Below are 70,008 nucleotides of genomic sequence, written 5' to 3'. Positions count from 1 at the left end.
TTGCCGTATCACTGCCCTGCTTATCCAGACGCGTATGCCCAAGGTCTAGCACGGTGCTGGGAACACCGGGGCTCTCAGGAAACACCTGATGAAAACCGAGTGAACTGTATGTACCCTCATCAGAAATCCAATTCTGAGCCCCCAGGACAGCAAGCTCACGGGGCAGCTGCCTGGCAAACAGCACATGCTTGCTCGATAAAAACCTAGTTCATGAATGAATGATGAACACGCTAGGCATCTACACCCTTATTTCTATTCACTCTCCAGGTGACCTAGAGAGCTGGTTCCAGATGTAATCTTAGGTTATAGAAATGGAAACGTCAGGTACTTTCTAGTACATTGACCATTCACTCTAAGCTTCCTGTTATGGACTGATTGTCCTCCTCCCCCCCCAAAAAAAAAAAATTCATATGTTGAAACCCTAGTCCCAATGTGATGCCATTTGGAAATGGAGCCTTTGGGAGGTAATCAGGTCATAAGAGCGGAGCCCTCATGAAAGAGATTAGTGTCATGTTAAGAAGAGGCCAGATTGCTAGCTAAGTTCTTTCTCCACCATGTGAGGATACAAGAAATTGGCAGTCTGCAGCCCAGAAGCGGGTCCTCGGCAGAACTGAGCCATGCTGGCACAGTGCCCTCAGAACTCCAGCCTCCAGACCAGAGGAAATAAGTCTCTGTTGCTTATCAGTTGCTCAGTCTACGGTACTTTGTTATAGCAGCCTGAACTGACTGAACAGTCTCAAAGCAACTTTCCAAACCCAAAACCATCCTTCTGAGACAACAGACCTTCAGATTTCTGTAAGAAAAGAAACCCTCAATTCAAAGCCATGACAATCAAGGGATATTCGTCACCCTACATTGCAAACAGGCTTAGCCTAATTCTGAAGGGCTAACGAAATCCTCAAAATAAATGTATCAATATATAAAGCCTCTTCAGAATTGGGTTTTCACCGAAACAGACCCGAGGCAAAGGTCTGAGAGCAAGTCCTTTATTTGGGAGGTGACCCCAGGAAGCACCAGCAGGAACGAGGGGAGGAAGGACAGAGGAATAGAAACGAATTCATCGCATGTCATCAGTTCCATTAGCACTGTGGGCAGCTAGAGCTCCACCCCACCTGGGACTTGGGCCGATGTCTCAGAAGTGACCACCCAAGAGGGAAGGGAGCTGGGAAGGGGCTCTCCAGGCTCCCAGGGCGGTGGGGCAGGGGGTGGGATGGGGGGTGGGGGTGTTAATGGCCCAGGATTTCCCGCCTGCCCACATCCCAAGCAGGACACCCTCAGCACAATCAGGAACATCAGCAGCAGTGCCTGCACCAAAGCCCAAGGGGAAAACCAAGTATGACATGAACATTTGTTGCCAACGAACTAACAGGTATCAAAACCTAATGTCAACTCAGCAAGGAAGTGGGGGGGTCTGGGCAGAGGAGAAGCTAGAACCTTCCATCTGCCTCTCCTCTCTTTCCTGCGGAGGGTGCGTCCACCCTTTGCCCTCTCTCCCTCCCCGCCCCAGACTCTGTTTTCCTCTCAGTCTGAGTCTTTCTCCCTCTCCCCCTCAGTCCTTCCAAGCACCCCTCCTGGCCTTATTCTCCTGTCTCTTAAGAGCCCATAACACAAAAGCGAAGGATCTTGCTTCATATTTGTTTACTTAGGAACAGTGAGTTTTATGTACACTGATCTTAATTAAAATCTCAGTGAGTTTCTATTTGTGGAGGGAGAGGCATTCTGCCCAAGAAGGGGGCCTCGAAAATCTTGGCGCCTTCTCATCGATGCGCCCCAGCACTTGGAAGGAACGCTGGGATTCGGTCTGCCATTCGGGGCCCAGGAAGCTATTCATGTTCTCAGCAGCACCGATTATTGGCAATTTCACTCTGAGGGAAGTGGATTTCCTTCCAGACGCGCTGGACTGGCGCCTCGGGAGTGCGGCCGGCTTATCGGTGTGGGCGGCCCAATGGTGTCAGGCAGGGTGTCTGCAGCGAGGCACTTGGTGGCACCCAAACCACAGTCTACAGTAATTCCTCTCCCCTGCCACTTGGGGCGGGGGGTCCCTTCTAAATGACTGCAAAAAAAAAAAAAAAAAAAAGGCAGCTTCTCAATGCGTTCCAGGCCCTTCTTTCCTTTTCTCATTCTCAACATGGCTTTCCTCAAGACCATTCAAATGCCACCTCCTCTGAAAAGCCTTCCCTGGCTGCCTCAAGCTGGCCAGCAGCCTCTCCTCTGTGCTCCCTGAACTTGGACTCAACTGCTTGTACTGCTTGTACAGTATGCCCCCCATTGTGTTGTTGGCTCACCTGTCTGTGGGCCCATAGATGACTGAGTCCCTAATGCTGATTAACTTGTCTCACTGGGGTTCAGCATAGAGCACAAGCTTGGTAAATGTTGAATGAATGAATAAATGAATGAATGGATGGACGGATGCCAGGACTCACTAGACTAGAGCTTCTAAACAACTTGTAAAAACTCCAGGGCTGACAGCGAGAAATATTAAAAAAAACCCAGAGGTGCCTGACCAGGCGGTGGCGCAGTGAATAGAGCGTCGGATTGGGATGCAGAGGACCCAGGTTCAAGACCCTGAGGTCGCCAGCTTGAGGTCGCTGGCTCAAGCAAGGGGTTACTTGGTCTGCTGAAGGCCTGCGGTCAAGACACATATAAGAAAGCAATCAATGAACAACTAAGGTGTCACAACACGCAACGAAAAACTAATGATTGATGCTTCTCATCTCTCTCCGTTCCTGTCTGTCTGTCCCTGTCTATCCCTCTCTCTGACTCTCTGTGTCTGTAAAAAATTTTTAAAAAAAATATTTTTTTAATTTTAAAAAAACCAGAGGTCAGGAAGCCCTGTGATTTTCACCCAGAAGAGGCCCAGGTGACGGAACCTCTCCCACATGGAACCTGGGTGCTCCACTCCTGATTTTACATGCTGGATTTCTGGAATGAAGCTCTACTTCTTTAAAAAGTTAGGAACCAGTGCCCTGGCTGGTGGTGCAGTGGATAGAGTATCAACCCAGAGCACCAAGGCGCTGGTTCCATCTGGGGTTGCCGGCTCAATCCCCAGGGCCCCAGCTCCACCCTCAGGTTGCTTGTTCGAGCCCTGGTCAGGGCATGTATGAGATCCCTTACTCTCTCCCTCTCCCCTTCTCCCCCTCTCAAAATTAATGGGGGGGGGGGCAGTTAGAAAACCAAAACCACTGTTAAAGCTGCTGCTATACATTTCCAACTAGGAAACACAGCTTACTCAATAGTGGCTTCACTGGGATCTAGATGCACTGACTCCTGGTCTGGTGCTCACTCAGCACAATACCACAGCCAAGCAGGCCCAGAGATGTGGTCTTCCCCCAGATGAGGGCCTTGAACCTGGAGACCCAAACTAAAAGGGAGTCGGGCGGGCAGAGAAGTGGGGCGGCGAGGCTAACACCCCTGACCTGCAGCAGAAGCAGGAGCTTGACCTCCCTGTGTGGGGAGCAGCCAAAGGAGATGGGATGGACACCCCCAAAATGAAGATGGAGTTTAGGTGCCTAGACTGGTTCAGAGAGGCGGGGCTCAAGGCCAAGACAAGGCCCCTTCCGCAGCCTGGCAGATAGGAGGGGTGGGGGGGCAGACGTGAAGGCTGAGGTCAGGAGCAGCCTGGAACACGTACTGGAAAGGGCAAATCCCTGATGGCCCTAGGATTCCTCTCCACACAACCTACCTTGCAAAGCAGAAACCCCTGAGCCTCTGGGAGGCTGGGGATGTGTCGGGCTTCTCAGGAGCTTGGCACCCTCTTGAGCAGCAGCTAGCAGAGAGGCGGCGGCGCCACCTCCTGGCACTTTTGGGGAGTGCAGCTCACGCCCAGCCAGCCTCAGGCTGCAGGTAATGGGGGAGCTGGGCTCAGAAGAGCCTTTTCCTACATGTTTTGGTGGAAAACTTTAAACATATCAAAGCAGCAAGAACTGTAGTCATAAACTCCCATATACCCATCCCTCTCCAGTCATTAGTCCATGGCTAATCTTGCTTCCTCTTCCCACCTTGCCCCCTCCCCACTCACCCCATCAAATTATTCCAAAGCACATCCCCAGACATCTTATCATTTTACTTCTAAATGTTTGCTTTGTGTCTCTAAAATTAATATTTTTACAATGTAACTGTAATATCATTATCTCAGCAAAAATAAATAATTCCTTAATATCATCAAATATCCATCTCATGAATTCGTAAATGCTTTTCTACTGTTTGTTCATGAGAACATGTGATTACTGAACACCTGAAGAGTAGCTCATCTGAATTTGAGATGTGCTATAAATGTAGAATGCTTTTCCAATTTCAGACTTAATATGAAAAAGTAATGTTGCCTGACCAGGCGGTGGCGCAGTGGATGGAGTGTCAGACTGGGATGCAGAAGACCCAGGTTCAAGACCCTGAGGTCTCCGGCTTGAGCGCGGGCTCACCAGCTTCAGCATGGGGTCGCTGGCTTGAGTGTGGGACCATGGACATGACCCCATGGTCGCTGGCTTGAGCTCAAAGGTTGCTGGCTTGAAGCCCAAGGTTGCTGGCTTGAGCCCAAGGTTGCTGGCTTGAGCAACAGGGTCACTCTGTCTGTTGTAGCCCCCCAATCTCCCAGGCAAGGCACATATGAGAAAGCAATCAATGAACAACTAAGGTGCCACAACGAAGAATTGATGCTTCTCATCTCTCTCCCTTCCTGTCTGTCCCTATCTGTCCCTCTTTCTGTCTTTCTCACTTAAAAGAAAAAAAAAAGTAATGTTAACTATCTTGTTAATAATGTTTCCATCATTTGCATGTTGAAATATTTTGAATAGATTGAGTTAAAGGAAATACAATATTAAAATTTTAATTTTAATTTTTTTTTTTTTTTTGCTTTTTGAATGTGGCTACTAGAAAATTTTAAATTGTATGTATATATTGATATATGCAGCTTACGTTTGTGGCTCACATTCTGTTTCTGTTGACAGTTCTGGCCTAGGACCTAGTTCTCTCAAAGGATTACCTTTTCCGTGAGCTCTACCGGTGCGTCAGGCACTGTTCAGAGACCGTGGCGATAAACAAAGTGGACAAAGCCCTGCCCTCCTAGGGCCACATACAGACAAGTAGCAAATTGCGAGTGCACCCGGGGCTGATGAAGTGTTGGGGAGGGGCGGGGGGAAGGAAGACCCCTCTGCTTAGGAGACCTTTCTGATCAGGAATTTGAAAGAGGGAACGAGTGAGTTCTGTGCGCATCCCGGTGAAGGATAAGGCTGTATGCAACAAAATCAACAAAGGTAACTGCCAGATTCTCTTGTATCTGGAGACCAAGTAATATACTACTAACCTACAGATTAATAAAGAAACTACAGGAACTACGCAATTGAGCACTGCATGTCAAAGCTCGGGAGCATGGCAAAAGCAATTCCTGGAGAAGAATGTATCGTTTAAAAAGTATTTCTCATAGAACCAGGAAGAAAATGATTGATTGATTTTAAAGGGACAGAAGGGGGTGGGGAGAAGAGAGGGAGAGAGAGGGAGAGAGAGAGAGAGAGAGAGAGAGAGAGAGAGAGAGAGAGAGAGAGGCATTTATTCATTGTTCCACTTAGTTGTGTGTCCATGGGTCCTTTCCCCTAGGTGCCCTGGCTGGGGATCACACCTGCAGTCTTGGTGTTCGGGCACGATGATCTGGCCAACTGAGCTAGCCGGCCAAGGCTAACACCAGAAAAATTTAACAAGCTATATGTTCTATTAAGAAGTGGAAAAAGAACAGGAGAGATGACAGCTTGAACTATAATAGAGGAGAAGGAGAAAGAGATTTGGTGTATTTTTTTGAAGATTGAGTCAACAGGATAAATGATATGTCTAGAACTGAGTGGGAAGGTCAGAACTAGAGAGATAAACCTTGAGGTCGTCAGCATGTAAGTAGTATTTCAAGCCACAGCCGGTTAGAAAGCAAGTGTAGATAGAGACAATTACAGGACCTAGGGGGGCTCACCAGAGCCTTAATTCTGAGCCTACACTGGTTGAATGTTGTTGGGGGTCCCAGGATAAGTTAGGTGCAGAGATGCTGCCTCAGACCAACAAAGCACACCACAGCCTGGACATGCAACAAGGAACATATCTGTCAGGTACACCAGATGTCATCCTCATCGTCACCAACATCTTCACCGAAACCATCACCATCATTATCATCCATTCATTCAGTATCTCACACAGAGAGTGTTATTACCACTGTTATAAGAAAGGGGAACTTGAGGGTCAGCAAGCTTTAGTAACTCTGTCCACACAGCGGTGGGATTCTATCCCAGACCCAGAGCACTGCATTGCTAGAACAGGGGTGCTCACTGCCACATGGTTTATGACAGCAAAAAGCTGGACATAACCCAAACTGCCATCATTAGGGGAGTGTTCAAACAATTGTAGGTATGAGTGATAAGACTGATACATTGAAGATCTAACCTGAAATTCAGTGATAGGTGCAGCAGCAGGAGCACTGTATATGGAGTCCACCACTGATAGGTGTGTGACCTGCAACAAGTCACAACCCCCTTCCCCTGAGCCTCAGCTTCCCCATCTGTTCAGTGGGGGATAAGACCCCCTTTCCTAGGACCACACAGGTCTGCAGTAAGAGCCAGATAGAAACAAACATGAAAGATTTTTGTTTCCATAGATGGCTGTGCGGCGGGGGGTGGGCGGTGGGGGGTACTGCTTCCAGAAGTGCAAACGGGCCTGGCCCCACCCAGGTGACTGTGGAGACTTGGGGAGGCCCGGTCCTGCCAGCAGTGGGACAGGGTCAGACTCTGAGGCCCCATGCCTCTCTAGCTTTGCACACAGAGAAATCACCCTTAGACCCCAGCAACCAGAGCCTGCCTGCCTTGTGCCCCCATGTTAGAGGGCTCTCTCTACCCTCCCAGTGGGCAGTGCCCCTCCCCATAGAGCAAGGAGTCTGAAGGACCAAAAGGGTGTGCCCACCTTTGGCCCTTAGTTCCCCAAACCCCAGAATTCCCTGACTAAATGCCTGCTTCCAGGACCTACATCAACCCTTCTTTGGGTCCTTCCTCCCACGGTGGGCTGTCCCCAGTGTGTGCTGCCTCAAAGGGCTAAAAGCAGGTCATCTTCAGGGGGCTTAGGAGGCGCAGAGGGCTGGAAACTCGTCAGGGAGTGACCACATGCACGGAGGGAGACCCTCGTGCTGCAGGACACAGCTGGGGACGGGAGGAGAAAAGGATGGGCGCTGGACCAGAGCCTCATTCGTATACTTGCTCCAGACCTCCCGAATGTTGGGGTGACACGCAAACACCCTAACACTGGCCACACCCCTCCCTTGCCCCGTGAGGCTGGTGATAAAACACGGGGAGCCAGAACCATCACTGCTGGAGGCCTAGTCATAGCGAGCAGCCTGGCAGCGCTGTCGACAGACCCTGTTCTGGGGGAGATGTGCTGATTTATGCAGTTCCCAGCATTTCAAGGTAGAGACCAGACTGCGGCTGAGTCAGATGAGACCGTTCTCTGGGACAAACTGCAGTCCTGAGCTGCCGAACAAACTCTGTAAAGGAGTGTCTATCCCTTTTCCCCTGACCCGCTCCTAGCTTCGCCGTGGGTTCTCTGGCCATTCCTGTGATCCAAAGGCTCAAGTTGACCCCATGGCCATTGGAGAAGAAGTAGTAATTACTGACAAGATGTCCACTGAAACCTTCAATCTGCCTCTTCTCCAGCCTGAACATAATTCTGAAGTGATCTGACTGATGCAGAATGGGAAAGGTCGGCACTTAACTTCATTCCCCAAACCAAACGTGTATCAATGTAGCCTAAATACCTTTAGTGGCAACTACATCAACGGGCTGGGACATCAGTCCCACCCTGATTACCTTGAGGATCCCTTCTCTGGGCGAGATGGTGTTTTGTACATCCTGCTGTTATAACTGAATTGCAATTTTCCCCCTATGTAAAAAATAAGCCCTAGAGCGAATTCATCTTTGTCCCTTACCAACCCCAGCATAGGAAGGTCTGACATAGTGTAGCGCCTCATTAAATGTCTATTGAGGCCCTGGCCAGTTGGCTCAGTGGCAGAGCATTGGCCTAGCGTGTGAATGTCCCAGGTTCAATTCCTGGTCAGGGCACACAGGAGAAGGGATCATCTGCTTCTCCTTCCATCCCCCTCCCCCTTCTTTCTCTCACCTTCTGTTCTCCTCCTGCAGCCATGGCTTGATTGGTTCGAGCACATTGGCTCTGGGCGCCGAGGATGGCTCCATGGAGCCTCCACCTCATGTCCTAAAAACAGCTCAGTTGCAAGCATGGCCCCAGATGGGCAGAGCATTGGCCCCAGACGAGCAGAGCATTGGCCCTAGATGGGAGTGTCTGGGTGGATCTTGGTCAGGATGCATGTGGGAGTCTGTCTCTCCACTGCACCACCGCCTGGTCTAGGAGTCTGTCTCTCTATCTTCTCTCCTCTCATTTGGAAAAGAAGAAAAATAAATAATTTTTTTTTTTTAAAGTCTGTTGAATGAATGAACCTCGTTACTTAAAGAATAATGGTCATTGGATGGGACATACTAAGCAAAACAGCCTACTACCAAGTTATGGGCTCAGAAGCTAGAGTGCTTGGGTTCAAGCCCCTGTTCTCACTAACCCCTACCCTTAGGCCCACGGTCCCCAAACTGTGGGCCAAGACGCCACTAGGCACTGTAGTGAAAATACATGGGGTACCACAGGCTACCACAGAATGCCCAAGAGAAACACGGCGATTTCTGTTGGGCACTAGAGCTCCTGGCAGACAGTTTCAACATTAATTTGTGCTACATTCCCTCTGATGACGTCTTATCTTTGCAAAGCTGGGTTTTCAGCAGTTACAGTGATAAAAAGCAAGAAATGTGTGAAAAATCACTGATTTAGAATGAGAACTCATGGCAGTATCCCTGCTGATTCTAAGTTTTGAGAAGTTGTGCAGTGCCCACCAGACGCATACATCCCATTACTACATAATTCGAGTTATTTAAGATGGAACAATTATTTTTCTTTTAATTTATGAGGTTTTTTTTTTAAATGACTACTGAGTTAGAACATAAATACAAGTTTCTTGGACTAACTACATCATAAACAAAACTGCTAGGTCTTTCTTTTGGCCTTCGGGCATTGTGGGAAAGAAATCCTGAGAGAGTAAGAGGGCTGGGAACACAGAAACTGCGGGAGTCTCTGTTTTAGGTATTTTAGTTCACCTCCCTGGGATTTAGTTTCACTAAGGATAAATTGGCTATGACAATATAGGCTAAGGCTGTTGACAGGATTAATCAAATGAGGCTATATGCAGTATTTAGGATTGTACTCGGTAATTAATAACTACCATTTATATGCTATTATTACATAGAGGTCAAATCAAAAGTTGGCAGAATTATAGGGGAAATGTCTACGACATAGCAGAGAACAATTCTCTAACATTCCCTTCTTTCATTAGCTTGCCTGCCATTTACCAAGTGGTCTGACATACATTACAAAGAGACTGGGAGGCATTAGGGGGGGTGTCCTCCTCACGGCTCAGCTTTGACACCCTGAGCAAGGCACCCACCACACACCCCATCTCCCTGAGCTTCAGTGATGTAATATCATGCATGCTATTGTGACCGTGGAGTGGGGAGGGAAGGAGGGAGTTAAGACTTTTCAGATGTGCAGACACCAACAGGGACCCGACCACAGATGGGATAGTGCCTCCTACACCATGAACAGCGCAAACATCAGGAAGCAGAGATTAATATTGTGCAATTGAGATGCTAATTACAAACCATCTTTACCGGCTTGTTGCTTCTGAGTTCCCCAAGCTCTGGAGGCCACAGTCTGAAAGAATGAGTTCCTCAGCTCAGTCTGAGCTGAAGGTAATTAAGTACGTCAGAGTGACACAACCACATGCCTCAAACTGATTCAGACCCTTTCGCTAAATTAGAGCATCTCAGAATGTGTCAGAATAGCGAGGTTTTGCCAGCTGTATAATCACTTCCATATTCAAGTCCTTAAATAGAGATTTGTTGATAAACCAACAGACTGTTTTAAAAAAGTAGTTTGTCTTCGAAAGGAAAATAATAAAGCTTTCCTTTAAGAAGATCTCAGTTTTCATCAGACCAAATTTCCTTTGCCTTTTGCCTCTAGGGTTCCTAGGGACTCTGATTTTTTTTTTTAATGCTGAGTTATTCCTTTATTAGATAGTCATTGAAATCGACCTTATTCCCATAGAGGAGTGATTACGGGCACAGAAAATGCATTCATTCCTTTTACAAGGCCGATGGCTAACAGAAGTGATTCTGCCAGCAGCGTCCATGGAAATGTGGCGTTTTATAAAATGAACACTGAGGTTGTTATAAAGCTGATTTGGGCCTGTTTTCCTAAATGTAAAAATAAATACATAAATAAAGGAAAACGGAGAAATTGTGTCTCTCAGATGAAGGGCTCCTCCCCTCCGCCCCTCACCAACTAATGAAAGAAGACAGATGTCACTTCCTGCCCTCACCCTCCTGCTCCCCAGACACCAGGTCTGTCTGCGAGCCTGGAGCAGACACAGGCCTCGCCACGGTGCCCTGATCCTCCCTGTGGGCACATGGCATATAGCCACTGTGACTTATGAATGCTCTGACTGAACAAAATAATGATCTTTTTGGCTTTTAAAAATCATCATACCCCAGCCTGAGCTGTGGTGGCACAGTGGATAAAGCATTCATGGGCAGAGGACAACATTAAGGAAAACTGGCCAATGACTGGAAATGGGACAAAGAAATTACTGTGGTCCTTCAGTGTTGGGTGTTGCCAAGCACCCATGATCCGGTTCCCTAGGAACTGTGCTGTCCGGGCCGGCGGCCTCACGTGGCTGCTGTGCCCTGGAAAGGTGGCTGGTCTGGACTGAGATGTGCTGTTAAGTGTAAAACACGTACTGGACGTCAAGGACGCAGTAAGGAAATAAGAATGTCAAATCACTCTTTAATAACGTTTACATTACGCGTGACTGGTGGTGGCACAGTGGAGAGAGCGTCAACCTGGGAACCCCCAAGTTTGGCAGCTTGAACGTGGGCTCATCCAACTTGAGCGCAGGCTCTCTGGCTTGAGCGCAGGGTCACTGGCTTGAGCGTGGGATCATCGGCGTAATCCCATGGTCGCTGGCTTCAACAAGGGGGTCACTAACTCAGCTTAAGCTCCCTCCCCTCCCTGTCAAGGAACGTATGAGAAGCAACTAATGAACAACTAAAGTGATACAACTACGAGTTGATGTTTCTCATCTCTCTCCCTCTTTCTCGCATGTGCAAAAATAAATAAACAATAATGTTTTACATGACATGGTGTATTGGGTTTCCTAGGGCTACCACAAATTGGGTGCCTTAAAACAAGAGCAATTCATTGTCTCACAGTCCTAGAGCTTAGAAGTGCAAAAGCAAGCTGTCAGCAGAACTGTGCTCCTTCTGAAACCCACACAGGAGAACCCATGACTATCCAGCTTATGGAGGTGGCTGTCAACCCTTAACATTCCAGTCTGCCCCTGTAGGGACAGGGCATTCTCCTCTCTTATAAGGACACAAGCCATGTCTAATTAAGGGCCCACCTACGTCATTATGACCTCATTTTAACTAATTACATCTGCAAGGAACCTATTTCCAAATAAGGTCACAGACTGAAGTCCTGGGGGGTTAGAACTTGAACTCGTCTTTTGGGAGGGGAATGCAATTCAACCCATAACACATGTTTAAATAATACTATTTTTAGTACATTGAGTTAAATGTAAATAAAATGAGTAATTACATATGTGGCTTACTTTGGGGGCTCACATTGTATTTCTATGACTCTAGGGGTATGCACTGTATTTACTTTTGTGTGTGTGTGTGACAGAGACAGAGAGAGGGACAGATAGGGACAGACAGACAGGAAGGAAGAAAGATGAGAAGCATTAATTCTTTGTTGAGGCATCTTAGTTGTTCATTGATTGCTTTCTCATATGTGCCTTGACTAGGGAGCTACAGCAGAGGGAGTAACCCCTTGCTCAAGCCAGCAACCTTGAGCTCAAGACAGTGACCAGGGGTCATGTTTATGATCCCACACTCAAGCCAGTGAGCCTGCACTCAAGCCAGTAACCCTGAGCTCAAGCTGGTGAGCCCGTGCTCAAGCAGGATGAGCCCACACTCAAGCTGGCGACCTTAGGGTTTTGAACCTGGGTCCTCTGCATCCCAGTCTGATGCTCTATCCACTGAGCCACTTCCTGGTCAGGCACACTGTATTTACTATTGATTAGGTAACTTTACAAGTCTGAAAGCATAGATGTTAACTTTAGAAAACCAATAGTGATCAATGAATTTCATTATATAGAGATGTAAATAAAAAGATTATAATACAAAGCTTATAGATTTATTTTATATGTTCTTTAGCAATCCTGTTCCAAGATTATTCTTTTAAGTGTCTATAAATATTTCTGTCTCTCTAAAACTTTTTAAAACTCTCCTTACTATCTTGCTGGTTTCCTCATGAAGGAGTTAATTGAGTCTTGGACACATGCTCACTTTATGGAAAGTTAAGTTTTCAATATTCTGGAAATTATGCTTTGTCACGGGAACTCTGAAGACAATGGAGCCTGAAGAGACTCCTTTTTCTTCCCATCCCCATTTCAGGCCATTGCCTTTTCTGAGCAAGAGCTGGTTCCCGAAGAAATCGCCGCTGTGGGGTTCCCTCACTCCTGGACAATTAACTAGCAGGCAGTGCCAAGGTAAGAGCCAAAAGTGGCCATTCCAGAAAAGCTGGGCTTTCAGGACCCATAGCCCTTGCATAAGCCGCTGAGCCTTCCTGGCCTTTAAAAGACCAGGAGATTGTCGACATGGGCTGTTGTTACCCACCACAAGTATGGGAGAGTTCAGAGGGACCAGGGAGCAGAGAAGCCTCTTTTAGACGCCTTGGCAAGAGCCTGACAACCTCCCATGAACCAGACACTTCTGGTCAGGAACCCCATCCTCTGCCCATCATTATGGACACTTCTCTGCCACATCTAAACCCTGAGTAGTGCCCTGGCCGGTTGGCTCAGTGGTAGAGTGTCAGCCTGGCATGCAGAAGTCCTGGGTTCGATTCCCGGCCAGGGCACACAGAAGAAGCGCCCATCTGCTTCTCCACCCCTCCCCCTCTCCTTCCTCTCTGTCTCTCTCTTCCCCTCCCGCAGCCAAGGCTCCACTGGAGCAAAGATGGCCCGGGCGCTGGGGATGGCTCCTCGGCCTCTGCCCCAGGCGCTAGAGTGGCTCTGGTCGCAACAGAGCGACGCCCCAGAGGGGCAGAGCATTGCCCCCTGGTGGGCAGAGCGTCGCCCCCTGGTGGGCGTGCCGGGTGGATCCCAGTCGGGCACATGCGGGAGTCTGTCTGTCTCTCCCCGTTTCCGGCTTCAGAAAAATACAGAAAGAAAAACAAAACAAAACAAAAAAAAACCCTGAGTAGTAGACAGCGGAAGATAACAGCCCGACAGAGGGACATCAGAGGAGGATGAGGTAGAACAGTCAGACCACATGGTCACTGAATAGAACTGCCGCTGGAAGAGACCAATTAACACATGAATTTAAAAAATGATAGTGGGCTTTGAGACAAGCCAAACCCATCACAAAAAGAATCTCTGAAACTTAAAAACAAGAACTTTGAGCTTAAAAAAAATACAGTAGATGAATTAAAAGAAAGGATGACATTGTTGAGCCCTGAATCAGAAACCTGGAAGATCAAGTATAAGAAATATCTTAAAGCTTGGAGAAGAAAGACAACGAGATAAAAGTCGTGGGGAAAAGATAAAAGATTGAGAAGAAAGATCCAGGAATCCCAACATGCACAAAATAGAAGTTCCAGAAGGAGACAAGTAAGAGTAGGAAGAGAGGCAATAGTTAAACTCATACCAGAAGAAAATTTCCCTGAACTGAGGAAAGATCTGAATAGCCTATTCAAGTCCACAGAGACAAAAGGACTGCCGGCTAAGAAATTATTCATGTGATAGGATGGAAGAAAGACACTCAAGGATATTCGAGAACTCAAAGGTAAGCCAGCAGGCAGACAACAATGTACTGGAGCTACAAAATGGCTGCTTCTTCACTTCTGCCCCCCCTCCCCCAATCTCCCAAAAGAATCTCTCTTTTGTGACTCACCTTAACAAGAGATACATAGGTAAGAGAATTTGTGAAATGCAGTTCAGTCTAGCCAAGACCATATACTGCAAAGCCACCAGATCCAGCCAAGGCTAGAAGAACTGAACAGATATAATGAGCCCCATCTTGTCTGGGTGGCTTCCAGTCGATGAATGAATAGGCAAGGCAGTGGTAAAGGGCCTATCCATTTCTGCCCAGTGGGGGATTCCTGTAACGGGCGATTGTTGCTGCTGAGCTCCCGTCAAGCTGACAAAGACTGGACTGGGTATACATCCTGATGTGATGGATCCACCTGGCCAGCCCTGCTCCCGCCCATTTCCTTTCACAGGTGTTACTCCACAATGTATCTTTTGGACTGCTAACTGTGTCTCAGGATCTGCATCTTAAAAATTCCAACCCGCATAAAATAATTCTAAAGCAGGTATTATTGATATATGCTTCAAAAAAATGAACAAATCGAAATTTTCAACAGATTAAGTTAAAACAACAGAAAAGAACCAAATGAACATTCTAGAACTAAAAAAAAAAAAGTATCTGGAATTTTCCTTGAAAGTTCACTGGGTGGATTTAACAAGAGACTATTGACAGAAGGATCAATAAACTGAAGTTATCACATCTGAAGAACAGAAAGAAAAAGACTGAAACAAAATTTAACAATATCTCAGTGATCCAGGAAGCAATATGAAAAGGGTTAGCAGATGTAGAAGTGACGCCCCAGAAAGCAAGGAGACAATGGGACCAAAAAAGTTTTTTGAAGAAACAGTGGCCTTTTTCCCATTTCGGTGAAAGTTAAATAAATTTACAATTTCAAGAAGCTTAACAAACCCCAAGCAGGAAAGAAAAAAATACAAAGAAAACCACCTATCGATACATCATACCAAACTCCTGAAAACCAAAGATAAAGAAAATATGTGAAAGCAACCAAAGAAAAATTACACATTGCAAACCACAGAGCGATGATTTGAATGACTTCTGACATCGCATCAGAAATCATGGAGGGCAAAAGACAATAGAACAACATCTTTAGACTGGTGAAAGAATGTCAATGCAGAATTCTAAAGCCACTAAAATATACTTTAAAAATACATAAGTTACCATAAACTTGATATCTTTAAAAACACACACACCGGGCCCTGGCCGGTTGGCTCAGTGGTAGAGCGTCAGCCTCGCGTGCAGGAGTCCCGGGTTCGATTCCCGGCCAGGGCACACAGGAGAAGCGCCCATCTGCTTCTCCACCCCTTCCCCTCTCCTTCCTCTCTGTCTCTCTCTTCCCCTCCCGCAGCCAAGGCTCCATTGGAGCAAAGTTGGCCCGGGTGCTGAGTTGGCATGGCTCCATGGCCTCTGCCTCAGGCTCTAGAATGGCTCTAGTCGCAAACAGAGCAACGCCCCAGATGGGCAGAGCATCGCCCCCTGGTGGGCATGCCGGGTGGATCCCGGTCAGGTGCATGCGGGAGTCTGTGTGACTGCCTCCCTGTTTCCAACTTCAGAAAAATACAAAAAAAAACAAACAAAACACAAAAAACCCCACACACACCTATTACCCCACAGCGCCTGTAGATCAGAAATCAGTGAGTGGCATAGCTGGGTCCTCTGCAAGGTGGCAATCAAAGTGCTGGTCAGGGCTCAGGGCTCCCAGGGAAGCTCAGCTAACAGCAATGAACCCTCTCACAAGTTTACTCAGGTTGGTGGAAGGACTACTTTCTTTGAGTCTGAGACTGAGGCCATCCTCAATAACTAGATACTGCCTGCAATTCTTGCCCTGTGGTGTCCAATAACTCCAGAACATCTTGCTTGCTCAGAACCAGTAAGTGAAAGATACATTTTCCCTTACCACTGAGCTCTCAAGCCAGAAGATGAGCCTGAATAGGCTGGAAAAAAAAAAAAGTGAGTAAGAAGGGAGAGTGTCTATGGGCTAGTGTGAGGGGCCACCTGCCCTAGAGGTGCCCCATAAAGTGGCCACCCTCTGCTCTTAGGGTCCACCTGTGGCTTCAAGTGACAGCCCTGAATGTCACTCGCTGTCTCCTCACATACCCTGAGCCTGGCAGAGGGGCAGTGGGGATACTGGCCTGTGGACTCAGGGCTCTGGACACTGATACTTACCAGAAGGGTCCCAACCTGAATGCTTTGCTCCCGCCTCTCTATCTCTGGTAACTTCCACATTTGCATATAAATTGCTACCTAATGGCTCTGGCCTCCTTTATCTTAGCCCCAGGTTCTAATGAGCTGGAAAAATGGTCCTGTGTGACGAATAATGAAGCTTCCAGGCTGAGGAAGGGAGACAGCGCGGTTCTTCCCTCTCTGTGCCCTGGAGAAGGAAAGGAGGGGGAACACGGTGCCCCTCCCCACTGGGACATGTGTCTCAAAGTCCCAAACGAAGGGGGAAACACCATTTTTGTAACAGTTTGAAATAGGTGGAAAATCAAGCATGAAAGTATGTGAAATCCACTACACAATTTGTGAAAAGTGAGTCATAATTCTACTTGTTCTGCCGGGCATACACACAGCCAATTTTTCATCCAGACAGAAACTGAAAATAAAGATGAAGCAGGAGCGCCATCTGGGGTGAGAACCATCACTACCTCTGCCGCTTGGATTCAGAGATCCCTGCAGACAGCTGGAGGGGTGGGGTCCCTGATACAGTCACACACACACTACTGGGTGCCAGGCCTCTCCTAAAGCACTTTAACTACATCCTGCTATTTAATTTCCACAACCTGTGATGTTCAGATTCCCATGCAGAGGCTGAGAAAAGTAAGGTTTGCCCAGCTAAGTAACTGGCAGGTTTGAGACTGAAACTCAAGTCTCATTCTAAGGCCCAGGAGAATCTACACATCCCCTGGACGTGTCCAGGGGAGCAAAAGTTCTTAACTGTGATCCATGGCTAGAATTCAGGGTGTCTGTGAATAGAAAGAAAAACAAAACAACTACATCTTTAATTTCTCCTAACTTCTGAAATTTAGCATTTCCTTTAAATCTGAGCGTGAGCAACAAACTTGTGCCTGTGAATGTATCACTAATAGAAATCACCGATATTTTCATAGCCTATTCCAGTTGTTGCTGATATCTCAAGATGTCATTTATGTTCACCACTATTTCAACATGTTAGGAGGTATGAGACCCATGACAAGATCTTGTCATTTGACGTGTTAATAAAGCAGCACTGCAGCAGCCAGTAGCTCCCCGAAAACAAAGCTCTGCTCTGCAGCAGTTGCCGATTCCCATGGTGTAAATACCACCATTGCCAATTTCAAGGATGGCTATGCTTAACAACTGGTTCAAATGTCCTGAAAATTTAACAACCAGTGCTTAGAAGTAGGAACAAGATGACTTTAGCACATCATTAGCACAAGAGTAGTTTCCTGGGTCTCTCTGCCCCACATGCACCTCTCTTTCCCCAAACTCTCTGTGGCCTTCAGTATAATGATGTTAATAACAATAGGTTTCAAATATATATATTAAATCCTTCATGTGCCAAGCATATTAATAAGTAGTCAACATGACCCATATCATTTACTCTACCACTGATGCTAATATAAGGCAGGTACTGGCCTGGTTCTCAACTGGGAAGGGGGGCAGAGGGGATGGGATTTTATCCCTGAGGATATCTGGCACTGTCTGCAGACATTCTTGACTGCATAACCGGGTTGGCTACAGGCACCTAATGAGTGGGTACTGCTAACCACCCTACAATGCACAGGGCACCCACCCCACCCGACAAAGAATTGTCTATAGTGCTGAGGTTGAGAAATCCTGTATTACCGTTAGACCGTTTAACAGACGGAAACACTGCGGCCCAGAGGTTCACTTGCCTGGTTCACAGAGCTATGGTGTAGCACAGGGGTCCCCAAACTTTTTACATAGGGGGCCAGTGCACTGTCCCTCAGACCGTTGGAGGGCTGGACTATAAAAAAAACTATGAACAAATCCCTATGCACCACCTGTGGGAGGATCCAACCCCAGATGTTTCCAAAGAGAAGACTTGGCCCCAGAAGCTGTTCTCAAGGTGGGTCGTCCAGATGGCCCGCTGGGCTGCCTACAGAGCTCATGTGAGATGAACTGAAGAGGAGTGAGGATCACTCCCCCACAGAGGCTTATTCAGAATCTACACGTGCCAGTACCACTCTAAGTGCAGGATAGCACAGGGAACAAACTGAGGTACACAATCTGGTAGAGGGGACAAAAAAGCAAATTTAAAAATGGGTTAAAATAACTAAAATAGATTCTGTGAAGGAAGCAAGGGAAGTGCTGTGATCGTTTTAGAGGGGCTTTCTTTCCACACAGTGGTCAGGGGAGACTCCCCTGAAGAGGTGACAGGTGAGCCCGAAGGATGGGAAGCCGGCCGTTGGGAGAAGGGAGGCACAGCAGCAGCACAGAGACGGGCAGGCGACGGGCTCTGAGGGAAAGAGGATGCTGTGCTCCAGTCATCACAAGCAGGTCACTGTCACTGGAGCACAGAGGACACAGGGAAGGGGAAATTAAGGATTTAAGGGAAAGAGGTTATGTGTGGCCATTCTACACTGAGCTTTGTGGGACTGTCCCACAACTCGTGTGCACAATGCTCAGAACAGGTGTGACACAAAGGCAGTGAGGCTGGACAAACACACCTGTGGGGTTGGGGGAGGGGGGACTGGAGCTACCAAGATGGCTTTCTGGACTCTTTTGCTCCCCCACCCACCTCCCTTAACTCAGCACCTCTGCCAACCCAAGATTCCCAGATGCCACATCCCAGGACCCAACACACATGAGAGAGAGAGAGAGAGAGAGAGAGAGAGAGAGAGAGATGTCTACAATAACGAGGATGATCAAAGGACCAAATGGTACTGGGGAAATCTGCAGCTCCAGGGTCAATCACAGCACTGGGGAGCCTGGCTCTTCACTGAGAAAGCTGCACTAATAATTAGCCGCCGGGCGGCTGCAGCCCAGCCATGCCTAAGCACTGCACTGTTCAACAGCAGCGGGAAGGGCTGGTAGTCCAGAGCTGGATTCGCTTTGCTGAGCAGGTTACCAAAGTCGGTACCAAGCTGTGTTTGCAGAAGCCTGGCATGCTGAAACAGGGAGGCTCAGCTCCGAGGGCAGAGGATGGCAGGAGGTTGAGGAAGCAGGAAGGTGGAGACAGAGGGGAGGAGACAGACGCCAGGTGGGCACTCAGTGTGAGCCTGTGCTGTGTGACGCTGCACACATACCCATCATATCTTGTTTAAATCCTGCTAACCAGCCATGTGGGGGGTGCTACTTTCCCTGTGCTCCACTCAGGACGTTAGGCCCAGACAGGCCCAGGATCGGGATCCAGATCTCCCCTTTCCTCCCTGAAACGCCCATCCAACATTTGGATTTCACCACCAGTCATTCAGAGGGCTTTTTGTCCACTCACAACTTAAATAAGCAGAGGAGTCATCCACGTGCCCCAGACGAATGGGCTTGATGTGGGAAGGGTAATGCTCCACAGGAGAACTTGCTGGAACTCTCCAGAAATAATGGATACCCAGGAGGTGAGCAAGGGTACTGGGAACTTACAGAACCATCTGACTGCATAAAGGGGAGAATGTTTGTGAAACTATCACATGGATCCGTCTATTTTGCATCTCCGTGAGTCACAATGCTTTGTGTCCCTTCCCTTCACCACTCTCCTCTCTCCCCGCTAAATCAAGGGTATTTATTACCGTAAGAGGAGTGTGGACACCACCTGCAATAAAGATGCTGTAGTCCCTGAATCTATCTCGAGTCCATAGTCTTTTTCTTTTCCTTCTTTTTCAAACGAGAGGAGGGGAGACAGAAAGACGGACACTCGTATACACCCTGACTAGGATCCACTTGGCAACCACCATCTGGGGCCAATGCTCTGCCCATCTGGGACCATGCTCACAACTGAGCTATTTTTAGCACCTGAGGCAGAGGTTCCACGAAGCTACCCTCAGCACCCAGGGCTGATGCGCTCAAATCAGACGAGCCATGGCTGTGGGAGGGAAGAAAAAGAAAGAGAGTGAGAAGAGAGAAAAGAGAGAGAGAAAAGGGAGGAGGAGGGGTGGAGAAGCAAATAGTCACTTCTCCTGTGTGCCCTGACCAAGAATCAAACCCGGGACATCCACATGCCGGGCCAATGCTCCACCCCTGAGCCAACGGGCCAGGGCCTAGAGTCCATAGTTTTAAACCTGGCCTTGGGAGAGGAGAAAAAAAGGGACAGTTTCTTGACTCCACAACCTGCCCTACCAGGTTCTGCCTTGAGTAGCAGAGTGGGCTGAGTACAGTCCACAGTGAGATGGGGGAGATGGGGGAGGATGGGGGATGCACAAGGAGGGCCAGGACTAGGGTGAGACACGCGAGGTACAAATTATGTGTGTGCCAAAGACCTCAGGAATCATGATAAAGAATGTTTTAAGGCAATAGTATTTTTTTTTTTAAATCCACGATGAACAAGATCAGTATTACTGATTTTTCCTTTTGCCTCAGGCTCCAGGACGGCTGAGCTCTGCACTATTACTGATTCTGTCTTGATTTAAAATTCCACTATTTTGTGCATCATGGATTTTATTTTGCATTTTCTTTTTTTCAAATATTCCATTAAAATATGATTTGACTGCTGTGGTGTTTAGTGCCCCGTTAAATGCTGCGCCTGGCATGAGACCTCTCCCCAGTCCCAGCGCTGAGGAGGAGATGTGAGGAGAAGAGGTTAACTAAAATTGTGCTGGATACACACAGAGGTTATATGAGATCGCAGACATTAAATGCCTGAACCAGGATAGGCCTTCAACACACGTGCAGGTACTCTGTGCGTGCCCGGCTTGACTCCCCTGGGCCCCACTATTTCAGAGCGTGCCAACCTCCAGGACCTGCATTTCCTGCCTCAAGACTGTCTTGGTCACCAAGCGAGACAGGACAGGACGGACCTCCTGGGTAATTGATACCCTGGAGCAGCCCTCAGCCAGGGGTCCACAGGAGCCAGTGTATAAACGCCCGAGCTCCCTCACCTCGGCGGGGTTCTCTTGAGATGTACATCACACCCTGGCCCAGAGCCGCAGGTGCAGTCCATCCATGCTCGCGGTGTAACTAGTTTGAGGGTGCTCCTCTAAGCTCTGTCCCTTCCTCGTCTCACTGTCTTACCCTCTCTACTGGTGTGTCCCAGGATCACCTCCCAGACACACTCCATGTGCTTGAATTCGGGTCTCAGGGCCTGCTTTTAGGCAACCAAACCAAGAGACACGTGTGTCCTTCCTTCCCTCCTACTGGCCTCTGTGGCTATATGGTACGTGCCACACGCACTTGGAAGTCTGAGCATGCTCTGGAAGGAGACCCCTGACTCCAGCACTCTCCTGGGAGGGAAGTCGATAGAGGGGTAATTGTCAGGCACTGCTGGGAGGCCTGGATCGGAAATGGGCTTGGCTGCGTTTCTGTAATGTCTGCACCTTGAGCTGAGAAATCACTGGCAGACACCTTTCCTAGCCATTAATTCTTTACAGCTGACACTGAGCCCTTGGGGCAAAAACTGATTGTCTGCCGTTACTGCCAGCCTGGCCCTGAATTCAGAACAGAAAGCATAACTCTCCCCTCGCCCTCCCTACAACCACTCTCTCCCCTGGTGCCACCCCCACCCACCCGCCCCAGAGCCCAAGAGGGGCCAACGAAGGCCGCTTGTGCAGACTGGAGGAGACAAGAAATGGCTCGCAATCCAGAGGGACTAGGGTCGAAGGTCATGGGGTTAAAAACCAGGGAAGGTGGAGACATTTTTCACGCTTTCTCTTTAGAAAATATATTTTTCAGCATCCACACTTTTTCTCATGACCTCCAGCAACATCTGCAGAAACCTGAGGCATCAGGTATTATTCCGATGCCCATTTTACAGGTGAAGAGGCGCTGAGAAGGGAAGTGTCTTAGATTGGGTGACAAAGAGCCTCTCCTTGACCAAATGGTGGTCGGGCTCCTCCGAACTCGCTTCCCAGCGAGGCCCTGACTCCGGGGCTTCTGTGTTTGTCTCTGCCCATACGCACAGTTTCAGCAAGCCTCCTGCTAGCGCTGGTGCAGCTAGGAGAGAGCCCACCCTTGACATCTGATCACCCTCAATACCTGATTTAGTTTCTCATCCTCCACCATCTCCCAGGTAAAGTCTAATTTTCCATCCAATGACATGCCCCACCCTGCTTTTTGGCTATAAATGACTGCTTTTCCTTGTTGTATTAGAAGTTGAGCTCAATTTCTCTCTCTTACTGCAAAACCCTGTTGCAGTGGTCCCTACACCCATCTCAACAAAGTCTGCCTGACCATTTTTTAGCAAGCGCCATGAATAATTTTTTCAACACAGCTCACAGCCTGACCAGGCGGTGGCGCAGTGGATAGAGTGTGGGACTGGGATGCGGAGGACCCAGGTTGCCAGCCTGAGCACGGGCTCATCTGGTTTGAGCAAAGCTCATCAGGTTGGACCCAAGGCCACTGGTTTGGCCAAGAGGTCACCCACTCTGCTTTAGCCCCAAGTCAAGGCACATATGAGAAAGTAATCAATGAACAACTAAAGTGCCACAAGGAAAAATTGGATGCTTTTCATCTCTCTCCCTTCCTGAATGTCTGTCCCTATCTATCCCTCTTTCTGACTCTCTCTCTCTGTCTCTGTCCCAAAAAACAAACAAACAAAAAAAAAAAAAACAGCTCACAAAGAGAAGTCAATTTGGACCCAGGTCTGTTTGGCTTCAAAAGTCATTTTCTTCCCTATGTCACAGGTTCTCTTCCTTCAGGGACCCTTTCCTGAGCACCTAGGAGCCAGGCCCTGTGCTGAGGCCAAAGGAGGACCCAGAGCTAAGTAAGAAACATTTCTTTCTTCTAAGAGGGAAAAATAAAATCCTTCCCATTCCAGCCATACTCTAGCCCAGGGGTCAGCGCCTACTGGAACACGTGTATACGTGTATACAGGCTCTGCGGGCTTAGCACCACAGGGCAGATCTGAGTAGGTGCAACAGAGACCATCGACCCATAAAGCCAAAGTATAGTGCCTGCCTGGCCCTTTACAGCACAAGTCTGCTGACACCGTGCCACACACCAAAGGTGCACCACCTGAGTTATTTCTCAACTCAACTCTGTGAGGCTCATCCTATTACTATGTCCATTTTACAGATGAGAAATGAGGCTCAGAGGCATGAGATGACTTGGCATACTGCTACATGTAAGTAAGACTCATTTGTGGGAAGGCCCTGGCCAGTTGGTTCAGTGGTAGAGCGTCAGCCTGGCGTGCAGGAGTCCTGGGTTCGATTCCCGGCCAGGGCACACAGGAGAAGCGCCCATCTGCTTCTCCACCCCTCCCCCTCTCCTTCCTCTCTGTCTCTCTCTTCCCCTCCCGCAGCCAAGGCTCCACTGGAGCAGGGTTGGCCCGGGCGCTGAGGATGACTCTATGGCCTCTGCCTCAGGTGCTAGAATGGCTCTGATTGTGGCAGAGCGATGCCCCAAGATGGGCAGAGCATCGCCCCCGGTGGGCATGCCGGGTGGATCCCGGCCGGGCGCATGCGGGAGTCTGTCTGACTGCCTCCCTATTTCCAACTTTGGAAAAATACAAAAAAAAAAAAAAAAAAAAGACTCATTTGTGGGAAACATGTAGTTATTTGAACAGCCTTAGGGGCACAGCCAGGGCCAGTGGGTAGACAATTCAAAGTTGTAATTTTTACTTTCTATAAAGAATTCACTCATAGTGAAAGATGTCCAAGAATGGACTAGGCTGCCTGGTTAGGCAGCAAACTCTCCATCAGGGGAGGTGTTCAGGTAAGGGCCAAATAACCTGTGGGTGAAGAAGGGCTTGGCAATTTGAAGATTTGGATTTGGAGACCTTCAAAGGTCACCTGTCTCTGAGCTTCACTGACAACATGGATGAGGAAGCCGATAGAATTGATCTACCACTGTAATCACACCAATAGCCACCAGGTGGCAACAGAGCCACATCTTAGGCACCAATAAGCAATTTCTATCTTACGGAAATCCAACAGGGAAACAAACATTAACAACTAATTGATAAAGACAACGACTCAAGTCCTCAGTTCAGCTTTAGTCCCTAGCACAACCTAGAGGGCTCAAGATCAAGTAAATTATAAATCTCTGAGAGATTTATTATCCTTTGAAAATTTTTTTCCACTGAAGTTCAAATACATACAGCAAAGTGGACAGGTGTTGTGGGGTGGATCCTGGTCAGGGCCCATACAGGAGTCTGTCTCATTATCTACCCTCCTCTCACTTAAAAAATAGAAGAAAGAAAACGAGCTCCCATGCCGTCCATCCATCATACCTCCTTCTTTGAGTTGTTCTTCTAAAATATCAAGAGGTAAGCAAATCCTAGAGGGAAGTGGGGAAGGCATTGGAGGGAGGAGGCGGGGGGGGGGAGTCGAGGGGAACACGAGGGTGGGGGGAGATATACTCAGTGGGTCACTTGAATCTATGTAAACACAATAAATTAAAATCATAAATTTAAATTAAAAAGAGGTAAGTTAGATCATCAGCAAGACTCCACAGATCACTGATCGCCCAACACACTCTTCAGTGAGAGTTGAGGTTGTTTCCTCCGATGTAGCCAGTACTACTCTTGCTTTTTTTTTTTTTTTTTTGTATTTTTCCGGGATCCACGCGGCACGCCCACCAGGGGCGAAGCTCTGCCCACCAGGGAGCGATACTCTGCCCCTCTGGGGCGTCGCTCTGCCGCGACCAGAGCCACTCTAGCGCCTGGGGCAGAGGCCAAAGAGCCATCCCCAGCGCCCGGGCCATCTTTGCTCCAATGGAGCCTTGGCTGCGGGAGGGGAAGAGAAAGACAGAGAGGGGGGGGTGGAGTGGAGAAGCAAATGGGCGCTTCTCCTATGTGCCCTGGCCGGGAATCGAATCTGGGTCCCCCGCACGCCAGGCCGACGCTCTACCGCTGAGCCAACTGGCCAGGGCCTACTCTTGCTTTTTTTAAAATTGAATTTATTGGGGTAACACTGGTGGATAAGATTATATGTTTCAAGTGTACAAACTCTATAACACATCATTTGTATATTGCATTGTGTGCTCACCACCTAAAAGCTAGTCTCCTTCTGTCACCATATATTTGACCCGCCTGGGGTTTTTTGTTGTTGTTAAGAGGAGCCACTGGGGCCCTGGCCGGTTGGCTCAGCGGTAGAGCGTCGGCCTGGTGCGCGGGGGACCCGGGTTCGATTCCCGGCCAGGGCACATAGGAGAAGCGCCCATTTGCTTCTCCACCCCCCACCCCCTCCCTCCTCTCTGTCTCTCTTCCCCTCCCGCAGCCAAGGCTCCATTGGAGCAAAGATGGCCCGGGCACTGGGGATGGCTCCTTGGCCTCTGCCCCAGGCGCTAGAGTGGCTCTGGTTGTGGCAGAGCGATGCCCTGGAGGGGCAGAGCATCGCCCCCTGGTGGGCAGAGCATTGCCCCTGGTGGGCGTGCCGGGTGGATCCCAGTCGGGCGCATGTGGGAGTCTGTCTGACTGTCTCTCCCCGTTTCCAGCTTCAGAAAAATACAAAAAAAAAAAAAAAGAGGAGCCACTGGGCTCTAGGGAAGGAGGTGAGAGGAAGCAGAGAATGATGTCAGCTGCATCTTTCCTTTGGATAAATGAACTGCAAAAAGGAAGGCCACACCCCACTCCACATATGTATCCTTTAATAGGTCCCACTCCTTCACCTTCCCAAAAAGACTGTTCGATTCCACCAACACTGTGAGTGCCATTTTCTGGTTCACCTCTAGCCAAAAATGAGTTTTAATAAATTCTGAAATACTGACAATTTGATGAGTGGGAAAAAATGTTGCGACTGTTGAATTCTCCTTTTCCTAACTACTATACTCCATGAATTTTTTAAAGCTATACCTATGCATTTTATCTGCCGTATTTCCCCATGTATAAGGTGCACTTTTTAAAAAAAAAATTGGGGGTCTAAAAACTGGGTGTGTCTTATACAGTGGTTATAGGGTTTTTTACTTGCATTTCCCGCTTTTTTGCACCTGTTTTTGCGCTCATTGTTGAAGACAGTGATTCATCCTCAGACACAGATAAGTGATAAGGAGTTGTATGAATTTTATGATGAATAAAACTTGAATTCAATAACTTTACATAATACTTTTTTTTTCAAATTTCAGGCCCCAAAATTAAGGTGTCTTATACATGGGAGCGTCTCATACATGGGGAAATACGGTAACTTCAAACACAGAAAGTATAGCCTCTACCACTAGATGCCAGTACTAACACTTGCCTTTGCTCAGCCTTGACAACTAAAGGTGCTTCCAGACAGTGTCAATGTCCCCTGGGGATGAACTACCCTCCTTTCAACCACAGCTGAAGAATATCAAGATTTCGCAGCTCCAGAAGAGCTGGCATACACAGAAATACCTAAACAGCCTGTATTAATCTAAGGTGACCAATCATCCTCCTTTAGGGAGGACAATCCTTCTTTTGTAAGTTCCATCCTCCCTAGAAAAGTGTCCTCCTACATGTCCTCCTTTCTGATATTGGAAGACTAATCTGTAAATGTCCATATTCAATCGATGCAGAGTCAATCCATTGCGTGTGATGTATTTGTATCTAAATGAGTACTTTTTTCTTACTATTATTAAAAATTAATAAGCAAGCATAATTACAATATAAAAATATTACAAATGTTTTTATTATGCATTTATCATATTATAGTGTATTATTGTTGCAATGAATAAAATATTTCTTTTATTCATGATATTGTTTTCAATTTTTTTGTCCTCCTTTTCATTGTAAAAACGTTGGTCAACTTAATGTCAGTGGTGCCCTGTTCTGTCTTAGCCTCTGTGACGCCATGCTTTCCCGGTTTTTCCCTACCTCTCTAGTATCCTTCCCTGCACCTAAGTTTCAAAGTACTCTGGGTCTTCCCCTCTCCAGTTATACTTACTCCGTTGGGGTTTTCATCGAGTTCTCCAGTTCTAAATGTCCTCGCTAGAGATAAACTAAAAAAGGTATATATCTCCCATGAGTAAGGAGCCTTCCAAATCAATGGGGGAAGGGGTGGCATTGGAGCGACAGACTCTTCATATGGGGGAGGAAAAGCGAGCAACTCGGTAGGAGGGCTGCCAGGTCTTGCTCCACTTTCTTGGGCCAGAGACCTTGGCTGTGTTCCCTTTGTGAATGAACTCTTACGGCGCGTGTTGGGTTGCGTGTACACCGCAATCTACAGGTGACTCTAGCTGCCAGTCTTTCATAAAAGACCCACAGACTGATAAGGGGACGTGTAGCGAAGGGGTGAAGGCTGACGACGGCTGTGAACGAGACCACGAAAAATAGAAGCCTGTGGGTAACGTGAGCTCGCAAATCGACACCAGCGGAGTCACAACCCCTGAGCGCAAACCTCGGATTCCGTGAAATGAGCGCGTTCCCTACCGCGTGAGCCAATCCGTGCAAGAATGGGCAAGCCTCGTACTAAGGGACCAATCGAGACCACAAAGACCTAGTATGACAATCCCAAGGACCAATGAAAGACGGGGTTTCTCCTAGTCCGCCTCCCAAGCGCCAGTCCCAAAGAGATCACGCGGAGGAAAGCTTTTGGAAAGTACGAATTAGAAGACAAGTCCGCGTCAGGACGACGGGATACTGCCCTTACAGAGATAGTGGAGTAAATTCTGTGAGCAAGTAGAACAGCACTTTCTGGAAATCTCGCGGTCGGCGTACCCGCAGATCACCCTCGAGCAGAGGGCTCTACCGCAATAAGGCGCGGGAGGCTACGTGCTGCGCACTGACGTAACGCGCCGGCCCCGCCCCAGCCGCCCGCCCTTATAGCGTAACACTGGCGCGCGCGCACACCATTGTGTGGCTGGACTTGGCCGCCGCTGTCGTGGAAGGCGCGTGTTTGGGCCCTAGACGTCTCCACAGCCGCACCGCGGCTCCTGCCTTGCGGTCCACCGTTCGACTGCCAGCCCTCGGGGGCCCTCGCCCGCCACGGACATGCCGCGCGTCTACATAGGACGCCTTAGCTACCACGTCCGGGAGAAGGACATCCAGCGCTTTTTCAGTGGCTATGGCCGCCTCCTCGAAATAGACCTTAAAAATGGGTGAGTTGGCACCTGGGCACCTGTGTCATTCCGCAGCGCCTCGCGCCTGGCATCGGCGGGGCACTCCAAAAGAAAATAGCCGATCAAGGCCGCGGCGCCGCGTCGCACGGCCTCCAAGATGGCGGCGGCGCGAGGCCGCGGGAGCGCGCGAGGGGGCGGGGCCGCGTGCGTGTCCCTGTCCTAATGCCCCTATCCCCCCGCCCGTCCCTATCCTCGCACCGCCCCCTAGGTACGGCTTCGTGGAGTTCGAGGACTCCCGCGACGCCGACGACGCCGTTTACGAGCTGAACGGCAAGGATCTCTGCGGCGAGCGTGTGATCGTGGAGCACGCCCGGGGCCCGCGCCGCGATCGCGACGGCTACAGCTACGGAAGCCGCAGTGAGTTCCACCCCCCCAGCGCGCTCCGCGCCTTTGGGACCAGGGGGCGGGCGCAGGCGTAGAAGGGGCGGGGTGGGGCCTCCCAGCCCGGGCAGCCGCGATGGGCGGGGTCGTTTGACACAGGTGTCCCAGAGACCCGCAGCCTTCGCGACTGCCGGGAGGGGCAGCCCCTGGACGCCGGAGCGCGGAGGTTGGGTTATGGGGTTTGCTTAGTCAGAGTTTGGGTATTTGGGGTTTCTTTGCTAAGTTGGGAGGGGGTGGCTTGTTCTGGGCCCCTGTCAGCACTGTCGTGGCCTCTGCCCACGGAGGAAGTGAGGGATGATTGTATTTGTTGTATCTCCCTCGCTTACCTGTCAGTGCGTTAGTCAGAAATGTGACTGTCTTAGAGTAGAAGTTTGGGGGCAGGGTGGGATGGAGTTGGGGTGGGGACGGGCAATGGGGGGGGGGGTTTAAGTGTAGATCTTAATATATTGAGTTATTAAAATTGACAGGGGCCGAAGAAAATTGTATATTGACTTAATGTGGTATTGACCACAAGTAGATCTAAGTAAGCTTCATGCTATATTTGAACTAATGGGGGCATGTTACTGGGAGGAGTTGGGGGGAGGGTTATGTGAAATGTTTGATGTTGAAATTGTTGCATGTTGAATTCAAACTTTTTAACAAGTCCTTGATGTTTCAATTTGAAAGTGACCAATGGGGCTGAGGCTGTGTCCACTGAGGCTAAGATGACTGCCTTTCCTGATTGGCCTTGGCTTTTCCATACATTGTGTGACCCTTGCCCTATGACCCTTTGGCTGACCTTACCGGAAGCCATGACGACAGCAGCCTTTTGCCATTAGACGCAGGGTGATGGTGAGGATTCCAAGGGTTAGACAAAACTGGTTAATCTGAACTAGGTGACTGTTACCTTGCGTGTTTTGTGGCCAAACCACCACCAAAACCTCACACTGTGATGTAAGTACTTAGTGTAACTAGTAAACATTTTTGTAAAATGTAGAAATGCATGTAATCAGTTAAGTTTTATATTTTACAATGTTCTGTAAAATAAAACTTAGCGAGGTAAATTGAATAAAGGAGCAGTCACTCTCTAACAGATTGTAGGAGAAGTTTAGTTGGATTTAGTCTATTTGGCTTGCCCTTAATTTAATTTGTGGCAAATCACAACTGTATCAAAGGTTTAGCAGTATAATAGCAAAGTCCTACTCCAGTAAATAAAAGTTGATAATGTTTGTACTAACTTTCAAAAAAATGTGTCCCTGTCATTACAAAGCATCTAATTGTTTTCTTCATGTGATAAAGGTGGAGGAGGTGGATACAGCAGTCGGAGAACTTCTGGCAGAGACAAATATGGACCACCTGTTCGTACAGAATTCAGGCTTATTGTAGAAAATCTTTCTAGTCGCTGCAGTTGGCAAGATTTAAAGGTATGTGCTATGATTCAAAATAAAAGTGATACTAATGTTTAAAGGGTAGGCTTTTTTTCTTTGGGTTTTTGCGTCTGACCTGTCTTGTGGCTGTTTGTTTTTTTTTAGGATTTCATGAGACAGGCAGGTGAAGTTACTTATGCAGATGCTCACAAAGAACGCACAAACGAAGGAGTGATTGAGTTTCGCTCCTACTCGGACATGAAGCGTGCTTTAGATAAACTAGATGGAACAGAAATTAATGGCAGAAATATTAGGCTCATTGAAGATAAAGCACGAACAAGCCATAGGCGGTCTTATTCTGGAAGCAGATCAAGGTAACTTGTAGGGTAATGGAGAGGGGAGGAAACAATATTTGCCAAAAACAAAGAATTCAAATGGGAGTATTTTAATTGATGCTTAATTGAAGTTAGGTCAGTTTTTGGCTGCATCGTTGGGTTCTTTTCAGATTTTTTTTTTTTTTTTTTTTTTTTTTTTTTTTTTTTTTTTTTTCATTTTTCTGAAGCTGGAAACGGGGAGAGACAGTCAGACAGACTCCCGCATGCGCCCGACCGGGATCCACCCGGCACGCCCACCAGGGGCGATGCTCTGCCCATCCTGGGCGTCGCCATGTTGCGACCAGAGCCACTCTAGCGCCTGAGGCAGAGGCCACAGAGCCATCCCCAGCGCCCGGGCCATCTTTGCTCCAATGGAGCCTTGGCTGCGGGAGGGGAAGAGAGAGACAGAGGAAAGCACGGCGGAGGGGTGGAGAAGCAAATGGGCGCTTCTCCCGTGTGCCCTGGCCGGGAATCGAACCCGGGTCCTCCGCACGCTAGGCCAACGCTCTACCGCTGAGCCAACCGGCCAGGGCTTGATGGGTTTAAATTGTAAGCAATTACATTTTGTTGGTTTGTAAGTGGCACAGACGTGTTGAGATGAAGATTTTGTCCTGGTTCATACAGGTCACGGTCTAGAAGGAGATCACGAAGTAGGAGTCGCAGGAGCAGCCGCAGTCGATCACGAAGTGTCTCAAAAAGTCGCTCCAGGTAAGTAATGATGGGTCTTCTCTGAATGTTACTGTACTTGTTTGCAGAGTACTTTTGTGTTCTGGCAAGGTATTGAAAGAGAAATCTGGCTTTTCTTGTTCAGATCCAGGTCTCGAAGCAAAGGTCGATCACGATCTCGGTCAAAAGGCAGGAAATCTAGGTCAAAGAGCAAATCGAAGCCCAAGTCTGATCGCGGCTCCCGTTCACACTCTCGAAGCAGGTCAAAGGATGAGTATGAGAAATCTCAAAGCAGGTCTCGTTCTCGGTCTCGCTCCCCCAAAGAAAATGGAAAAGGTGACATAAAGTCAAAATCTAGATCGAGGAGCCAGTCTCGTTCTCATTCTCCCCTACCTGCTCCACCCTCAAAGGCCCATTCTGTGTCCCCTGCACCAAAAAGAGCTACAAGATCCCGCTCTAGGTCCCATTCAAAGTCAAGGTCACGGTCCAGATCGAGTTCCAGAGATTAACCCAGAACTCGCCATTCTTGCACACTGTTATGGGACACTTTCCTACTTGCTTAGGCGTTCTTCTTCCATGTTTGTACTTGGCCTCTTCTGCAAGAGGAATCTTCTGAAAACAAGGGCACACAGAATATTGATTTGTGGCCAAATTTGATGAAAAAGATAAGGGTTCTAACAAAATGGTGGCATGAAGACCTCCTCCCTTCTTTTTAGAATTAAGATAACTTTGATTTTATAGCTTTTGAGCTAAAATAACTTTTGTAAAGATTAAGCTCATTTAGATTTTTTTTAAGTATTTCAGCAGGATCTGCTGCAAGGGTTTTGTTGTTTTATTTGCTTACTTTTAAATTTAAACCTTTTCAGGCTTTGGGTACTTAAGGCTTTAGAGGGAGAACCCATTTTCAATGATATTGGCTTTTTATAAAGCCTGAGTTATGTAAGATTTCAATAAAAATTTGCTACCAAGATGATTGCCTTATTGACTAGGTCACTATTAATTCCTTTAAATATTGATACTCTCCGTTTGTGAAAACAATGTAAAATTCTACTTAAATGTAAAACAAGGCAAACCTCAGACCAGCAATAAATTATTCAATTTGGATAACATTGATTTGTTAATCAAATTTGCCAAAGTCATTGTAACTACCCGTTTAACAATTTAAGTTAAAAATAAAATATTTTGTAGTCAATCTGTTTTACAATTTTGCCTATATTAATGGATTTTGAATAATGAAGCCTTATTTTCTTTACTTTGGTACTTTTTAATTTAGATGTTTATAAGAAATCGGGGTTTTTTTCCAATATAAACTGCAGAATTTCGAGTAGAAACTGGTGCCTATAATTATAGTTCATTGTTTTGCCAATTTGAAAGAACACAAGTGAATGACTTTGAAAGAGGCAAGCCTCCACTGCTCTTCAGATTTGAGTGTTTTAAGGACAAGTTAGTTTAAGACTTGGCTTTGACCAAAGTTCTCTTATTTTTTTAAGGGAAGAAGAAAAACTTAAAGAGGGTATGGGGATTTTATAAGGTGGAATTTGACCCTAAAAATAGGACACATCTCATGTTAGTGTTACACCATGGTGTAATAAGCAGGTTTGTCCACAGGGTTAGCTGGCCTGTAGTGGATATAGGTAAATTCCTACGCTTGTAAAAGCTTTCTAGAAATAGCAAAGACCAACTTCATAAAAAGCTAGTCTTATTCCGTGTCTGCAGACCTACGTCATTAGATAGCTAAACCACTATAGCATTGGCCCCCTTGAGAAAGGAGTTGACTGGTAAAATGTTTAGTTCCTTGCTAACTGGCAAGTTGAATTGACAGGTTCTACAGTATGCCACATACTGATCTCTGACTAGGTGGTGTATTAAGCTGATAGAGAGCAAAAGAGAAGTGAGCAACATCTTGATTCCCTTCCTTTTACCTGACTGTTTATGACACCATAGTGCCTTTATGGCCAGTTTAGGTCCTGCCTGCTCCTGTGTTGCTGTTTTTCATCTTTGGTATCTCCCCCACTTTGTTAACCTATTTTATTTATGCTTTATCTCCTCAATAAAATGCTTACCGAGGGAAAGGCTTGTTTTGAATTTATTGTGTATTCCCATTTAGTGCCAGATTCTTGTCAAGTGGTCCATTTGAATTATAGTTGCTGTTCCTGACTTGTTTTCAGTTCATAAATAATGAGTTTGGGATCAACCTAGTCCTTGGTCCTTTTTGTACTTCAGTGTCATCCATGAGTTATATATGAAAATTACTTAGAACCATACCGTAATAAATACCACCTGCCAGCTAGTAGTATTAAGGCTTAAAAATAGTAAATCTTTTTAATATTAACTTTTACTTTCACAAAAAATTTACCCATTTTGTAGCAATTTGAACAGTTTCCATGACACTTATTTCTCAGATAAACTAGGAAGCATTGACTGTCTTTTCTAAAGTCCTTAGTTTAGGCTTGGAGCACTCTAAATGTTGGCTATTTACCTTTATTTCTGAAAACGTTATCTGACCTCTCCCAATTTTATTCCTGTGGCAGTGTATGTTTCTTAAGTTCTGGTATAATTACAAAGGTAATACAGACTTGGACTGTGCAGTATCTCCTTTAGAGCCCCTCTTACTGAGGTAGCCACTGTTGTATCTGTATCTGCCCTGACTTCTCTGGTCACTGCCTGTGGGCTACAATAAGCTGTTCATACCTTGAGTTGTGTTGTGCAACTTGTTTTTTACTTAGGGTATACACTAATGCATAGATCTACTGTAGTTTTTATTTATTGTATTGACCTTAGAGGGGGTGGGGGAACACATAGTCATCTATATGTTCCCTGATGGAATCAGCCTGGCAACCTCTGCTTCAGGATGATGCTCTAACCTCTTGGTCAGCAAACTGCGGCTCACGAACCACAAGCAGCTCTTTGGCCCCTTGAGTGTTGCTCTTCTACAAAATACTATGTGCGGGCGCTGCCTCGATAAGGAATGTACCAGCCTATATAGTTTAAGTTTTAAAAAATTTGGCTCTCAAAAGAAATTTCAGTCGTACTGTTGATACTTGGTTCTGTTGACTAATGAGTTTGCCGACCACTGCTGGAACCAACCAGGCTATCCAGCCAGGGCCTAAGGTAGCTTTCTGAGGCAGCAGCCGCATCCAGAATAGATGCACATTTGTATCCCAGCCACCATGTATGCTTCCATTTGTTAAAAAGATTAGTGCAGGCCCTGGCTGGTTGGCTCAGCGGTAGAGCGTCGGCCTGGCGTGCGGGGGGACCCGGGTTCGATTCCCGGCCAGGGCACACAGGAGAAGTGCCCATTTGCTTCTCCACCCCCACCCCCTCCTTCCTCTCTGTCTCTCTCTTCCCCTCCCGCAGCCAAGGCTCCATTGGAGCAAAGATGGCCCAGGCGCTGGGGATGGCTCCTTGGCCTCTGCCCCAGGCGCTAGAGTGGCTCTGGTCGCGGCAGAGCGACGCCCCCTGGTGGGCGTGCCAGGTGGATCCTGGTCGGGTGCATGTGGGAGTCTGTCTGACTGTCTCTCCCCGTTTCCAGCTTCAGAAAAGTACAAAAATAAATAAATAAGTAAATAAATAAATAAAAAGATTAGTGCATACAGTTACGTAATTGGCCTTTGAGATCTGAAATAGCTTATTTAGAATGATCATACCTGGCTGTCCTGCAGCAACCCCACAAATGGGCCTCCAGTATAGTACTCAGTAAGTGATGAGAAGACACAGGAATGGAGGTTCGGCAATCCAAACAGCCCGACTTGTGGTGCTGTGGAGAACTACCTGGGACACCTTGCGGTGTTCATTGCTGCTGGTTTGGTCAGACCTTTCCAGAGGGCAGAGCCAGGGAACCATTGCTTATTCGTCAGGCCACAGAGCTCATGTTACTTTCTGCTCTTGTGAAGGTCCTCAGGCTAAACAGCCCCTTGACCCTGTCTCAGTGCAACAGTTCTGAATTCCCTAACCACATCAGTTCTTTTGTACTCTGTGAGTGTCCTTCTAAGTGAGGCGCTCTACTCGCCACACCACTCCCCAGTTCTAACCTCAGTGTTAGTACGTGACCTCTCAGCCCTTAGTAGGTGTTTCCTCAGCTGAATTCTGGGCCAGTTCTGGCAAAAAGGTGAGGAAACAACCCTGCAGAATCCCTTCTGTACATTAAGAAGGTTTAAGGCAGATAATGGATCATCGTCCTCTGTATAATAGGCATAGAGGAAGAAGGAGATTCAGAACCTAAATTTCAGTGTGATTGTTGAGTAGACAACAGCAGTATCATTGGACTGAACAAATAAATTACAGCTTTCATTCACCTTTGCTATATATAGATCAGTGCTTTTCGACTGTTTTGCAGTTGGGAACTGATGAAAATTATTTCTGGGACCACAAGCCAGAAATTACCCTGAGCATATGCTAATTCAACTAAGATTATTAGGTCTGTAATCATCACAACAGCAGGGTGATTAACTCTTTTGTGGACCAGTCTATACTGACGGTTGGAAAACACTAATGATGACATTGCCTCTGCAGACCTAGCAGGAACTAAAGCCTCTCCAGCTGTGGCTGTGATTTTAGTAAGATGATTGATGCTCATAGGTGTTTTCAGGAAGCACTTTGAATCACCATAGTCCAAAGTCACATTCTCTAAACACTTTAATTAAAGGCCTCACTGAATGTATGGTAGATTAGATTACTGTCGACACCTTGATCTTGGCCCAGCGAAACACATTTTGGACTTCTGATCTCCAGAACTGTTAGGTAAATTTATGTTGTTTTAAGCCACTGAATTTGTAGTAGTTTATTACTGCAGCTACAGGAAATAACAGGACAGAAGGCTTAAGAAGCACTTGCACAGCCAGTGGCACAGTAGGCAGAGCATCATCCCAGAGTGCCAAGGTCACCAGCTCGATCCTGAGGACAATGGCTTGACCCCAAGTTTGCTGGCTCAAGTCCTATTCAGGGCAGGTATGAGAAGCAATTAATAGTTGTACAACTAAGTAGAACCGTGAACTGATGCTTCTCTCTGTCAGATCAAGGTGGGGGAGCAGAGCACACAGTTGGGCTCATTTTTTTTGCATCTCTGCCATCGCTATGAGAATAATGTATGTTATACCATGATGCTATGAAGGTGACTGTGACCATCAGCACTTCATAAGATCAGTTACTTGACCAGCTTGACTTTTTTGTTTTTAAAATTTTATTCGTTGAGCCTGACCAGGCGGCGCAGTGGGTAGAACATCAAACTGGGATGTAGACGACCCAGATGGGAAACCCCAAGGTCGCCAGCTTGAGCGTGGGGTCACTGGCTTGAGTGTTGGATCATAGACATGAATGACCCCATGGTCACTGGCTTGAGCAAGGGGTCATTCGCTCTCCTGTAGTCCCCCAGTCAAGGTACATATGAGAAAGCAATCAATAAACAACTAAGGTACGGCAACAAAGAATTGATGCTTCTCATCTTTCTCCCCTCTTGTCTGTCCCTATCTGCCCCTCTCTCTGTCTCTATCACAAAAAATATATTCTATTCCCAGATTTGAGAGAGAGAGGGAGTGGGGGGAGCAGGAAGCACGAACTCGTAGGAGTCACTTCCCATATTTTCCCTGAAGAGGCAAGCCTGGGGTTTCAAACCAGCAACCTCAGCATTCCAGGTTAACACCCCATCCAGTGCACCACCACAGGTCAGGCTACTGTTAGTTTTTAATCAGAATGGTGGTCTCTGAAAGATGTCCATGTCCTAACTCAGGGGTCAGGAACCTATAGCTCGTGAGCCAGATGTGGCTCTTTTGATGGCTGCATCTAGCTCACAGACAAATCTTTAATAAGAAAAATAATAACGTTAAAAATATGAAACATTCTCATGTATTACAATCCATTTCCTTCCGCTCATGTTCATGGTTGCAGGTGGCTGGAGCCAATCACAGCTGTCCTCTGGGACAACACCAAATTTTTATTGGATAATGCGTAACATACACAGGTCATTGTATGGCTCTCATGGAATTACATTTTAAAATATGTGGCATTCAGGGCTCTCTCAGCCACAAAAAGGTTCCTGACCCCTGTCCTAACTCCTGGAACCCATGAATATGTTATATGCCAAAGGGAGACTAAGGTTGCAGATAAAATTTAATTTGCTGATCAGCTGACCTTAAAATGAGATAATCCTGAATTATTTGGGTGGCCCAACATAATCACAAGGGTCCTTAAAAGAGAAAGAAGGTAAGAGTCACAGTGACGTAAAGTGGCATTTACAGTCCATTTCTGGCTTTGATGATGGAGTCAAAGGCCATAAACTAAGGAAGGTGCAGAGCCTCTGCTGACACCTTGAGACCCAGTGAGACCCACTTTGGACCTCTGACCTCGAGAACTACAAGATAGATTGGTGTTTTAAGCTAGTAACCTTGTGGTGATGTGTATTTAGCAGCATTAGTAAACTAATACAACTTGATCAACTGATTCTTTTTTGTTGGGTGCCTCAGCATCATCATAAAACATGAATCCTGACAGTATGTTGAGAACAAGTTTCAGATATTTAGCAGGGTGGGTAAAAGAAACAGCTGGGGCTCTGGCACTCACTGAGATAAAATTTTCTAGTGATTATAAATATAAGCATCAATTCCCAAAGTCGGATAGAAATTTTTTCAGTCTGTGGTGTGCTGGATAAAATACAGCCATACTCAGGGAGAAAAGCGGATTGAAGCTACTCGTGTTTGGTGGAAACTTGGGCCTCCCCTGCCTTTCCCACCAGGGGGCCCACAAGTATATGTTCCAGGGGTTGGGGGTGTCCAGTCTTTATATACCGGGTTTAGTTCCAACTCCCAGTATCACATGGACCCAATATCCCACCGCCTGTCATCATGTGTGGGATGAACCCAAGTCCCTAGCAGCTGGTTCCTGTCTCTACCCAGTAACTACCTCCTGGACAAGGGAGGCATCAGCACTCCGTGCTCTGTTTGCCGCTCTGTTTTTGGCTCCTGCTGATTTTCCTTTCTTATAAGTTCAGCAATGAATTTACTTTCCTCCCTTCTTAGCATGCTTGCTTGCTTCCTTTCTTGTAATATTTTATCCAGGGTTTTGGGGATGTTTGTGTTTGAAAGGACTCCTCCCTATTGCAAAGTCTGCCATGCTGCTGGAACCAAAAGTGTTTTCACACTTACATAAAAAGGCACATCCTGCCTTACCAGGTGGTGGCGCAATGGATAGAGCATCGGACTGGGATGTGGAAGACCCAGGTTCGAGACCCCGAGGTCGCCAGCTTGAGCGCAGGCTCACATGGTTTGAGCAAGGCTCACCGGCTTGAGCCCAAGGCTGCTGGCTCAAGCAAGGGGTCACTCGGTCTGCTGTAGCCCCCCGGTCAAGGCACATATGAGAAAGCAATCAATGAACAACTAAGGAGCTGCAACGATGAATTGATGTTTCTCATCTCTCCCTTCCTGTCTGTCTGTCCCTATCTGTCCCTCTCTCTGACTCTTTGTCTCTGCCACACACACACACACACAAAGGTTAAAAACAAGGCACATCCTGATGATTTTCCTGAAATATATGAACTGCCCCAATGGTGAATTAAAACCTGTAGAAACAGAAAGGTGTGGGCTGCTCACAAACAAGTTTTCTCGGTGTTTCTAGTCATCAATATTTTTGAAGAATTGGAGTCCATTCTTGGTTAGGGGGTTGACTTGGAGAAGATACTGGGCCTCTTAACTTGTAAAAGGGAGCTGTGACTTGAGAAAAGGATTGGACTTGTTCAGTTCCTCCCGAGGGCACACTAAACCAGCTGAACAAACTGGCTGTATAAGAGGCAGAACCTTCTCCAAATCACATCAGCTGGGGCAGGGCCTTCCATCCCTGAAGGTGTTCGTGCAAGCCAGCTCACCCAAGGTGTGAAGAACAACATACTGTTAATGAGCAGAAAAATAGTATCTCAGCAACTCAAATTTATGTTGTTCATTTCAGGGTTCTCCAGCTCAGACTCTGCTGGTCTGTCTTAATCACTGTCTCCAGGATGCATGTTGCTGAGAAGCCATGTTTGTGTAGCTTCACCACTTTCTTTTAATCATCTGAAATCCTAAAATAAACCCTTTGGAATCCGGAACAAGCACAGCCTGGGGGTAGAGATGAGGAAAAAAAATGAGTGGATGGTTGTGTGTGTACTGGTGTGTAAAAAGAAACCTATTGTTATGGCAACCAGCATCCTCAACTGATGCAATCCTGTTCCCAATATTTTGAGATGTGATTAAAAACTGGCTTCACAGCAAGGAAGAACACATGTAACTCATTGGCGTAGCAACCAGAATAGTTAGGTGCTGCGTACATTTAAACCTGGTGCTCACAACAATTTGGGGAATTTGCCTATAATTAATTAGGAACAGTTTTTCTCATTAGGACTTGAAATCAGGAGCCTGGAGGTCCCACCTGTGGCCACCACCTTAAAGGATTAGATTAAAAGCATTGGTGTGGGAGGAGGGACTGGGGCTATGGAATGTATCAAGAAGTGCTGTTTTTATCTGCATGCAGTACATCATTCAGTCAATCAATAGACATTTATTGAGCACCAATTCAGCATCCAGCTCTGTGTTGGGTGCTAGGAATACAAAAACTAATGTTTCCTTCCCTTCCCTTCTCCTTCCTCCTTTCCTTCCTTCCTTCCTTCATTTTATTTATTGATTTTACAGAGAGCGGGGGAGGGCGGCAGTGGAGGATGGAGCGAGAAGTCTCCTTTCTGCCTTGACCAGGCAAGCCCTCTTGAATTACACAAATCTGTGTTAAGTTATAGCTGTGACATGTAAGAAAGAGAAGTATTTTCTGCCACAGGAACCAATAAAGGGAGATTTGACTAGTTATATCTTGTGGAGGCAAAGAGATAGATCAGCTAAGGAACTTGAAGCATAGAGGAGCATTGACTTGCTCAAGGCAACACCTCAACAGGAATGGTTACTAAAAACAACCATATGCCAGGAAGTAGGTAACTGTTCTTACAAATGAAGAAATGAAGGAAGGACCAGGAGCATCAAGTGATGTGACCCAGGTCACACTCTCAGCCAATGTAAGTGGAATCATCCAAATGCAGGAGCAGTTTTAATACCGCCTTTAACCGGGGCAGGGCCAAGGTCAGAACCCACGCCGCGCGTGGCCTGCTTAGGTCACAGACCACTAACTCTCGGGACGTTTCAAGAAGCTCCCTGGCTCCCTTTCTGCAGGCAGAAGGCAGGAGCAGGGGGAAGGCTTTGGATAGTGCAGCTACCCGGCCGAGGGGCTTGCAGGAGTGTAGCCTCATCTTCCGCCACTGCCTTCTCAGCTTGGGGGACCACCAGGCTCATTCTTCCATCTGGGTGGTGTGTGCACCCGCCTGCGCGCTGCTGGCTGTGGCTGGCAGAAAAAGTCTCCATCTGCCTACGCCGCGCAACAGTCGGGCCCCAGGAGGGAAGGGACTTTAGGCCCACGCGGCCAGACCTCGCAGGAAGGCAAGAAGAGGGCTCGGGTGCTGCCCAACCCGCAGGCCCGCTCCCCTCAAATCAGTGCCGCGCGCGGTCCGCGCCCGCGTTCTGCAGGGAAGCGGGCCCGCCCCCCAGTGCGCGCAGGCGCGTGCCGCGCTGGGCTCGGACCGTGGGTCCGCGCTGGGCTGCCACAGGCTGGCCTCGCAGGTAGGGAGACCGCAGGCCAGTGGGCTCGGACCCGGGGGGTGGGAGCGCCGCGCACCCCGGCCCCGCCTCGCCTCGCCTCTCACGGTGAGGGACCGGGTCTGCGGCCCCGGTGCGCCGCTCCTTCCCAGCACCTCCGGCGGGGGGCGCGGGCTAGGGCAGAGGCTCGGGAGAGCGGGAGCCGAAGGGAGTCTGGCGGAGTGCGGAGGGCCGGGCGGGTGCGGGGCTGGAGGGCGTCCGCCCTGCTGCTGCGGGCCGGGATCTGGAGGCTGGGAGAGAGGAGGCTTCGTTTTTAGAGAAATGCTATCAATTAAGAGTTGTTGTTGTTTTTTTTTATTAATGGCAGGGTGTATAGTAGAGGGCGGGGTTTTGGAAATAGGTCATTTGGCAAACTTTCTCTTTCCTTCCGTTCATTTCTGATTTTGATAACGGAAAATGGGATAATTATTATTTTTGCCATAAAGGAAAGAATAAAAAGAATTCCGCCATTTTGGCGTTTTAAAAAGTAATCGTTCTGCGGGACTGACGGATCACTGATCGCCTGCGTCCCCTCGCACCCCCCGCCGCCGTCTATACTAGTCCTGGAGGACTCGGAAAGAAGGCAGACTGCGCGTCCCGAGCCTGGAACCCTCTTCCATCTCCTCGGGCGTCCCGGCCGCGCCGGGGGTATCTGGGGCGCTAGCTTCCAACCCCCGACATCTAGAGCGAGGGCATTTATTGAGCGTCTGTTGTACACGAGGAGGCCTTGAAGGGCAAAGTGTGGCGGGAACCTTGGTCGACAGACAGACCAAGAGAAAATAAACACAGCATATTCACTCAATAAATGTTTACTGAGCGTCTGCTATGTGCCAGACACAGCTCTGGGCTGGGGATCCGACGGTTGTTTGAGCTCGGGTTCCCTGGAAACAGATTCCTTGAGAGGGAGGCTTGAGTACGGGGTTTATTGGGGTACCCTTGGGAATATCACCCGTAGAGAAGGAAGGACAGCAGAGTGGTTGGGCAAAGAAGTTGAACCGCCCTTGTGGTCTCAACAGAAGCCTCGCCTGTCCCGAGGGAAGCGCTGGAGGCGAGATCGCCTTGCAGAAGTGTCCTACTGAGGCAAGGTGGCGGGGCCTTCCTACCCGGTATCAACTAATCAACTAGATGCTTCCAAGAGAGGACACTTGGGCGAGGCGGCTCCCCTGGCTGAGGACAATTCCGAGAGAAGCTGACGGCTGAGGGCTACCAGTGACAGCCTTCAGAGTAGCTGGGACCTCCCCCTTTACCGCCTCCTCCCCGAGCCTCTGAGCAGCACAGGAGGAAATGGTTTTCTAGTCCCTAAGGCAAGAAAGGCTAAGCCATTTATGGATTTCAGTACCACTTGTTTCTTATATTATTCACTCTTTGCTCCCAGATCTGTGATTCATTCATTCAGCGACTATTTGTGCAGTGCAATCTCTGGGTCAGGCTCTTTGCACACCAGTTGCTCTGTTCTGTCTCTGAGGGAGACGGAGAAGTTAACGCATAGTTCGATGGTGGTGCAATGGAGCACAGGAGAGGGAGTGATGAACTTTGTTTTGGGGGGTGGATTCTGGAAGTTACTCAAGCTGCATCTTGAAGGATGATTAGGAATTTTCCAGAAATACGGGATGTGGAAAGGTACCAAGCAAAAGGAGCAGCATGTGCAGAAGCCACAAAAGTGGGGTTCTGAAGGTGTGACCGGACTGCAAGGGTAGGAGTGGACCGATTCCTTGCACCTGGCTCAGGCCCTGGAGTCACATCAGACTAGTTGTACTTCTGTGTGGACCTAGTGGGACATTGTGTATGAAAATGCTGTGTTAGCTGCGAATATAGAGGTGGTAGCAGCAAAGGAGGGGTGAATTCAAATCCTAGAGAAGGCGGTTCCAGGCCTCAGAAAAGTTAACGGTCTAGTTAGGGAGAAAGAGCATAGAAATAGCAAGTGCTGCTAGCCAGGAACCCACAACCATGTGTGATGGGGACATCCCAACATCACAGGTGCACTGGATGACCCTCCCCTCTCCTGCACAGTCAAGGACTTATCTTCCAGAATGATTCTTTCTTTCTTTTTTTTTTTTACAGAGACAGAGAGAGAGTCAGAGAGAGGGATAGATAGGGACAGACAGACAGGTACGGAGAGAGATGAGAAGCATCAATCATCAGCTTTTCGTGGCAACACCTTAGTTGTTCATTGATTGCTTTCTCATATGTGCCTTGACCGTGGGGCTACAGCAGACCAAGTAACCCCTTGCTTGAGCCAGCGACCTTGGGTCCAAGCTGGTGAGTTTTGCTCAAACCAGATGAGCCCGCGCTCAAGCTGGGAATCTTGGGGTCTCGAACCTGGGTTTTCTGCATCCCAGTCCGATGCTCTATCCACTGCGCCACCGTCTGGTCAGGCCAGAATTATTCTTTTTATCCTGCACTGTCAGGTTCTTCTTCTTGATAGGCTCATTTTCATCAGCTATAAACATACTGTAACATTTCCTATTTTTAAAAGCAAACCAAAAAGCCTCTTCCTTGAGACCATATCACTCTCCAAATACCAAGCCCTATTTCCCCGCACTCCTTGAAAGGATTGTTAGACCCATCGTCTGTACTCACCTACAGGACCAATCCTTATCGTCAATCTCCCCAGTAGAACGTAGACTCTGTGGCTGAGGTGTCTCTTTTGCTCACTAGCAAATCTGTGTTGCCTAGACCAGTGCCGGCCCCATGGTTAGGTTCTCAATAAATATTGAACTAACCAAAGGTTTCTCTTTAGAACCCACTCTGATCAGGATTTTGTTGTCCACAGCTCTTCTGAAATGGCTCTGGTCAAGGTTTCTCCTTATTGCTAAAAGGGTCAGCCCTTAGCCCTCATCTGACTTGATCCCACCTTCCTGAAAAAAACGTCCTCCAGCAGCCTGGACTCTTCTGCATCGCGTCTCACCTCCTTGCAGACTCCTTCTGAGTCTTCTGCTAGATCTTCCACTTCCCAACCTATAAATCTTGGTGAGTTCCAAGGCTCCCACCTTTTTCTTTAGTCTCAGTGCTAAGGTTTTCAAGACCATCCGTTCATGACGGTTTTCACATTTCTATCTCCACCCTCAACTTCATATCTTATTTCTAGACTATAAGCTTCCTGAGAGCAGTTGGTCTCACTTGAGGCTGTGTTCCCAGAGCACCTAGCTGGCCCTCCACTGTGTGCTGAGGGAGAAAGGCAGCAGGCCAGGCCTCTCAGTCACTGCATTGATAGACCTGAGCTGTGATAGGTGTGAAACAGAATGCAGTTCTTTCAAGAATAAGCACAGTCACTCTTAATGACTGACAGTGTTTTGCATAAACAGATCGACTTTCTTGAGAAGAACTTAAATGGTACAAGTAGTAGTAGTGTGTCAGCTCTACAAAGCAAAATAATTAGAATTAAATTCAGGGAATTCTGTTTTATAATTATAAAAGGGGGAAACAAACCTTGGTTTGAATGTTGCCTTAATTAGCAGGTTACAGATCTCGCCTTTGCCTACCTGATTATGCAGTCTAGAATTGGAGTATGGGCTCTGGATTTTAGGGAGGAAAAGCTGGAAAATAAGTGAATGCAGAAGAATAGCAGGAGGGAGGGTGGGAGAGACAGCAGCCATTACAAGCTGATTTTGTAAGCAGGCAACTTACATGTTATTGGCCAGAAAATATCAAGCTCTCTGGAATTTCTGTTAAAAGGTAGTGGTTTGGCATTTGTTGAAGGCCTTCTGCTATCAAGATTTCACATATTTTTTCATTTAATCTTCACCAAAGCCAGTGGTAGTCAACCTGGTTCCTACCTCCCACTAGTGGGTGTTCCAGCTTTCATGGTGGGCGGTAGCAGAGCAACCAAAGTATAAATAAAAAGATAGTTTAACTATATAGTAAGTTGTTTTATACTTGCCAAACAGCGAAAATCCAACATAAAGTACTTGGTAAGTAATTATTATTATATGCTTTAACTTGCTGTAACTCTGCTTTATAAATTTTACAAAGTAAAGTTACTTCCCTACTTTTTTTTTTTTAAAGAATTTTTTTTTAATTTATTTATTTACAGGGACAGAGAGAGAGTCAGATAGAGGGATAGATAGGTAGAGACAGACAGGAACGGAGAGAGATGAGAAGCATCAATCATCAGTTATTCGTTGCGACACCGTAGTTGTTCATTGATTGCTTTCTCACATGTGCCTTGACCGCGGACCTTCAGCAGACTGAGCAACCCCCTGCTGGAGCCAGTGACCTTGGGTCCATGCTAGTGAGCTTTTTTGCTCAAGCCAGATGAGCCCGCACTCAAGCTGGCAACCCCTGGGTCCTTCCGCATCCCAGTCCGACGCTCTATCCACTGCGCCACCGCCTGGTCAGGCTACTTCCCTACTTTATAAATCACCATTACTGTGGAACTGGTGGGCAGTTAGAAAAAAAAAATTTTTTTTTTTTTCTTAAGCTGGAAACAGGGAGAGACAGTCAGACAGACTCCCGCATGCGCCCGACCGGGATCCACCCGGCACGCCCACCAGGGGGCGATGCTCTGCCCATCCTGGGTGTCGCCATGTTGCGACCAGAGCCACTCTAGTGCCTGAGGCAGAGGCCACAGAGCCATCCCCAGCGCTCGGGCCATCTTTGCTCCAATGGAGCCTTAGCTGCGGGAGGGGAAGAGAGAGACAGAGAGGAAAGCGCTGCGGAGGGGTGGAGAAGCAAATAGGCGCTCCTCCTGTGTGCCCTGGCCGGGAATAGAACCCGGGTCCTCTGCACGCTAGGCCGACGCTCTACCGCTGAGCCAACCGGCCAGGGCCGCAGTTAGAAAATTTTACTACTAACAAAGAGATACAAAAGTGGGCGGTATGTATAAAAAGGTTGACTACCCCTGACCAAAGCCCTTTAAGTAGACACCATTACTGGGTTCATTTTACGCATGAGGAAACTAAGCTTGGAGAGGGTAAGCTACTTACTCACTCTTAAGTAGTGAGCCTGAGATTCAAACTGTCTTAACTCTGTTTTAAGACTAGGCCCATATTCTTTCCTTTAACCTGTATGCTACGAGTCACTGTCCAGTACTGCTAACACCTAAAAGCAACCAAGTATCAACACAGTGCTTTTTATTAACAACAGTTGAAATTACTGAAATCCAACACAAATACTTGTTGAGCACTTCCTATGTGTCAGGCACCATTCTAAGGGCCAGGGATATGGAAGTGAACAGGACAGATAATGTCTTTGCCCTCATGGAACTTACATGTATGTGAGGAGGACTAATCAAACACAACTAAGTAAATGAAGATCATTATTGATTATAATAAAGGAAATAAACAGAGTAAGGAGATAAGAGGTAGTGAGAAGGGGTGAGGGTTGGGCTACTACTTTTTTTTTTTTTTTACATGGACAGAGAGAGAGTCAGAGAGAGGGATAGACAGGGACAGACAGACAGGAACAGAGAGATGAGAAGCATCAATCATCAGTTTTTTGCTGCGACACCTCAGTTGTTCATTGATTGCTTTCTCATATGTGCTTTGACCGTGGGGCTACAGCAGACCAAGTAACCCCCTGCTTGAGCCAGCAACCTTGGGTCTAAGCTGGTGAGCTTTGTTCAAACAAGATGAAACCACGCTCAAGCTGGCGACCTCGGGGTCTCGAACCTGGGTCCTCCGCATCCCAGTCCGACACTCTATCCATTGCACCACCACCTGGTCAGGCTGGGCTACTACTTTGAGAGTTTAAGGCCTGGAGGATGGGAAAAAGGCAGCCAAGCAGTGAGCTTGGGGAAAAGCATTGCAGGTAGAGGAACAGCAAGGGCAAAGGCTCTGAGGTGGGAATGTATATCAAGCAGTGAAAAGAAATCAGAGCCTATCACGGGTAGAGAACAGGGGAAGAGGGTGGAGGATGAGATCGGAGAGGAAAAGTGACTAGATTCTATAGGATAAAGCACTTCGATTTGGTTTAAGGGCAATGAAGAGCTGTGAAGAATTTTGGATAGGGATATTATGCGATCTGCATTTTGAAAGACTAAACTGTAGAGGGACGGGAGAGGAAGAAGGAGAAATGAGTTAGGAGGCAGTTTCTGAAGCCCGAGGAGAGTTGGTGGTGGTTGGGACTAGCGTGGCGGCAAGGGAGATGGAGAGAAATGGGCAGAGTTTGAAGTGTGTTTTGAAGCTAGAGCTGTTCAACAAACAATTAAAATACAAATAAAGTTGTCTTTCCAAGACAATAACTATGTCCACTGTGGCTATTTAAATTTAATTCAAATTAAATATGGTTAAAAATTCTATTTCTAAAGTCTAGCCACTTTTCAAGTGCTCAGTAACCACATGTGACTAGTGGCCGCTGTGTTGGAGATTTCCATCATCACAGAAAATTCTGCTGGACATTTTTCATAATTAGGAGTTAAGTAATGATATAAACTAAGTATATTTTTTATGTCACTAGGTCCCCCCCCCTCCCGTATTTACCTGTTCAACCACCTCTTTATTAAATGCCAGTACTGCCCTTGTGAAACCGTGCACTGCCAGGGTTCTCATACTCCACCTCTTTGCTATTAAGATGCGTGCATTTGTCCAACATGTTTGAGTGCCCACTGTGTTTGGGGAGGGCGTAGTGGATGGGGCCATAAAAGAACATGTTCAGGAAAGGTCACCTCCTGGGACCTGTGTGAGTGAAGAAGAACCCAGTGCTTGAGGGTTCTGATTCGAGTGGGGGGTTGAGATAGAGGGGAGTTTGGACTTGGTCTGGGACCTGTCATGAAGACAGCTGGTCAGACAGAACCTTGCCTGAGACATACTCCCCAGAGTCAGTTCTGTACGTCACAGTTTATAAAGCACCCTCACACAGGCCTATCTTACAAGACTGGGGGAAGTGCAGGACCTTGCCAGAGCCCTCACCTGGGTGACCTCTTTACAGCAAGGAGCCAGATTTGATGCTGGATTCCTAAGATACCTTACTTCCCTCGGGGCTCATGCTTTTCTCTAAGGTGAGCAGCTCATCTTCAAAGAAGCCCTCTCCCTCCCTGATCACCCTGGGGCTGTGTTCCTCATGTAGGCCTACCAGGATGGAGGGGCATGCTGAAATGGAGGTGTTGAGGACACTGAAGGGGCCCTCCACAGGGGAGGTCAGTGTGCACCTGGTGGCCAGAGACAGCCCAGGTTCCAGCCCTCACCTGCCCACTACTGCCTTCATTATTCCAGGTGGGTCAAGCCAGGGGTCTGGGGAGGAGGAGCATTCCCATACCTGCCCAAGCAAGTGTGGATCCTGGGCAGGAGATGATACTTTTCACCTGCCTACACACATGCATGGCAAGGTTGGGGCAGAGCCACCAGGTTCACCTGTGTGGTGTCTGTTCGTGTATCTGTTCACAGCCAGCTCTGCCACCCTCGGCCTGCCCAGCAGTTCCCTGGATGTGTCTTGCTTTCCGCGGGAGCCGATCCATGTGGGTGCTCCGCAGCGAGTGACCGGCAGCGTCCCTGTCACGGCCACCGTTTTGCCGCAGTTAAGCGCGGGGCCGGTGGCCAGCTCCAGCGCCAGCACCATGCGGCTTCTGGAGTGGACAGAGGCCGAGGCCCCGCCTTCTGGGAGCGGCCTGCGGGTCAGTGTCTCTGGGGATTGGCAGGGCCCCTGCCAGTCGCAGCTGCGGGGTGGGGCCTGTGGGCCCGGAGGCGGGGCCTGCAGCGGAAAGTGGGGGAAGCTGGCCGAGACGTACGATTCAGTGGGTGGGGCTTTGAGTGAGGGACTCTGGGGACGTGGTTTGGAGTGAGGGACTCTGAGCTCGAGGCTCGTGAGGAATGGATTCTGGGGGCGTGGCTTGAAGAAGGGCGCCCAGGGACGGAGCTTGCAGGTGGTTGAGGGCGTGGCTTGGGGTGGCGTACCCGCACCCGAGAGCCGAGTTGGGTGGGCGACGGAGAGTGTGGCTTGAGTAAAACAGTGGCAGAGGGGCCCTGCCGACTGGAGGTGGTCAAGGGCCCATATTGGAGTTGCGATCCTGAGACCCTCCCGCGCTTCAGTTCCGAATAAGCGAATACGCGCCACTGAACATGGTGGGAGCCGAGCAGCCCCCGAGCCCCGAACTGCGGCGGGAAGGCGTGGCCGAGTACCAAGCTGGCGAGGCCCCGGCGGGAGGTGGCGATGCGGGCACTCAACAGCCGGGTAGGAGCCCCAGGCCCCGAGCTGGGCCCCTGCGCGGGTGGAGCGAGCGAGGCCTGAGCTCCCCGAGGAGCCACGGTCGGGGGCGAGGCCCAAGTTCCTGCAGGTGCGCCCAGAGGTTGGCCCTAAGGTAGAGAGAGAACGCTGTTTGGAGTGAGTGGGTGGGGGGGCTGAGGAGCCCGAGGAGCTGGAACCAAGGTGGAGACTGAACCTCCGGGACGTGGGCTCCCAGTGTGAGGAGCCTACGTATGGCTGGAAGGAGGTAGACAGCCTGAGGCCCCTTTGGTCCCCATAGCGGACCTCCCCCAGGACCCGCCAGAAGATCCCCCGCAGGACCCCCCAGAGGATGATGGCACCTGTCAGTGCCAGGCGTGTGAGCCTCAGCAAGGCTCTGGTCCGGATCCTGGTCCAGATCCTGGTTCCTCCAGCGATGGCCGCCCCCAGCTATTCCATGAGCGGTAAGGGGCAGGGCTTACTTACCCCTATACTTTCTCTGCTTTGAGGCCCCAAAGCCTCATTTCTGTCTATGGCTTAGGAGAGGGGCTGGGAGGTGCCTGGTGGGTCGGTGGTTCTTTCCTTCAGGCTGCTCCTCCCTCAGGTCCGTTATCGTGGAGAATTCTTCAGGCCAGAACTCCTCCTGCACCGAGGCTTCTGAGCTCCTCAAACCCGTGAAGAAGAGGAAGCGCAGGGAGTACCAGAGCCCATCAGAAGAGGAGTCGGAGCCAGAGCCCATGGTAGGAAGAGGACAGTGGGAGGGAGGGGGGAGCTAGAAGCTGTCCCTCAATTCCCACTATCCTGTCCGTCAATCCAGGTCACGGGGCTGGGCCAGAGAAGACACTTTAATGACTCACTTGTCATCTTCTAGCAGGCGTCCCCAAACTACGGCCCGCGGGCCACAATGCGGCCCCCTGAGGCCATTTATCCAGCCCCCACTGCACTTCTGGAAGGGGTACCTCTTTCATTGGTGGTCAGTGAGAGGACCACTGTATTTGGCAGCCCTCCAATGGTCTGAGGGACAGTGAACTGGCCCCCTGTGTAAAGTTTGGAGACCCCTGTTAGGGTCTCATCCTGAGTCAGGTCCTGCACCTGGCTGGAGAGGAGTGAATATATCTGCTTTTCAGGGGCTCCCGTCTCAGTCTAGGGTTGGGGCTAAAGCACATTCACAGGCACCAGCACCCAAAATGACTGTGTGGAGAGATGGAAAGTTCCATCGCCGGAGCCCAGTCACCAGGCCAGAGGCCAGGGAGCACGGGGCTCTGGTCACAGAGAAGCTGGAAGAAACAGAGCATGCCAGTTCCAGTGGGAAGAAAGTCAGCACAGGGCAGGTGTTTGTGCCCTGTGTCCCCACCTGGGAATGGGGGGCATTGTCAGGTTGAGTAGCAGGAGGGGGGGACTGTATGCTTTTGTGACTCTGTGCCCAAGTTGTAGGGTGCTGTCTGCTCTAGCTATGTTCCTGCCAGTGGCCTCACAGAAATTCCACCTGGTTGGAGTAAAACACCACGTGGTCAGAGAGCCAGGCAGGTGCCAGGAATGGCAACTGGGGCTTCTCCCAACCCCATGAGGATAGGAAGCTGGGACTAGGCTTGCCTTCCACAGGAGAAGCAAGAAGAAGAGAAGGATCCAGAGGGACAGCCCACAGCAAGCACCCCAGAATGTGAGGAGTGGAGCAGCAGCCAGCCTGGTATGGTGGCCCGTGTATTTATAATCATGTGACGTGTGTGTACGCATTTGGAGGTATGAGGCCGGGAGTGTAGGTTACCGTTGTGATCATGTGTGGTACATATATGGATGAGCATGAGTTAGTGTCTGTGCGAGAGAGTGACAGCAAAACAATGTTTATGGTTTGAGTATTAGTATATGAGTGTTCTTTGTCGGGAGTTATATCATGTGTTTGTTTATTCTCTATCCAGTCGTACAGGCCTCACTGCCAGGCTCAGTACCCAGAGACTTGACAATCACATGGTATCGCTTCCCTTGGGTGGTGTGAGCAACTCTGTACTCATCGCTGGTCTGACCTTGCTCTTCTAGCCCCCACTCTGACCCTTTGGTTCCTCAGGAGAAATGGAACGAAGTTTAGTCATAGTCCGCTCCGGCCCTCAGGCCTTCTCCATTACCGTCTCTACTCTTCCCTGTCAGTCTGTCTGTCTCCTGTCCACAGCGTCAGGGGAGAAGAAGGAAGGCTGGTCATGGGAGTCCTACCTTGAGGAACAGAGAGCCACCACAGCCCCGGTCAGCCTCTTCCAGGACGTGAGTGGGACCATGTCTGCCTAGGAAGTGCTCTATTCCCCATCGAGGGACTCACTTCCCAACTCAGGCCTTCTGGTGTTTTCTGTGTTTGACATCCCTTAAAGCAGTGGTCCCCAACCCCCAGGCCACGGACTGGTACCGGTCTGTGGGCCATTTGGTACCGGTCTGCAGAGAAAGAATAAATAACTTACATTATTTCTGTTTTATTTATATTTAAGTCTGAACGATGTTTTATTTTTAAAAAATGACCAGATTCCCTCTGTTACATCTGTCTAAGACTCACTCTTGACGCTTGTCTCGGTCACGTGATACATTTATCCGTCCCACCCTAAAGGCCGGTCCGTGAAAATATTTTCTGACATTAAACCGGTCCGTGGCCCAAAAAAGATTGGGGACCACTGCCTTAAAGGACTGTCAGAGTGGAGAGGGGAGAGACTGGTTAGGGGCCCAGAGTAGAAAAGAGCCCACCATTAAGGATGTCCAGGGTGGGAAGAAATGAGGGGATGGAACCTAGGCTCCCCCATCACTGAGCCCACAGACTTTTGAATTCTGATACTGTCTACTCAATTCTGTGTGTTGATCTTTCAATGACTTGGGTGAGAGGGAGCCCTTAAGTCCAGCTCTGATTCAGTGAATATATTTCAAGGAACCTGGAAGCTATTCTGTCTACCTCTGCATCCCTGCACCAAAAAAAACCCCCAAATAAGTTATCCCTTTGGTAGTACCAGGTGGGTGAGGCCTAAAGGCAGCTCCTTCACCCCAAGCCCACTAGGCAAGGATAAGACTGGATGGAAGCTGGGTCCCCTCCAATCTGTGCGTTGACAGTACCAGGCAGCCACTCATAACAAGAATGGCTTCAGACTGGGCATGAAGTTGGAAGGCATCGACCCTCAGCACCCATCCACGTACTTCATCCTCACCGTGGCCGAGGTGAGCTGGGCTCGCACCGCCGTTCTGACGGGGTCACTGAGGGGAGACTGACCGAGCCTGCTGGGGGCGCGGAGGGCTTGGACTCAGAGGAGGGAGACACTGCCCTGCCCCCGGAAAGCACCCAGTCTAGAGGGGGGTTCGGGTGGAACACACACAACACAGATAAAGTGTGAGGGTGGTGGTGATACTGGACGGGTGTGTGCTCCGATGCTGGAGTAACTCGAGGAGACCCCGAGGGCAGGGGTGTTGGCATGAGTCCAGCAAGGTCCTGGTCCTCTGGGAGCTCACAGTTGTGTGGGAATCGGCCAGATAAACATATGAGCGACATACCACAGCTGTGGGACGGACGTGAGCAGAAAGGCACTGCAGGGACAGGAGAAGCTGCACAGGGAAAGGGCCCCCTTTGCTGAGCCCTGAGAGTTGAGTTTTGAATGACTAGGGTGCCTCAGGCAGAAGCAGCAAAGTCAGGAAAGGTGCTGGGGCCTGGAACAGGCCGCGTGTTCACAGAGCTGCCTTCAACTCCATGAGCCCAGAGCAGGGTGTGCGAGTGTGGAGCAGGGAGAGCAGGCGGCAGAAGGAAAGGTCACCGGGGTGCCAAGCAAGCCCGAGCCCTGGTCGGTGCCCATGGGGGTCTGCCTAGGTCGTAAAGGGCAGGAGGGTGCCATAGAACGTGCCTGTCTTGAACCCGGAACTCAGGCTCACGAGTACATGAACTTCTCTCATTGTTGGATGGGAGAGTGTGGGACAAAGTTCAGGGTGGGGAAAACCTGGGAGGGAAGGGAGGTGGGGGGCCTGCCAGCATTAGAGCCCCGAGACCACCAGGCTGACGGGGAGAGGTGAGGGAAAGGGAATGGGTGTCTGCTGGGGTCGGAGTCCCTGTGATTCCTCTCATGGGGCCAGGTGTGTGGCTACCGTCTACGTCTGCACTTTGATGGGTATTCCGAGTGCCATGACTTCTGGGTCAATGCCAACTCCCCTGACATCCACCCCGCTGGCTGGGTCGAGAAGACTGGGCACAAGCTGCAGCCCCCCAAAGGTAAGGCCTAGCTGGATGGCCACAGCGAAGCAGCGGCCCTCCGACCCATCCCGTCTTTCCTGTGGCCCCCCTCCGTTCCTCGTTACATTGCCAGCCTCTCTTCATCACCTCCTGCTGTGACTTGCCCCCCCCCCGGGGCTTCTGCTTTGCCCTCCCCCTTTGGGCGTCCACCCAGGTTGTGTCCTGCTTCAGCAAGGGGCCCCTGGGCAGGTTCTCGAGGGTTGTGGGTCCTCAGGCCTGCCCGGTTCCGCTGCCTCAGTGTGGGGTGCCCTCCCCGTGGCCCAGCCTCTGTCTGCACGGCGCTCTGTTCGTCCCCCCCGAGGGGCCTAGGTTACAAGGAGGAGGAGTTCAGCTGGAGTCAGTACCTGCGCAGCACGAGAGCTCAGGCTGCCCCCAAGCACCTGTTTGTGAGCCAGAGCCACGTGAGTGCCCCTGAGCCAGAGTGGACGCCTGCCCGGGGGCCAGTCACCGCGGCTGGCCCAGAGTGTCTGACGCGCCAGAGGAGAGCTGGTCTGCCCGGGCTCTCAGCTCTGTTCTGGTCTCCTACCAACTGGGAGGGGCACGCCCCAGGCTCTCCCCCAGGTTCTGCCACAGAACCTCTCATCGTCGCGTCCCCTCAGGGGCCCTGGCACACCGTCTCAGCCTGGGTTCTGAGATGGCGCTGTTCTTGACTCGCTTCTTGTTTTGATGTGCTCTGTAGTTCTGTTTGTTTTGTTTTGTTTGTTTTTATTGATTGATTTTAGAGAGAGGAAGGGAGAGAGAGAGAGAGAGAGAGAGAGAGAGAGAGAGAGAGAGAAAGAGAAAGAGAAGCATTCATTTGTTGTTGACTTAGTTGTGCATTTACTGGTCGCTTCCCATATGTGTCCTGCCCCGGGATGGAACCCGCAGCCTTGGTGTTTTGGAACAACATTCTAGCCGGCTGAGCTAACTGGCCAGGACTTGCTCTGTAGGTCTTTTTATTTATTTATTTATTTATTTTTTTTTTTTTTTTTACAGAGACAGAGAGAGAGTCAGAGAGAGGGATAGATAGGGACAGACAGACAGGAACGGAGAGAGATGAGAAGCATCAATCATCAGTTTTTTTTTCACTGTGGCACTTTAGTTGTTCATTGATCACTCTCTCATATGTGCTTTGACCGTGGGGCTACAGCAGACCGAGTAACCCCCTGCTCAAGCCAGCAACCCTGGGTCCAAGCTGTTGAACTTTTTGCTCAAACCACATGAGCCCGTGCTCAAGCTGGCGACCTCGGGGTCTTGAACCTGGGTCCTCCGCATCCCGGTCCAACACTCTATCCACTGCGCCACTGCCTGGTCAGGCTCTGTAGTTCTTGATGTGAGGTCTAAGCCTTTATCCTAGAAGCTGCTTTTCTCTTCCTTTTGCCCTACATCAAGGTTCTCCCATTTAGTCCCAATAACTCACCCCTCATTTTTTCTCTGTTTGAGGTAGCTGCAGCTTTACCCAGCAGTGAAAATATCCCCTAATCCCAAGCAAAAAGTCTGAGAGATATAGGGAGCCCCCATTAAAAATACCACCATGTCAAAAGTTCCGGGGTCTCCTGGGCCAGGGACCCTGCCATGCTATTCAGGCAGTTACTCCCCACCCCCAGTCCACCCCAAAGGCCATACTTGCAGGTTCCCAAGTGACTGATGGGGTTCTACCCACTATTGTGACAAGAGATGCAGACTTTTAAGTCAAACTGTTTAAATCCTGGTCCCACCATCGACTAGCATTGTTGTCCTGGGCGAGTTATTTAACTTATAAAGGAGGGATGACGATGGCTGTCGTGCAGGGGAAGAGAGGCTGTGCTCAGCCTGGCACACGCTTTGCGTGGGTGAACGCTTAGCCTCCTGCCAGTCACATGTTCTGCGTAGTGAGGCTTCCTCTGGGTGCACTTTGGAGGCCAGTCATTCCTGAGTGCTCCCAGCTGGGGATTAACATTCTGTTTACTCTCCCCCTTACCCCCAGCATGACTCCTAGGGAACCCTCTCTTTCCCTGGCCAGCGGGCTCCAGGCTAGCACTAGCCTGCCTGGCTTGGCCGTGCCAGCCCCTCTTCTTGCCCCCAGAGTCCCCCACCCCTGGGCTTCCAGGTGGGCATGAAGCTGGAGGCTGTGGACCGCATGAACCCCTCCCTCGTCTGTGTGGCCAGCGTGACCGACGTGGTGGACGGCCGCTTCCTGGTGCACTTCGACAACTGGGATGATACTTACGACTACTGGTAGTGGGAGGGCCCAGACTTGTCTGGGGGGGGGGATGGGGGGGAATGGTGGGGGATGGGAGGCAAGACTTGGGCCATATGGCCCCCGCCCAGCCCTGGCATTCATATTTGTTCAGGGAGATAATTGACTGTCCAATGGATTTGATCTGTATTGTAAGAAACACAATGCAGTAAGTATTAGATGTGTCACCTAAAAATACCAAGGTCAAGGTGAGCGGACCTGTGATTCGTGATTTGCTCTTAGATATGATGGTGGTGTTAGAGCTTTTAGTTAGAGCCACGGTTTTCTGCCTGTCTCGTCAGCCGTCTAGCTCTCACTGAGTGGACCTGGGGTGAGCCCTGATGCCGTGCTGTTGCAGGACAGCAAGCTCGGGGCCTCCGGGTTTCACTTGGGACACTGACGCCTTCTCGGGTTTCAGGTGTGATCCCAGCAGCCCCTACATCCACCCGGTGGGCTGGTGCCAGAAGCAAGGAAAGCCCCTCACACCTCCACAAGGTGACCCACAGACCGGGCCACGCCCTTCCCAGGCCTGGCCCCACACTGCTCTCCCTGGTCCCATGCCAGTACCTTATTAGCTGGGTCTCTAGGGCCAGGGTGAGGGGACAGAGGGCCCTGGAGCCTCAGCTTTGGTGCCTGGGAGTTGAGAGCCCGTTAATTCTAGGAGAGTCCTGCCAGACCCTGACTGTGAGGGTTTAAGGGAAGAAAGTTAGATGTCCCCCGCCTTGCAAGTACGGGTGCAGAAGCCCGAAGGGAAGAAGTGTTCCCTTCCGGTTCTGCGGTTCTGCATATTACACGGGCCCACGTCCAGCAGAGGTTCAGATGGGGCTGGGCTGGAGCTGGAGCAGCAGCGTAGTGAAGGGGGTGGGAGGCAGGGGTCCCAGCAGCCCTGTAAACTGTGAGGTGGCGAGGTGCTTGCCAGCACCCCGTGGCCTCGGGAGCCCCTTTCCAGGAGCTGGCCGTGGTGATGCGGGGGGAGACTGTCCTCTGTGGGCCTCTGTCTCTTCCATGCTCCTGGTCCTCCTTGGGGGGGACTCTCGCAGCACACCTGGGGCCTGGACATTGCTCTCATCCTTTCCTCCAGACTACCCAGACCCTGACAGCTTCTGCTGGGAGAAATATCTGGAAGAAACTGGGGCCTCTGCTGTGCCCACCTGGGCCTTCAAGGTGGTAAGTTGGCTCTCCCTGTCCCCAGAGCTGAGCTCAGGAAGGCGTCGAGTCCTTGGCCAGCTAGGATGGGGCCCGGACCCTCCCTTGGCAGGCCCCAGTTTTCCAAGCCCAGCATTGGGACTCCCTTCTCGGAGCCTCCGCACTGCTGGATGGGGCCTGGGCCTGAAAGCTGCTGTCCCCTGCAGCAGCCTCCACACAGCTTTCTGGTCAACATGAAGCTGGAGGCCGTGGACCGCAGGAGCCCCTCCCTGATCCGTGTGGCCAGCGTGGAGGATGTGGAGGACCATCGGATAAAGGTGGCTCTGGGACCCTTGGGCTGGGGAAGTGAACAGGCCGATTGGGCAAGAATTCTATAGATTAATTAGAGGTCAAGAGCATGCCATGAGCCAGACATAAGGGAGGCTGCGTGCTGTGGTGAAGAGAGCTCTAAACTGGAGGCTGAAGATCTTGAGTCTCATTCTGGCCTCATCGGTGACTTACCTTTGTGGGCTTGAGCAAGTCATTTCCCCTCTCTGAGCCTTAACATTCTGTCCATAAAATGAGCCTAACAGCCCTAGTCCTAGGCAAGGATTGGTGGGAGACGCCCATAACTTAATGAGCGAAGCCCTTGGGAAACGTGGCAGCCAAGACAGATTCTTGTGGGATCGGCCCCTTGGTTCTTCCAATCCAGTATCTTGCTTCTGGCAGGCCCCGGGGATGGGGAGAGCCTCCTGGGGCCTGCAGGACCTCCCGGCTTAGCTGAGCTCTACGAGGAACACCTGACCTCCAAGGGCCTTGCCTCCCCAGCTCCATTTTGATGGCTGGAGTCACGCCTACGACTTCTGGATCGATGCTGACCACCCGGACATCCACCCCGCTGGCTGGTGCTCCAAGACAGGGCATCCCCTGCAGCCTCCTCTTCGTGGGTACCCCAGGGCACTCTGAGCCTCTCCTACTGATGTCCAGCCCCGTCCCACCCCAAGCTCTCCGCGCCCCCGCTCCGATAGCATGGCTGGTCTGACACAGGGCTCTGGTGGCCACAGCGAGCTCTGAGACCCCGTCCTCCCTGGCCCAGGGGCTTCTGCTATTCCAACCAGTGTCTCTGGCTTCCCCAGTTGTAGGTTTGGGGTACTGAGGTATGAAGGGGGGACTCAACTTGGGAGCATGCGCATAGGAGGTAGTTAATCATCAGGGAGCTCTCTCAGCATCTGGCAGAGTCCTGCAGGGTGTGCCTGGCGTCTGCTAAGGAAACGCTCACTCTGTTATGTAAAATCTTGGTCCCCACAGGCAGGGGTTACAGGTCAGATCATTGGACTGTTTAGTCCCAGTTCTCACCCTCAGGATTCCCCCACACACACCTTATTTCCCTGCTGCTGCCACATCTGTCTCCCTTGGGGTGTTGATCCTTCTCGATTGCTCTCCAGACATGGGCAGAGCCTAAAATAATGTCACCAGAGTCTGCGGGATGAAACAGGGAAACGAGAATAACATGAATGTGCCTCTGTGGCTCCTAAGGTACAGCTGTGCCCACAGCTGCTCTGCATTGATCCTCCCCGGAGGAGACAGAAGGCATGGCCTGCAGGTTTCACCCAAGCAGAAGAGAACCAAGCCCCTCAGTCCCCACAGAGGGATAGATACCCCGCAGCCGGAAGCGCTGTCACAGCCTAGCTTGGGGCTTCTGTACCCGGGAACTAGTTCCCAGTGCTGACCTTCCCCATGGAAACTGCTTCTTCCCTGCTCTCCATTCGCCTGACTCCCACCCTACCCTGGGACCCAGGGCTGACTCTTCTTCCTGCTCCTCCAGGACCCAGAGAGCCCAGCTCTGCCTCCCCTGGGGACTGTCCCCCTCTCAGCTATCGGAGCCCGCCGCACACTAGGACCTCCAAGTACAGCTTCCACCACCGGTGAGGGAAGGGCTCCTGCTAAGAGACATTGCTCAGAGAGGGCCTGTTTTATACCTCTCTGTGTGTGGCCAATCAGGGTTCACTAAAGACCCTCTTAGAATGGAGCCAGGCTTGGAAAGGACTCATGGGAACAAGCAGATTCAGCCCAACTTGTGCCTTCTTCTTCCTCAGGAAGTGCCCCACTCCTGGTTGTGACGGGTCTGGCCATGTCACCGGCAAGTTCACAGCCCACCATTGCCTCTCGGGCTGCCCGCTGGCTGAGAGGAACCAGAGCCGGCTCAAGGCGGAGCTGTCCGACACGGAGGCCTCGGCCCGTAAGAGGAACCTCTCGGGCTTCTCCCTAAGAAAGAAGCCTCGCCATCATGGCCGGTGCGGAGGGCAAGGGTGCAGGGCCGCGTGTCCTCTTGGGCCAGGCCAGGCACTGAGTCCCTGCCATGGACCTGGTCCCTCTCTCTCCAGGATTGGGCGCCCTCCAAAGTATCGGAAGATTCCACAGGAAGATTTCCAGAGTAAGTCCAGCGTGGTTTACTCCCTCGTTCTCCACAACATGGTTACAGTTGGCAGACTGGGGGCCCAGAGAAGGAGAAGCTGGTAGGAAGGTTGTAGCTCTTCCTTTGAGACACGTGGGGGAGCATAGAGCAGTGGCCAGAGTATAGGATGGGGCCTTGAATGACCACAAGTCCCAGTCCCATTTCACCCATGGCCTTGCTGGGAGTCTGTGGTCCTCCACTGTGAGGTCAGATGATGTCCCCGGCTCTGTTCTTAAGTCTAGGCTCCCTGGAAGGGAAGCCATGGCTGCCACTGTCTAGCTGCGTTACGGCGAGCAAGTCACTTAACATCTCTGAGCCTCGGTTTCCTCATTTGAAAACACGAAGAGCTGCCTTTCAGGTGTCAACTACTAGGGCTGACTGAGCGCCCGCTGTAGGCCAAGCACTGTACCAGGTGCTTTCCATACACTGGCGCTGACGCTCACAGCATCCTGTGTTGAGGATGTCGCTCTCTGCTTCTGAGAGAAGAGAAACGGAGGCGCAGAGGGAGGAGTCATTTGTCTGATGTCATTCACCTTGTAAGGAACAGAGCTGGGATTCAAACTCGGGTCTGACTTCTTCTGCTGCGTGCCGCTGATATAATAGACATAAGGCCCCTAACCTGAATGTCCGTTCACTTCCCAACCCTGAATGTCTTGGCTTGGCTGTCCTATAACCAAGTACCACAGTGGCTTAAACCAGTGATTTTCAACCTTTTTTGAGCCGCAACACATTTTTTACATTTACAAAATCCTGGGGCACACCACCTACCAAAATGACACTCTAACACAGTACATATTATACATATAGTTAATAATATAGTTTCTAAATGTATTTATACTCACACCTGACCATGTCTCACAGCACACTGGTTGAAAAACACTGGCTTAAACAACGGAATTTTATTTTCTCACACTTCTGGAAGCCGAAAGTCCAAGATCAAAGTATGGAGGGCTTGGTTCCTCCTGAGGGCTCTCCCCTGGGCTTGCAGGGGTCTGCCTTGTCACTGTGCCCTCACAGCGTCCTGCATCTCTGCCTTTGCGTGCGCTGCCCTGGTCTCTGTGTCCAAACGTCTCTTATAAGAGTACCAGTCAGAGTGGATTAGACCCCACCCTAATGACTTACTTAACTGCATCACCTCTTTAAAGACCCTTTTCCCAATTATTGTCACATTCTGAGGTACTAGGGCCTAGGGTTTGAACATGAACTTGAGGGGACACAGTGCTGCCCATTGCATGCTCCCAGGGGAGGGACAAGGTGACTGGCCCTCCACTGCGTGATAAATTCATCTCACATCTTTGGCCGGTAGCCCAGCAGGGACTCTGGGGGTCTTGCCCCAGTTGAACTGAGTGTACACCAGTTTAAGGCAAGAATAGACCATGAAGAATCGCCCGGTTCATAGCACAGTTCCTGGACCCACGCTATCCAAGTGCTTCAGGAATAGTCTCTGTAACCTGGGCAGTACCTGAATGAAGTCAGACTGCCTTTTACCGGCTGTGACACCTTGATCAGGCGATGCCACCTCTCTGAACCTCAGCTTTTTCACCTGGAAAATGCTGATAATCATCGTGCCCATCTTAAAAGGTGGTGGGCGGCTTACATGAGATAGTCGTGTCAAGTTCTTAGTAACATGCTGCAATGATTGTTAGTCCTGATCTCTTGTCTGACTCCCGCCTGGTGGTCTGTACTGTGCACTAAACGATGCCTGCAGCCTCAGGCTGCGTGCGGAGGGGCCTGGCCTGCCTTCCTCCAGGCCCTCGGAGTGAGGGCTTTGAGGAACGGGGCTGCAGTGCGTACCTCTTCTGCCCCCTTGTGGAATACCTGCTTGGCTTCCATTGCAAGGGCACTTTCTGACCAGCAGAGGGCGTATGCCTACTGTGTTCATTCCAGAAATTTCCTGAGTGCTAGGGAAGTTAAATTAAGTCTTCCGAGAGACTGAGGCTATGGCCCAGAGACAACCTTCAGGGACAGAGCAGGGGACAGAGGTCTGCAGGGCTCCCTTGTTCTACCAGCTGGCTCTCTCACGGAGGGGACACTGGCTACTCTGGGTGTTAAAGATTTTATTTATTGATTTAACAGAGTGGTGGGGAACGAGCAGTATCAACTCATAGTTGTGTCACTTTTGTTGTTCCTTGATTGCTTGTCATAAGTGTCTTGACCGGGCAAGCCCAGGGTTTCAAACCAGCGGCCTCAGCGTTCCAGGCCAGTGCTCTATCCACTGCTCCACCACAGGCCAGGCCACTCTGGGCTTTGTTCTGCTCACAGAGGGGTCACTGTGGAGACTTCTCACACATCTGTGGGTAGACTCCTCAGTGTGGGCTCCAGATTTTCTGGGCCATGCCTGCCCCCTGAGCATCAGCCTTTGGAAGAACAAGAGGAAACCACAGAGATGTCCTTGCCCAACCTGTTCATTTACAGGTTGGGAAACTGAGGCCCATGTTTGTGACTTGCCCAGGATTAAAGAGCAAGTTAGTAAGGGCCCCAAAGGGCTTAGGGACGGGAGGACACACAGAACGGACTCCCAAGGTCGGGGCTGCACTTGCCTGGATGTTGGAACCGGTTAGATGCAAAGTATCTAGAAAGTGGTGTCGGGATTCTGCAACAGCTTCAAGAAAACATCCCTGCAGGGCCCGGTGGTGCGGCCTCAGAGGGACAGGGTAGGGTCATTCCAAACAGCCGACCCGAGAGGCTGTGACGTGAGGGACCCACTTTACCGGAAGGAGCAAGCCCCGGATGAGGACTCAGATCTGGACCACCCTCCCGGCTCTGCAAGGCCATCACAAGGGGGCCATGGTCCTTCCGAGGGGCAGGGGATGAGTGGGATTTGGGGCCAGCTTAGCCCTCGGCATCGGCCTGCCAGCCTCTGCTCTGCTTTCTAGCACTAACGACCGATGTCATCCACCAGTCCCTCTTCATGTCAGCCCTGTCGGCCCACCCTGACCGCTCACTCTCAGTGTGCTGGGAACAGCACTGCAAGCTCCTGCCAGGGGTGGCGGGCATCTCGGCCTCGACAGTTGCCAAGTGGACCACTGACGAGGTGAGGAGTGCGGCCCCCCCCGCCCCGCTTTTCCCTCTCACCGTGACGCCCTGGTTCAAAAGAGACCCTGCTCATCTCCCGAGTCCACAGTCCCTCCTAGCTGTTCAGAGGCCTATCCTGGTGGACGGGAGGGGCAGGCTGCTGGTCCAGGGGCGTCCAGCAGGAGAGGCAGGCTGGGCCTCGGAGCAGGGGCCTCACCTCACACACCCAGCAGCAGAGACACAAGGATCCTCTTAGGCCGATAAGAAAAAGCAGTGTCACAGCCCTGCCGGTGCCAAGGCCATATAAGCCCACCCCTCCCCTGTACTCCCGAGCCCCCGTCTCCCTGGCAACACATCTTCTTTGATTTCCAAGGTCTTCGGCTTCGTTCAGACTCTGACAGGTTGTGAGGACCAAGCAAGACTCTTCAAAGATGAGGTAAGTAAAGTGCAAGTGCTGAGTGGGGACAGAGAAAGGAAGCGGGTGTCCTTACCCGTGCTGCCCTCAGACAGGGAAGGCCCTCTGTTGTCATGCCTGGGGGCGAGTAGTCATAGTGACCACATCTCTGGGAAAAGTCTGGTATGGCCCGTGGCCCAGCTTGGGAACTCTCTGTATTCAGACATCTTCAAGAAGCATCCTGGAGACCATTTCCATTCACACCTCTGCTCTCTGCCCAGTCTTTCCAAACTCACCTTCACCAGCGACAGTCTGTAAATTAAAGCGTATTTTGAATGGCACGGGTATTGCCCTTTACTGCCAGAGTCCTAACATACGCTCAAAATCAAGACCTACAAGCTCCCCAGAGATACGAAGCGGTGAGTTGTAGATAAAAGAATGCTAGCTTTGCAGACAGTTGGGTTTGAATCCCAGCTCTGCCGATTTGAGCTTTTTACTGTCCCTGAGCCTGCATCTTCTTATGTATAAAATAAGTATCATTAAAATAAAATAATTATATTATAAAATAATTATGAGATAAAATCATTATAGTGATGCCTACCTTTCAAGGCCATTGTGAGCATTGGAAATGATGAATGGGTCATTGTATCAGAATGTCTAGTATAATTATGCCACTAGTACATATACTACTTTATATTACATTACTATCGAGTAATATCTGTTATTCTATATTGAGTAATATATAAGGCATATCACTATACCAGAATAACTGATACAGCAGGGGTTGGATCAGTGGTTGTTCTGATTTTAATGTGTAGCTTTCCTTAAATGAAGGACTTTATCATGTCTCCCCTAATTTGTAGAGTTTGAAACTGTAAGGGACCTTTGAGTTTGTTTAGGTCTTCCTTCCAAAGAATACACACATCTCCCCTTCACCCAGGAAGGGGAGTCTCTGCTCCCCACAGGAGCCCCTCCGGTGGATGCCCAGGAGAAAGGAATCTGGCTCTTTCCCTGGAAGACGCTTTGACTAGGTCGACCAGTCAGTTTCCTCATCAGATCCTTGTTTGGTGGGACTTCGTAGCTCCTCCCCATTCAGGGTGCTTTCCTTCAGGTCTGCGATCTTACGGAACTGTGTGTTTTACAGAGCCGCACCTGTGTTTCAGACGCCCCCGACCCACACAGCACCTGGGCTGCGGCTCCTAGAAATGGTGCTGGGTTTTGTTTTTAAAGAGACTTTCTTACTCTAGAGCAGTTTCGGTTTCACAGCAAGACTGAGAGGAAGGTGCTGAGCCCCTTGCCCCACACATGCACGGCCTGACCCTCGATCGACACCACTCAGTGGAGCGGGGCGTGTGTTGAACTGACACCCAGATGCTCTCAAACGGAGGTCAGATGTGCATGCGGAGACATGCACCCCTCTTAACAGCATAGTTCCGTGAGCTTTGTGAAATGTATACGCTCTGAACCCAATACTTCAGTCAAGATAGGAAACGTTTCCATTCCAGAAAGTTCTTTCTCGGCCCCTTTCAGCCATCCCCAACCCCCTAGGCAACCGCTGTTCTAATTTCGAGCACCAGTTTCGTTGTGCCTGACCTTGAACTCCATATAGATGGAACCATACAGCACAGACTCTTTCGTCTGTCTCTTTCCACGCAGTGTAATGTTTTTAAAGTTCATTGATGCTCTTGTGTAAATGAGTAGTTTGTTCATTTTCATTGCTGAGTCATGCTCAACTTTATGAATATCTCGTGGTTAATGGGAATTTTTTCCCCTCAATTTGAACCCTAAATTTTTATGAGCAAAACTTAAGGTTTACCCAAGTTTTACCATCGCCACATCACACTAGTTTGGGGTTTATGAAAGTCTCCAAGTGCCTTTTATATCAATTATTCATTTTAATCTAGCCAGATTTTCCAATGTGTTCCTTGTACCACTGGTTTTTAAAGTTAATCTAATGTAAGACTTTCATTTCTCCCTATTACATGCTATCCTGTTGGTTTCACAGTCTTATTGTTTTAAGTCTCAACTCTGTCATCTCTGATATTAATATACCTTTCCAACTTCATATAAGTTGTGCATTTGATAACTAAGCTTTCTACTTTTTAAGTCACATCTTCACCCCATGTGTTATTGAGACAGAGCAGAACCATGTGGCATCCATGAGAGACCTTCCCTTAGGTGACAACAGATTCAAAATGAATGCTCTTTTTATTTTATTTTTGGGACAGTGACAGAGAGAGAGGGACAGAGAGGGACAGACAGACAGGAACAGAGAGGGATGAGAGGCATCAATCATCAGTTTTTCGTTGCGACACCTTTGTTGTTCATTGACTGCTTTCTCATGTGCCTTGATGGGGGAGGGTGGTGGGGGATACTGCAGAGCGGGTGACCCCTTGCTCAAGCCAGTGACCTTTGGGCTCAAGCCAGCGACCATGGGGTCATGTCTATGATCCCACGCTTAAGTCATCGAGCCCGCGCTCAAGCCAGCAACCTCAGAGTTTTGAACCTGGGTCCTCTGGGTCCCAGTCTGACTATCCATTGCGCCACCACCTGGTCAGGCCAAAATGAACGTCTTTGAGTAGTTGTTCAGCCAGCTGCTGGGCCACCCAGAAGTGTGATCCTCTAGTCTAGCCCATACTGGGCTTTGCCTTGTCCTCCTGTTGGGAGAAGGGCTACCTCTCCCAGGAACATCTGCTGCATGTCCCCGTTCAGCATGTCCTGTGATACAAAAAAAGCAATGGCCAGAGTGTGCTGGCGGACCCACAGCATCCGATGGAGTCTCAGTGTAGCCCTTTGTGGGGCTGAGGCTTGCCTTCTCCAAGGTCTGGTCCACGTCATCAGTCTCCCCAGGGAGTGGGTTCTCTCTGGCTGTCAGGGCATTTAGGACGCTGGTCAGGATGCTCTCCAGCCGGAACACAGCTGAGTTAGTAGAGGGATGTTTCGTGAGTGAGGAATTAGAGCAAAGGTCTTATGGGCAGCGTGTCCAGCCTGTTGGCACTCATAGTCCTCAGGAAAGCTTGCCCAGTCCTCTCACAGTCATCTTTATTGCAGGCCTGAATCTGTTAAAATGACTCAGCCAGTGATTATTGATGTCTGCTCCGTGCCTGGCCCTGTGTAAGATGAGAAGGATGCAGAGGGAAAGAGAAGAGGCCCCTGCTCTTAAGGCCCCCCACGTAGCAGGGAGATAGAGTTGTAAACTGCTGCTCTGGCAGCATGCGGTAAGGGCTCCGGGGGGGGGGGGGTGCCAGGTGTAAGGGGTGCTCAGAGGGGGGACAGGGCAGAGAAGGCCGACAGACCCTGCTGACCGTGCAGCCGGACAAACTCTGGCAACTTCCTGTTCCCTGAATGGCCCTTTTTCTTGGGTTCCCATGGGCCACGCCTTTCTGTGGTGATAGCGTAGAAGTCTCATCATGCTTTGACAGTGCTGGTTAGATTTTAGCTTGGCCTCTGTTAAACATTCCACATGTGGCTCTTTAAGGATCTTTCCAGGCGACTTCAACTTGGGAAATCCCCTAGCCCTAGTCACAGCTCTCGGGCTAGGGTGGGCTATTGCACTTGGCTCATTTAATTTATTTTTCTGTTAAATTCCTCTGCCTTCAAGGTCAAATATGACCTTTAATGGCGTTATGGCTCAAAGCTCCCCATATATGTATATATACACACATCAGCACACAAACAACATCTTGTATGTTCTTGAATAATCCTGTTGTCTCCTGACATAGTCCCAAACTGCTAGGCTACAAACTCCAGTCTTTGCTTTGAAGAACCTAGAATCAGCCTCAGCAGTTGCAGTGGTGGGAAATCTCTGAGTGATGGGCAGGAGCCACTGAGAAAACTCCAGCAGAATGTGCCCCTCTGGATTCGCCTCACTGCTTCCTTGTGGTGTCCTTTAACTTATTCCAACATCCCCCGTATTTCCTATAAGTGGAAGTTAGATCCAAAGGCCTGGTTAGAGTCAGATTAAATCTCAGTGTGTCTCTCGTAGCTCACAGGTCGTACTGTGATGTGTTGACCAGAATGCCCTCGTGTCTGTTAGCAGCACTAAGGTTGGCCAGAGGGTTCGTGTGGGGAGAGCAACAGCAGGGGTTTTGAAGCCATTGTCAGTGAGGATTCAGAAAACATTATGCAGATACACACTGAAGTCCAGACCAGTCAGCAGGAAGAAAGTGTGTGTGTGTGAGCATGCGTGTGTGTGAGTGTGTGCATGAGTGTGTGTGTGAACATGAAACCAGTGGATATCTTTCCTTCTCTGTCCCGATTGCTGTCTTCCTTTTTTCCTTTCTCCTTCCCTTCTCCTTTTTCCTTTTCCTCCTTCTTTCCCTCTCCCTCCTCCTTTCCTTCCTCCCACGTATCCTTTACTCCAATTTCCTCCTCCCCTCCCGCCTCCCCATGCATATGCCCACCTTCCTTCACTCCCCCCATGGCCCTCTCCACCTTCTCCGCTTTCCACCTCCCTCCCCCAACCCTCAGATGATTGACGGCGAGGCCTTCCTTTTGCTGACACAGGCAGACATTGTGAAGATCATGAGCGTCAAGCTGGGCCCAGCCTTGAAGATCTATAACGCCATTCTCATGTTCAAAAACGCCGATGACACCTTAAAGTGACGGGCTCGGGGCTGGGCCCCCCTCCAGCCCCAGCCGGGCCTCCTTCTGCACCTGACGCTTCCTGACTTGGGTTCCTCAGGTCCCACCTGTGCCCCACCACCCTCTGTATCTGACCAGGAGCGGTCCCTCTTCTCTCTGGGGCTGCTTCCTACCAGGCCCGGGGGAGCAGAGGAGCCCTGGGGAAGACAGAGTCCTGGCCCCCGAGTCCTGGAGCTCGTCTGCCGCCAGGCACCAGAGAGGGTGTGGGGGGGCTAGGGGAGCATCACTGATGGAGTAGACTGGGGTGCCTTCCTATGGCAGCCCTACATCTCTGGCCAACTTGTTCTTAGCGCCAGAGGTTCTTCTTGTTAGCAGTAGAAACATTCTGGGGGAACGGGAGGCCTCTGGCACCTCTATGCTTTGCTTTCCTTGTCTCCTTCCCTGCTACCAAGATGTGACCCTGCCACAAACATATTTACTCAAAAGGACACCTCCTCCCTCTGTCTCTTGGTTTTGCTGCCCTCATTCTGCTGCCTGCTTTCCTGGGCAGCACCCCCTGCTGGGGCCCAGCCAGACCCTACTGGTTCTTCCCTTTAGGTGGTGGGCCTCAGACACGTGTCCCATAGGATGCAATGGGAGTCTCTGGCTGCCTTTCTCCCTTTACCCAGAAGTGAGGGAGGGATTCTGAGCCAAGATGCCTTCTTAAACATGCCCGCTTCTGGACCAGTTGGCATTTTTAGTGTCCCACGCCAAGTCCTGTTCCCTTCAGAGTGGGCGGTTAGAGCGTTTACCTCTGCGGCAGAGGGTACGCTTCCCCTATGCGCCCCATGCGCACTTACTGCGTCGGGTGTCGGGGGCAGGCAAGCCCGGCTGGCTAGCTAGCCAAGGCCAGCCCAAGACTACATCAGACAGTCTCGGGTCTCTGGTCTGAGGGGCAGCAGCCCCAGCAGGCACGTGGCTGCCAAAGCTGGGCATAGCATCCCTCTCTGCAGCCATGGGTCTCAGCCAAGGTGCCCATGGTGGCCGTGGGGGGAGCACAGCTGCCAGGCCTCCTGTCCAGGGATGGTACCACTGTCTAGTGTGCACACCTTACAGCATCACGTTGACCTGAGTTTTACAGAGACGACTTGAAGCTGGGAGCTGGGAAAGTGAACTCTGTTTGTGAGCTCTCTGTGTCCCTTAAGCCTTTCCTGCCGCCCTCCCTCAGTGTGGCACTGCCAAGCGGGGTCCTGCTGGGACTCAGGGACTGTGACCTTTCTGTTCAGGCAGGGGCCCCGCCTCCCCTGAGCCACTGCCAAACCTGCCTGCAGCTGGGAGCGGGCCCCAGACGGAGGTGAGGAGCAGCTGCCAGCCGCTGCAGCCCTCGGTGCTGATACGGGTCTGCAGGGTGTGGAGCCGGGGGGCCCTCCGGACCCCCTCTGTCAGTCACGTGATGCGGATGTGCGTGTGCTTGTGTGGAGGACACTCAGAAGTGTTTGACGGCGCTGATGTGAGGCTCAGCGTTGGGAAAATGTCAAGGGCTATCCCTGTTGAACTAGGAAGATTTATCTTTCCCGTAGAGGAGGGAAACCCGAAGTTCAATTGATTTCCTGCCCCAGCCCAGCAGGGGGCCCTCTCTCACAAGGGACCAGACAGCGTTGCCAAGGCAACCATTCACACACCCCCCCCAGCCGAACTCCCACTGGGCTTGAGCTGTTCTTTCCCTTCCAGCCCTTAGAGGCAGCTCTGAGCATGACCTGCAGAGAGGAAAGTGGGCAGGCCCCATCTCCGGCTGAGGGTTGGGTTTATAGAGGTGGCACTGGTGTTCTCGCTGGCCAAGAGTAACACCGAGCATGTCTGAGCCTCTCCATCTTGGTTGCTTGGGTGGTGGCTAAACTCACCAGTCCTGGGCTCCGTCTCCTCACTGAGACTGAGGAGACATGCTCGCTGGCCTTGTGCTGTGAGAAGGAAGTGAGGACACACAGCTGAGCGGGCCGGGACGGCTGTGCCATGTGGATTTACCAACCATGCTCTCAATGCCTGCCTACCAGCAAGGTAGGGCCCAGGGCCTCGGAGAAAAGGGCCCCCAGGCCTCTAAACGTTGAGATCTCAGCACTCTCCACGGCGTCAAACTCTGGCAAGAAACCAAATCATAAAAAAGAGGCAAGAAATCTGCCTCTGTCCACCCGCTGCCCCTTCACCCCCATCCTGTCCCCAAATGAGATCATCACACCTTGACCTGGGAGGGAGTTGGCGCCAGTGCCCGGTGCCATGTGACCTGTGCCCAGCTCTGCAGCAGCAGGCACCGCTTACCCTTTGGCCCCGGCAGCCTCGCCCCGCTCTGGCCCGGCCAGTGAGGACCTCGCTGAGATTTCTGAGGCAGAGCGAATGATCCCAGAGTCTGAAAGTGAAGCCTGTTTGCACTTTCCATTCATATGCACTTTGTGCAGTTAGGCTTTTTGTACTTGGTGTGTGTGTGCACACACGCGTGTGTTCTTTCAGAGAATCTTCTGGTTTAAGATAAAGTGGCTCTTGACTCTCGAGGGAGAAAAGATACAAACAAAATGTGGTGTGCTTTGTCAGTGTATTGAGACAACATGAATAAACTTGAACAACTGAATGGTATGCAGTCGGAGTTCATTCTGTTTTCATGGTAAAATATCCGGAAAACACAAAGTGAGTATCAGTAGTATGGTCACCGAAGAGAATAAAGCATTCTCTCTGCTGTGAGGGGCAGATGGAACCTGATTTTTACTCTATTTTAAAGGTAAGAAACAAAGAATAGATAAATGGGTACCGTCTACATGGAGAAATATAAACAATGGGAACCCTCAGAGAACATTGTGAAAAGGCCTGGCCCTTGAGAGTCTGGGCCTTCCCTTTCAGGGAAGGTAGAAAACTCAATGAAGCCTCCCATTTTTAAAATAACATGAAACTTGCAGATAGGGGTGTCAAGCTGAACAGTTAAGGTTTTCAGAGACCTTGTGAGCAAATGGGAAAGTAGCAGAAAAACCATGACCAATCACTTCAACCCCGCTCTTGTCAATATCCTTAATTCCTTTGCCCTGCTGTGCTTCCAGACCACTTGGCTAGAAGAACACTATCCATGGGGCTGTCCAAGAGCCCATTATCTCCACATCCTGACCAGGAACTTATCTGGCTAAGCAGATTGGTTGCCATGGTTGACGGATACTTTCTGGCTTCAGTGTGAACCCTCAGAGCTGCCCAGGAAGCACCTGGGTTTCGAGGGGGTTAGCTTTGACTTCCCTTTTTATGCTCCTGAAACCTCCTACCTCGTTATCGTCCCTGTCATCTCAACAGATGCCCTCACTGTCTACGTCATAGAGAAAATGGAAGTCATCAGAAGGAACACCCCACCTCTGCCACCTCATCCACCAG

General features: G+C 49.9%; 2 protein-coding genes and 1 non-coding gene across 3 annotated transcripts; all 3 read left to right on the top strand.

Moving 5' to 3' along the window:
• The first annotated feature begins 15,214 nt into the window (after positions 1-15,214).
• On the top strand, positions 15,215-15,290 carry TRNAA-CGC (transfer RNA alanine (anticodon CGC)). The gene has a single exon. It is a non-coding gene; the product is annotated as a tRNA-Ala (tRNA).
• Positions 15,291-27,838: 12,548 nt separating this feature from the next.
• SRSF6 (serine and arginine rich splicing factor 6) lies at positions 27,839-32,080 on the top strand. The gene is made up of 6 exons (XM_066235340.1): positions 27,839-28,100; positions 28,330-28,478; positions 29,781-29,905; positions 30,014-30,222; positions 30,847-30,930; positions 31,034-32,080. The coding sequence occupies exons 1-6, from the start codon at positions 27,994-27,996 to the stop codon at positions 31,395-31,397; spliced, it is 1,038 nt and encodes a 345-aa protein (XP_066091437.1). The 5' UTR covers positions 27,839-27,993; the 3' UTR covers positions 31,398-32,080.
• An 11,227-nt stretch (positions 32,081-43,307) lies between these two features.
• Positions 43,308-69,216, top strand: L3MBTL1 (L3MBTL histone methyl-lysine binding protein 1). The gene is made up of 22 exons (XM_066236273.1): positions 43,308-43,493; positions 47,529-47,674; positions 47,846-48,072; positions 48,488-48,629; positions 48,922-49,084; positions 49,225-49,360; positions 50,223-50,307; positions 50,785-50,873; positions 51,699-51,803; positions 52,704-52,839; positions 53,170-53,261; positions 54,905-55,056; positions 55,476-55,552; positions 56,139-56,224; positions 56,410-56,520; positions 57,011-57,125; positions 58,008-58,107; positions 58,279-58,476; positions 58,567-58,616; positions 61,514-61,671; positions 62,026-62,088; positions 66,517-69,216. The coding sequence occupies exons 2-22, from the start codon at positions 47,539-47,541 to the stop codon at positions 66,649-66,651; spliced, it is 2,556 nt and encodes an 851-aa protein (XP_066092370.1). The 5' UTR covers positions 43,308-43,493; positions 47,529-47,538; the 3' UTR covers positions 66,652-69,216.
• Positions 69,217-70,008: the final 792 nt, after the last annotated feature.

This window comes from Saccopteryx bilineata, chromosome 6 (assembly GCF_036850765.1).
Source record: "Saccopteryx bilineata isolate mSacBil1 chromosome 6, mSacBil1_pri_phased_curated, whole genome shotgun sequence".
NCBI lineage: Eukaryota > Metazoa > Chordata > Mammalia > Chiroptera > Emballonuridae > Saccopteryx > Saccopteryx bilineata.
The sequence above is the reverse complement of the archived record's forward strand: the minus strand, read 5'-3'. Positions and strand labels throughout refer to the sequence as shown.

Coding starts and splice junctions, on each gene's coding strand:
- SRSF6 (XM_066235340.1), top strand. CDS start 27,994: ATGCCGCGCGTCTACATAGGACGCCTTAGCTACCACGTCCGGGAGAAG. Junction 29,906..30,013: donor GCAGTTGGCAAGATTTAAAG/GTATGTGCTATG, acceptor GTTTTTTTTTAG/GATTTCATGAGACAGGCAGG. Junction 30,931..31,033: donor GTCTCAAAAAGTCGCTCCAG/GTAAGTAATGAT, acceptor TTTCTTGTTCAG/ATCCAGGTCTCGAAGCAAAG.
- L3MBTL1 (XM_066236273.1), top strand. CDS start 47,539: ATGGAGGGGCATGCTGAAATGGAGGTGTTGAGGACACTGAAGGGGCCC. Junction 47,675..47,845: donor TACTGCCTTCATTATTCCAG/GTGGGTCAAGCC, acceptor ATCTGTTCACAG/CCAGCTCTGCCACCCTCGGC. Junction 53,262..54,904: donor TGTTTGTGAGCCAGAGCCAC/GTGAGTGCCCCT, acceptor TCTTGCCCCCAG/AGTCCCCCACCCCTGGGCTT.